Raw genomic sequence first — 72,089 nt, 5'->3', positions numbered from 1 at the left:
ATGCCGAAAAATTGAGGTCATTCTCACCTCTTGATGTCTAAGGGAGGTTGGTAACATTTGGCACTATAACCATGGTTTGTCAAAGAGGAAATATTAAGATTATGTCATACCAAGTGACTAGCAAGGTGGTGAGCACTTTTGGTGGCTCCAGGACCCTGCAAGAGCTACTCTCACCTCTCCACATAATTGTTTCTGGTCAATCAGTGGACACTGCCCCTGCCCCCGCCATTGCAAGTTTCCACCGACCAAGCGAAACGAGCATGGTGCCTGAGCAAGCGGTGGCCCTGGGCACGCCTGCGCACGGTGAGCCTAATCGACTGCCGTGTGTTGCCACATGTGTGTATCATATGGGCGGAATGGTCCTTTATAAGACATGCTAGCCTGATTGATTATCTTTTTGGAAACATTACCAATGTTTTCTTGCACGTCAAGGTTGCTGCTTTGCTGAGAGAATTGCTAATGAAATATTACCCGATTGGAGTGGCCCCTGAAATGGCATAGCATGTCAATCAGAAATGCACTTATTACGTCGTCTCGAGTACCGGAATTCATGAGAACTCTCTTGGTAGTCGGAGATGCCGCTTCCGAAGGCAGGACGTTCTGTTGCAAATGTAAGAAAAAGAAAAGAATGCCCTTTTTGAGCAGATGCTCCGTGACTCCACCACCAACTGAGGTGCTTTTAGCGAAAGTTATCTTGCTCAAATGCATGTTGCGACTCTGCTGGCCCGAAAGACGCGGCTTCGATCTCGGCTGCGATGGTCAAATTTCGATGGAAGTGAAGTTCTGGAGGCCCGTGTACTGTGGGATGTGTGTTCACGTTAAAGAACCCTAGGTGGTCGAATTTTTCGGAACCCTTCACTATTGCTTCCCTCATAGCTGAGTCGCTTTGGGACGTTAAACACCTATAAACCAAACTAAACCGTTTTGAGCACTACTGAGCGCGAGATGGATGGATGGATGGATGGATGGATGGATGGATGGATGGATGGATGGATGGATGGATGGATGGATGGATGGATGGATGGATGGATGGATGGATGGATGGATGGATGGATGGATGGATGGATGGATGGATGGATGGATGGATGGATGGATGGATGGATGGATGGATGGATGGATGGATGGATGGATGGATGGATGGATGGATGGATGGATGGATGGATGGATGGATGGATGGATGGATGGATGGATGGATGGATGGATGGATGGATGGATGGATGGATGGATGGATGGATGAATGGATGGATGGATGGATGGATGGGTAGATGGGTGGATGGGTGAGTGGGTGGGTGGATATGCTTTTATTCAGATGACAAGGTCTAGGATACAGGGGCAAAAGGCAGATATACTCTCCCTGGCGGGGACCATGCACCCAGTTGCTAGCATGCAGCAAAGGAATCGGACATCGTACATATTGATATATACAGAACGGACTGTTCTACAAAAGAAAGAACGAAGTGCACACTTTTGCAAAGACATATTAATACAGAGAAGAAATAATGTGATATAAAAATTTCACAGATAACAACAACAGGCATCTAAAAACTTTCTGTATGCGCAGTGTTTTAATCATTCAGATAGCCAAGGTGATAAGCTTCAGCATTTTGTTTGGAAGATTTCTGAGAGACACATTTGTTAATTTCTATTGCCTGTGTATGTTTGCTGAGAACACTGGGGAATAAATATTAAAGCATCTGGGTTCCATAGCTGGTTTCTTCCTCGTCCCTTGCCTCTTTTTTTGCGCGGTTTCAAGATGCACTCTATTAATAGTCACCAACTAGCCTGTCTCTCTCAATTATACTTGGGAATTCTGTAGTTGTCGTGCCTTAATTTGTAAGGCACGACATGCTTCATGCAGGCATGCTTCCGAGAGCTCATGCCACTGGCGTTGCTGTGTATGACCGTGGCCTTCAAGTGACAGCCAGTACGGTGTCGAGTTTGGCGCAGCCTGAAACTGCCCTCAGTTGCTGGCATGATTGCATGTGTGCATCCTGTCAATGGAGAAATAGCATACCGAGACTGTAGACAAGGCGTGTTAGGAGTTGGTGCTGTGCTACTTCGCGAATTTGTTGCCGCGTCTGCCTTGAACACAAAGTCGATGCATTCACAATGTCTCCAAACAGTCTGCAAGTCTTATTTCTAATATTATGTCTGAAGAGTGCATGCCTTCCAGCAGAGTTCAAATTCCGTACTTTGAAGAAATCTTGAATGTGCATCATTGCCTGCTGGATTGGGTCGTGTATTGCTTGAGGTCCAGACTTGTGCATTAGTGTTTCACATAAATCCGTTGCTCATCTTCTAACAAACAAGGTTTTGCAACATGAGAGGAAATAAAACTTTGATGTGTGTATGATTTCAAAAAGCACTGCAGATGACAGCTGCCTCACGCGGGGACAGTGTCACGAACGCAAGATGTCATCCAGTGCCGAAACGTCGCTTGATCTGCAGAAGGTCGAGAAAGTACGTGGCTGCAGAACGGAAAGGAAACCTCCTTTGACTTGGCTCACCAGCTATATCCAGCAGGAACCTGAGTGCATGATCATATAACAGGTGTTACATAGAAGACTAAGTAATTCAAAAATAGGCTTTTCGGAATAAAATTATTTATTTTGCAACATAGTATCACCATTGTTGGAGGGCACTAGAAAACCAGTTAAATGTTTTAAGTAGTAAGCTGGTTAACTAAATTTCAATAATGAACTTCTTATCTATTAGAGTTAGGCGCCTAGTTAGAATTAGAGATTTGTAGCTGGTGGTTATTAATACCCATAGCAGCTTTTAGTTTTCAAAAACATGGTTACCCTCGAAGCAGTGGCTCGACAAAATTTGGCTACATTCGCTTTTGAAAGCATGCAGGCAAAGCAACCTTTCCAGTACACGTAACTAGTCAAAGAAGCCAAATTTTGTCGAGCCAGAGCACCGAGCCCAACCATGTTTTTGAAATTATGAAAGCTGTTGTGGCTATTACTAATGACCGGCTACAAACCTCTAATTGCAACTAAGTGCCTAACTATAATAGTTGAAAGTTAATTATTAAAAATTAGTTAACCAGCATGCTACATAAAATGATTTGTTAAAATCCTCTGTTGTCTTCCAACACAAGGAATACCAAGCCGCAAAAGCCATATTTTTAACCCAAAGAGCCTATTTTTGAAAATTACTGTGTCTTGCCTTTAACACCTAGTATGTACTCAAGTTATGTACGTGAGGCTTGAAGTACATATTTGCACAAGAACAGATGTATGCAAGACTTAAATTGATTAGTCTAGCCTTAGTATTTCCCTTTAGGGAGACTTTAAATGATCTTTCATTGAGCCTGTGCCGGCGGTGACCACTTTTATTGCTTGTCACACGAAGGATATGTCTGATAGCCAGATGTGTTCTGCTCATGCTCTGGAGGTTTCCTTTTCGTGCCTGCTGAAGCAGTGGCTCTGCAGCCCTGTAGTTTCAGAAAAAGAGATCATTCTCACTTCTGAAGATTTTTTATTTTTGGCAACGTCTGACAGCGGCCTGTCAAAGAACATATATTGAAAGGTCATAGCACATGCCTTGCAAAGTCGTGAGCAGCTTTCGTGGCTACAGGCCCTTGCAAGAGCTACTCTCACCCCCTGCAAATATGTTTCTGTTCAATTAGTTGACGCTGCCACTAATATATTGAGCTGCCACCCGCCAGTGGAGACGAGCCTGGTGATGAATGAAGCCATGGCTTGGTACACACCTGCACACGGTGGGCCTACTTAACTGCCGTATGCTGCCACACTTGTGCTTAGCCCTTGTGTTTAATATGTGCACTGCATGATGCTTTTGCAGCACTGGAAGCCTGGTTGGAAATTTCTATGGACAGTGGTTGGCACCGGATTTAACATGCTGTACTTGCTCATTAGCAAACAGTGCCGTATGGCTGCAAATCAGAGCTATACGGCTACCACAGACTCTTCGTAGTTGAAGAAAAATTCTTCGTGGTCCAGGTTTGAACCTGGGGCAAGGGATGAATTTTTCTTCAGCTACAAGGTTTCAAAAAGAAACTGTATAGCTTTCCATTCTTGCCATATGGCTGTGCTTGGGTTGATGCTACTTACTACCTTATTACAAATCTACGCCACCTTGGGTGATTCCCTTAAACATTGGACCATTAGGACCCTGTTGTTATGCAAGGCTTGCTTGCAGTTAGCGGTGTGTAAGAGTAGAAAGGTAGGAATCAGCTGCATGTGTAAGGAAGTTGGGGGCATTTAATTAAGGTGACTATTCAGTGCCAAGTGCTCCGTGGCTTTGTGTTAATGCAGATGCCCTTCTGATGCCTCTTCCTTACCCAACAGCCACAGCCACACTCACGATGAGCTGCCAGCAGACAGCAGCATCAAACTTGCCGGCTGTCCCTGCTACAGCTGTCAGTAGTCTTGCAAACGGTGAGCCCATTTGATTGTTGTGTGCCATGACACATATGTAGCATGTGCACTGAAGGAAGCTGTGTTAGACAGAATGTCAGTGGAAGCTCAGTTGAGCACTGTGCGATAAAGATAACAGTGTGATAAAGATTATCATACGGCGCTTAAATCTGCTCGTTGCCATTTCTTCACCCAAAATTTACCATCAATGTGAAAGAATAACTCACGTAAGTTCTGGCAGACGATCAACCCTTCGAATCATCCTGATATAACTTACCAATGCTGAAAGAGGCAGTGTTCCTGTGGCTGAAAGCGCACAAGCTCTTAACGACGCATTCACTTCCGTCTTTACTCGAGAAGTTTATTCAGTCCCTGCTACTACGAATCATTTTAATACCTCAATGTCCGAAATAGTTATTAGTGAAACTAGTATCTTATCTTTACTAAGGAAACTTAAAACGACTGTCAGCGTCTGATCACCTTGGTTTTATTAACAAAATACAGTAGCCGACGGGTAATTCGGACTCCAATAATTCGGACTTGTAGGATATTTCAGACCTCGATGAGGCACCCACCATCAGTCACCCCACAGAAGCGCATACATAATCGCGATGAATATTTCGGACTTCAAAAGTCCGAAAGTTCGATTTTTCGGACTAATTACAGTCGCCTGCAGGACAAAATCGGCCATCTTATCGGCTTTTCGCCAGCGCAAAAGGCGCCATCTTGGATTGAGGTGGATTTGCGCTGCAGTTGGATTGGCTTGACATACTTTCGGCGCCTTTGCGTTGCGCCTCCATCGAAACGCGGCCACTGTGGTCGGGTTCCAACTTGGGTACTCCTGATCAGTAGTCGAGCGCCCTAACTACTGAGCCACCGCAGCGAGTCTCACGTTCTCCATTCGCCGTTTCGTCACTTGGGTTTCTCTGACCGCGTCGACTGAGTGGCGCTCAGTCATCACGAAGTTACATTCGTTTGCCGTTTTATGATTGCGTCCGGTGGTTCCGCCGCTTTTAACGAAAAGTGCCTTATCTTTGCGTGTTTGACGAGCTGTGTGGTGAACACTTGTGTTGTGGATAACATGGTCCCGCCGGGCCCGTCAAAGAAGCGTGGGAAGTATTCCAACTAATTGCGGTGACCATGCTGTCTAGCGTGTACAGTGAAAGCACAACTTTGGCGCAAATACAGGCGCAAATCGTCGCCAGCAAGAGAAATGTTCCACAAGGTAAAATCAGTGACATTTTAAAGCCGATTTCATCTCTGTAAAGTGATGTTTTTGTACTTCACCGATATTTCGGACTGTTCGATTATTCGGACCATCTTTCGGGTCCCTTCGAGTCCGAAAAATCGGTCGGCGATTGTACTCAAGAACTCATCTGAAGATATTCATCGCAACTTGTCCGCTATTTTTTCGCAATCCCTTTCATCTGGTTTGGCTCCACGGGACTCGTGCCTAGCTAAGGTTGTGCCTATTTTCAAGTCCGGTGATCGTTCTTTACCACTCAATTATCGACCACTTTTATTAACTAGCATTATTTGTAAACTCATTGAACACGTGATTCATTCGCAGGTTTTTAACTTTTTAGAACAACGCATCTTCTTTAAATACCAACATGGCTTCCGTAAAGGGTACTCGTGGGAAATGCAACTTGCCGGTTTCATCCACGAACTTCATTAATCTGTTGATGCTGGAATTCAAGTCTTCTCTATATTTCTTTATTTTTCCAAAGCTTTTGACAGGGTACTTCATAACTGGTTATTAACCAAATTAACACGCCTTAATATTCACCCTCTCGTTATTGCATGGGTTAAAGATTTTCTCTGTTCCAGGTTTCAGTTTACCAGTGCCAATAACTATACTTCTTCTCTGAGCCAAGTATATTCTGGCGTCCCACAAGGAAGAGTGCTTGGCCCCTTGCTTTTCTTAAATTTATTAACGATTTACCTAAATCCATTTCTTCCCAACTGCTTTTTGCCGACGATTGTGTAATTTATCGCAAAATTTATACTAACGAAGATTGCCTAGCCTTACAATCCGACCTCGAGACAGTAACAGCGTGGTGCTCTACTTGGCTTATGCAACTTAACCTTTCAAAAATAAAATTTGTCTTCTACTTACTGAATATCTCGATTTCAAACAACGTATTCTTTAAATAACACTCGAGTCGAGTTGGTAATCACATATAAATACCTCGGTCTTCACGTTCATTCAGACACCACAATAACATTATTCTTGCATCTGCTAATCGGTCATTAGGCCTCTTAAAACATAACTTAAAGCATGCTCCCTCTCACTTCCGATTACGTGCTTACACCACTCTTATTCGACCTAAAATTGAATATGCTTCGGCTATTTGGGACTCTCAGCAAGCATATTTTATAAATAACATCAAATCATTGCAGAAATCGCGCAACTCGTTTCATCTACTCTGACTATTAACGTCGTTCCAGCATCACAGCCTTGAAGAAACGCGCTGATCTGCAAGGTCTATATCTCCGTCATAAAGTTGCACGCTTATCTCTTTTTCATAAACTGTATCATCACTCAACGCTTCATAAGGACTTTTTTTCTTTGCCTTCCTCCATTTTTGACCGCCGCGACCATCCGTTTAAAGTTAAGCGCTTGTCATGCCGTACATCTAACCATGCACATTCATTCATTCCACGCACTATAACCAACAGGAACGCTCTCCCTTCAGATGTTGCTACCACCACTGATTTGGAGAAATGTTATAAACTAATATCTGCCACTACTTCTGCGTATCATCTTTTAGTACATTGTTAACTTACCAGTGCGCTAGGTTTTAGTCTTTTATTTCTGTTATTGATAATTCTTGTTGTTTTATTTTCATGCCGTTGTGGATAGAATTGTATAACTTGTATTAACATTACTCTGTTAATGTTTCTGTTTCTTGCCATTTATGTTTTAATGTTTAAGTATGTCGTTTTTTATTTTTATTCCAAGGATCCACATGCTTTTATCTGTTTTTGTTTGTAGTTTCTTGAATTATTGGCTTATTTATTTATTTTGATTACTTGCCTGTGCCTTCCCCCATGTAATACACTCAAATTGAGGGCCTTTAGGGGTATTTTGTATAAATAAATAAATAAATGTGTATAATGAGTGGAGTGAGTCGCACCAGGCTTAACGCACTTTTTCTATATCAAGGAAAAGTTAGTGAATTATTCTTTTTTTTCCTTGCTGGCAGTTTCCGTATTTACACGATTGTAAGTCAACTGGAATGTATGTCGACCCCCTTCGATCGCATATCAGCAAGAAAACTGAGGTCGCGTAAGCTTCGCTTTTACTATCTATCCGGCTGCAGTCGGCTGCCGCGCATGGGTACATTCCAAAACAAAAATGTATTAGTTACTGTACTACTCGTCGACACTTGTGCCATCGTCCTCACTAGCACTGCCGTCGTGATTGCTGCTGTGGTCCCACAGCACGTTGTTCTAACGTCCAGCAAAATCACGCATTTCGCTAACAACCACACCATGATGTTGTGTGGAAGAGCGGAAAATTTTGCCTCGATGCTCCCGCCACACCTGTATCGCCCGTTCCGAGATGTCGAACGCGCGGCCTCGCGCGTATTTATTCGTTTCTTAGGCGTAAAGAATGACAGTCATCTTGAATGCAGCCGTGAACGAGCACTGGAAGCTTATCGGACTTAGAGCGCAAATAGTGATCGACGAAATACGGCATTATAAACTTGTGAAACGTGGGCGGCAGTCATTAGATGCATGAGAACCAAAGCGAAACTACACGTGAGCGCCGTCGGCTCTTCCGTTAGCTACCGACGCTCCCCGGCACCGCGGTCGTTCCAAGTGGCGGTGCCGCCACTCTTGGAACAGTGGCCCTTCCAACTGTCAACACTCCCTTGAGCATTTAGTGCACAGTTTAAAGAAAGAAAAACTTGGAGGATGTTTGAGCTTTTCCTTTAATAGTAGAACGCGATAGCGCATTGTGCTGCCTCCGCTATCTGCAGCCACATGTGGAGAGGGGTGTCCTGGTTTGCTGCTTATCAACAGCCGCCACCTACTGCCGTGCACAAAGACGGGTTGTCAGGTCTACGCGTTCACATAGCAGCTGCTCTAGGCCAGCATCAAGAGGAATGCGATGGAGCAGCGCAGCAAAAATTAAACCATGCTGTAGTATCCCTATTATCTCGTTTGTCGCCTTTATTTATGGTGTCATGCTTTGGTTTCTATTCTAAGCCAACCCCCCCCCCCACTTTAGATTTTCAAATAAAAAAAATTTGGCTATGGTTTAGCTGTCGTTAAACCTTGAGTGACGCGATAGCTACAGCTGGCCGAGTGGAACTTGCTCAGTTGAATTGCAAAGTCAGTCTTTCGCAGCTCCGTTTTGCCGAGTGTTCCTTCTTCATCTTCGGCCCCCTTGACACGGAACATTCGCACAGCTGTTGCAGCTCGATTTCGCCGGTGCGTCGCGCCGCTGGCAGCAACAGCTGCTTCCCACCACGTCATCAGCCACGGCGCCGCCAGCAGCTGCTCCGCATCATGTAACCAGCCAGGTGATCGTGGAGGCGCCGCCACGGTCACGTGCTGCCGCTACTTTGAAGGCTCTAAATGCTATCGTTATGTGGTTATCGCTACAAATTAGGTTGACTTACAATTGTGTAAATACGGTAATTTGGTGTGTAGGTTTGGGGGATCATTTATTTGCACATGTGTGGGAACAGGTTTTTGTGTTAGGTGACTTTTGGATCAATGCTAATCTTTCCTTGGTATCTTGCTACAATAAGTGCTACTCAATCATTCCTTTTCACCCAGTGGCCACAGCCACACCCATGGCAAGCTGTGGAATTTCAGCGGCCTCAGATCTGCTGGTCAACCCAGCGATGGTTGCAGGGACCCCTGCAGATGGTAAGCCCTTTGTCTATTGTTTTGCCAACACATGTTTGTGTGCATATTGTATGAACTGATTTTGAACAAAGGATTCACAGAAGCTGTATTGTTTACGGCCACAAATGCATTGCTAACCAAGTTATTGGCCCCATGTTTGATGCATTTCACCAGGTTTTGAGAATCATGAGCACATTTTAAAAGCCCCATCACAAGAAAATTCAGCAGATTTATTGAGTATGTGTACTTACAGGTCGTACAGGAAATCACTTCGACGTTTGTGGATTTAGTGTTTGTCTAACCAGTTGTAAAGAACACCCCTGTTTCATTTCTCAGTGCGCAACATGTGTTAAGGTTGAACGGCTCACAATGACGCACTAATGATTCCGCCTTCAGCATATGAGCAGTCTTAAGGGCCCTCTGAATTTTTTTACAGGTTCTGCTAACGTAGACAGCGAGCTAGACTTCAGACTGTCACTGCTTCTAAAGTTCTCATGGGTGTACTTTTGTTTGTTTTTCAACCCAACATCTATGAAGGAGGGCTGCACCAAAAAAGCCTGCTGCTCGTGCTTCTAAAAGTACGTTTTCATTTCATTTGTATCGGATGATGCGCCAGGTACAGACCACCTTGAGTGCCTGAATGAATTCTCGGTTTCAGTAGCTGAATCCTGCATGTAGCATTTAGCGGCAGTAGTCTTGCTGTTAATGCTGCCTCTCTCTGCGGGCAGCAGGCTTTCTCCTTCACTTGAGATGCTTTTTCTCAGCTTGCTCTAATTGTCCTTATAGGCCTGTGGCCTTCATTGGCACTCATGTAAAGTTTCAGTGCTGGATTTTTTTATAATAGGTAAATACGCTGCACAGGACAGTAATTTGGAATGTCTTTAGAATGCTCGGAGCATGTAGCTACACAAGGTAAAGAGATAAGCTCAAAATAGCCTTGAGTGCACCTCTCAGTAAAGGAGTATTCCATGTAACTATGGCAGTTTTAAGCGCGTCTGACTGCATAAGTGGCGAAGAGCTTGGCACTGACAACTATTAACCATGACGATGTGGTCAGAAAGGTCTGCAAAGATGCTAAATCAGGAGTGAATTTTACGTCAGAAATGATGTATTGTGTACTGTTGAGTATTTTGAATATAAAGAGTGCAAGGAACTTGGCAGGTGGGAGGAAGCTGTGGCATATGCATGCTAGGAGTAGCAAGGGAAAACTTAGATTTGCAGGTGGGAATATTCAGAGAGTTATGAAATCTTTTCATACAGATGCAAAAATAATGTGATAACAAGATCCTGAATGAGACTTTACATAGTGCACTTAGTGCACTGTAGAATTTTTGAGCTGTGAGGCAGGGTGTGGGCTAGTGACAATGGTGAGATGTTGCCTAGATTTGGAAAGGAGCAGGAAAAAGGAGCACTCCAATGTACCCTATTTGAAAGCTAGTGTATGGCTTTAACAGAGGAAGGTGAATAGCAGTTTTAGCCGTGTAATCCCATGGAAAGGTACCAAGGCAGGGTACATATTAAGAACGGATCTTGTTAAGGAACAAGAAATGTCTTAAACCATTCAGAATTGGCGCTCAGAGTTATAAATTGCTGGCATCATAAAAGCAACACAAGTAAGCATAATACGGAGGAGCGGCCATGAGAGGACTGTTGATGACTGTCATGTATGGGGCTTGTACTGTTTGCTTGTTTGGTTGCTGTAAAATACCTGGTATAAAGCATTAATTGAATCAACCACTCTTTTCCTCAGCTCTTGGAGTACCTGTAGTTAAAAGCGGTTTCGGTACCCCGGGTGAAGATGGTCAGGTTAGTGTGCACATTTGCTGTTTGCCACATACTCCCATGTATAAGTATAATAAACATAGGCCAGCCCCCGAACTTTTCTTGTATATAGCAGGAATCAGCTAAGCACGAAATTTGGTGCATGTAGTACAGTTGACCAAAAGCTCGGACACATGATTTTTCAGACATGCTTAATTATTTGCACTGCTTCGCAGCACCAGGACACGGACCATAAAGCCAATATAAGAGCACCTGAAATTTCGGATGCACCACAACTGACTGCCCAATTTTCGGACCTTTCGTACTCTCTGCCAATGCTCAAGCTGCCATACAATTTTTACAGCAAAACCTCATTAATTCAAACTGCAGGAGAGACTGAGAACTTGATCAAATAAAATGAAATTAAACCTTAAATGGAGTCTTATAAATTGTGAGACTGAAATTCTGCGAGTCAGCACATTATGCCAGCATGTTTTTGAATTCATAGTGCTTTTGAACGTCGCCCGTCGCCTCATGTGTGCCTAGCTTTTCGTTCTGAATGCGGGAAGAGGTAGCAGGGAAGCTAATGGGAAGCGTATAGCTTCAAGGTGGTTGCGAGTTCAGAAGAAAACGATGGTGCATTTCAAAGCGAGGTCAGTGCACCCACGGAAAAACACCGCAAACCTGACTTTTCTTCCTAAACCTGTAAACAACTTAATTTCAATGACAGGCAAGACTCCTGTCATATGCAAACCACTGCAGAGTGCATATCATTGGATATGGTACTGATTGTGGCTCTAATCACTAGGTCTAATTATGATGGTCAAATCCGATTGTGCGCTTGCTTTGGCTGGTTGTTGGTTTTTATCATTTCACCACCTTTTCGTACTTGTTCCGGGACCTTTGTACTGTGGGTGCCACGCAGTTTGCGCAGTGGTATGTTTGCTTTCGTGTCTAGACTGTTTCTACCTGTGTGTTTGTCAGCGACATGCCCACGACAGGCATCACAGCCAGGCCAAAGGGCAGTTCGATTCGCCTGCACTACGTGAACTAGTTCTCACGGTGCTGCACTTCGCCATTCATTTCAGCGGTGCAACAAGATGGCACTGTCTGCACGACGCCATTCGTTTCAAAAAAGTGTAAACCTGCAGGTCTAGCTCAGAAAAGTTCAGGAAAACTGTGCACCTCTTCAGAGGTCGGTGCCAAAATGGTGCAGCCGCAACCCCCATGGAAGCGGACGACTGCTAGCGCTTTGTGATAAACGGCGGAGATACTCAAATTGTTCCACTCGTCGATGTGAACAGTGCCTCAAATGGGCCCGCCGACTTTTATGGAACGTGATTGGCCACACGAGAAGGTGGCGACGGGGGTGGGGATGGCGGCCCATGCCGGCACCTTGCTTCTCTTGACCGACCCATAACTGGCATCTTTCCTTTGTACTAATAAGGTAAATTAGTACTCGAGGCCGGTTATGTTAACTAAAAAGTAAACACCTGCATGCAGCATGATGTACGTTGTTGCAACAATCGCTTAACATGAAAGTCGGCGCGCGCACACCACAGTCGTGTTCAGTAAAACAACACACGTGCGTTTTGCTGCTGCGAGGCTGCATCGAGGCTGATTCAGGGCAACACTTCACTGCAATGTGCTGTTAGAAAATTCATCATGCGGTTCGCGATGTTGGCGGCCGTTGATACTGGCACCACGCTGCTGGCTGCAATTTGGCGCCGTCACCAAGGCTAGCGAACGACCAGGCCTACACTCGACCATTCATTTCGGAAGCAGCCAGTGCCAAGCTTCCCTTGAACTGCTGGAACTGGCGTGGCACGCTCGCGGCACCGCCGCGAAACTTTACAAAACTGGAGCAGGGAGTGCAGGCGAATCGAACAAACCTCAAGCTTGTGAAAGCTGTCATCACCCGTCATCTGTGCACATGACACGAGGCAAAATTTTGTCGTGAGGACATTGAGAATGTGCAGTAAACAAGTGACTGCTTTCTACAGCATATTGGCAATCAGTGATTTTTTTCAGTGAAATTTGATTTTTCTGACATTTTTGAAGTTCTTACAGAGTCCGAAAAATCAGTTGACCATATTCCTGCATGGTATTGTAGAATGGTGAATGGCAAGGTGGGCTAGTTGGTACGAATCCATATTAATATCTGACAGGGCACAAGACAGGACGAAGGAAGTGACATACACAGCACTGAACTCATGACTGAACTTTAATCAAGGTAATGCAGAGGAACAAATAATGTGAATTGTGCATGTCACAAGGCACCTGATAAGCAAAATACAGTGCATGTGCAGGCTAGAAAAACAGCAAAACAGGCTAGCAGCAGTGTTGCAGGCTAGCAAAACAATGAAGATTGCGAAAAGGCCTCCTGATTCCAATAGGCACCTGCAAAAAAAAAGCTAAATTCTTTGCCTGAAGACCCGGTAAAGCTTTGCTAAAGCAAGATTGACTTGCCTTTTAGATATACGCTTTGAAGTGCTCATGTTGCACGCGATGCTTTGGCAGCACAGTATTCTTAAAACAAGGAACATTGTTTTGATTGCTCACCTTGCACGCACAGTATGTTATGGTATTGAACTGGTGGCTTGAAGGCCCATGTACTGTGCGATGTCAGTGAACGTTAAAGAACACCAGGTAGTCGAAATTTCCGGAGCCCTTCACAATGGGGTCCCTCATAGCCTGAGTCACTTTGGGACGCTAAACCCCCATAAACCATAAGCGAAGCACTTGAAGGGCACTAATCGTCCCTTTCGAACTCCCAGTCCTTGCATCTAGCAGTGCACTGTGCAACATTTAAAAGATCTTCCTTGTTTTAAATATACCTCTGTGTTCTTTAAATATCGATGGCAACATGAGTATGAGCTTCTATAAGTGTATACTTTATTTCAAAAGCCAGTCAATCTTCTCAGCAAACCTTCACTGGCTGTTCACGTAAAATAACTTAGCTTTTGTTTTTTTACAGGTTTTTCTTGCAATCATGAGGCCTTTTTGTTGCAGTCTTGTTATCCGTTTTGCTTGCTAGTAAAGTTTGTGTGCACGGCATCTTTCCTTGCTCATGTGATGCGTTGTTACATACACAATTGAGCCGTTGTGGTTGCTTAGTGCTTATCATGCTCGGCTGCTGACCCGAAAGAATTTGATTTGATCCCAGTTACGGCTGTCGCATGTTGATGCAGGTGAAATATAGAGGCTTGTGTACTGTGCAATGTCAGTGGGAATTGAAAAACCCAAGGTGGTCAAAATTTCCTGGAGCTGTCCACTACAGCGTTCCTCATAGCCTAAATCGCTTTGGGACGTTAAAACCCTATAAACCATGAACCTGCACAATTGGTGTGCGATGTTTCTTCGTTTGTCTTACTTTGATTAAAGGGCGATAGTTCAAGGCTGTGTATGTCACTTTTGTTTGTACTGCCTTGTGGGATGTAAGTTCTATGGTAACCCAGCACTCAGTGCAGATTAGTACAGGCAAGCCAGTGGAGTGAATGTGGCACCTGCAACCAATCTATTAGTAGTATAAAGTGTAGAGAGGGACTTTGAGTGTGAGTTTGGGTGTAAGGCGAGTATGCGTTGGCCTTTGTTACTTTCTGGGGGCTTCAAGGGTGTGAGTGGTAGGGGGGGGAGTATGTAGGGGCATGCTTTGTGAGTGGTGGCCATATGGTAAGTGAAGAAAAATGGCTGCTGTGGGTGGGCTGTGCATCTAAATGAGATAGGCGCATTTGAGGCATGGGAGTGTGACCACTTTCTAGCTGGTGAGTTGGGTATGTGGATGATTTGTCCCTTCTGGTGTGGACTGAGGGCATGGAGGCAAGGGGAGGTATGTTGTGTATAGGGTACCTGCGTATGTATGGAAGCGTGAAGAGCAGTTGTAGTAATGCTTTTTATAAATTTAAGAGCCTTGCTCAGCTGCCTTGATTTTGCCTGCGGGTGGGGGCAGCAGTAATTGAGCAAGGTGCGTAGCGAACACTTCAGAAAGAATTACATTTGAAAATGTGGTGGTATTGATGTGGGGGCGTGAAGGTTTGAATTGTTTTTGTAATCCAGTATAAGCATGTAGCTGGTGCTCTAACTAATGCTTCCTGACGAAATGTGGAATAATATTTTTCATAGATAGTGCGATGACAGATTGAGGTAAGGTAGATCAAACTTTGATTTTAAGAAAAATTTTAACGTGCGAATAACTCAAGCATTTTAATCCTCTGGCCTCGTTTCAACTCCCTCAAGAGCATTAGCAAGGCGAATGTAATGTGGATTGTTGAGTATTTTAAATGAAGCTATACGAGCAATCTAAGCCTGTAAATTTGGATATTGTATGGCATTCAACAGTACTTATGGCTTCTCTAAAATTACATCAAACAACTAAGTACCAGTAGTGTTTGACCAAAAGTTTATTTTGCCCTTTTCATTTTTTGGTGTCATTTGAACCATTTGCAGGTGCAGCTCAGGAATGGTGTCCACGTGAGTGCAGACGTGTGGGCGGCACTGATGTTGCAGACCACAGACGCTGCATTTTGCAAGCGCCTCACTATTGCTTTGTGGGGTGTAGAGGTGCTTGCAAAACGCAGCGTCTTTGGGAAGCAGAGCAATAAAGATATTGCAAAGGGCAAGACGATGGTGCATCCGCCTCTTTCACATATGAAGTTGGTAGGAATGTCCTGTGAGTAGATGGAACAGTCTGTTATGATTATCTTTGTTTTTGTTCCACAGCTGTAGGATGACGAACATTCTAGACATAAAACATGCAGCACAAAAGTACAATCAGTGTCAATGACAAACAGGAGTGCTGAGACCTAAGCAGAGAAACGATAAGATTTCAATCAAAATTGATGAGATAATAGTGCACTTTATTCCTTCTTCTGTGGTATAAAGTGATGCGTTGAATTGTTATTTCACCTCGTCTATAAAAGTTTTCTATTAGTTGAAATTTACATGATATTGTGTTCGCTTTTCATTTGTTCACTGGTGTACATAACATTATATATTAAAGCTCAATTTTGTAGCCTATTAGACTGTAACAAATTTATCATAGGTACTCTGCTTTGCACTTTTGTTTCACATACATTTCTGCTAAGTCTAAGTGCGAAATATAAACCTGTTCATTTTCTCTTGTGATGCAGCCCCTACTGTTACTAAATATAGAAAGAGGCTAAATGCTGCCAAAAATATTATGCACATAGGCCGGAATGTGTCTTCAGCATTGAGGTTTGTCATTTACTTGGTTTATTTCTTTTTGTTTAGCTGCCTTTGCTCACTTCCTCAAGGAGAAAGGATGTCCCGAGGAGGAGCTTTGAAAACGCCACAAGCAGCTTGTGCGATACTTGGCTCAAAAGTGTGCTGATCTGCGGCGCTAATAAGGTACGGTTCATACCAGGGGTTCTCCAACTGGCTTCTGCAGAACCCCCTGGCCTCCAGAGCCCCAGTTGTTCTCGTCAGGAACAACAGGTGCTCTGTCCTGGTTTCCTCTCGTGTTGTCTGGTTTTGGCAGTTTCCTACCTTGATTATGTCCTTGGAGTGCTCTGTGGGGTTCGTCAAGCATCTATGCCGATGCATACCTCATCCACCACCTTTTCTTTACGCACTTAATATTGGAGCTGGATATACTGCGACTACTTTTAGCCAACGTTTACTATACAACCCAATCTTAATTGGTTTAGCCATCTTTTTGAAGACCTGTGCACCGCATACCCCTTTTTATTGCTTCCATGCGAGGCAAAAAGGAGTGAATGCCAAGATACGGGGTGGCGGGGGTGTTCCTCAACCCATTTTAGAAACCATTAGGGTGAATTTAAGTATGTATCTTGTTGGCATGTAATGTTTTGCCTGGGGGTACGCTAGCATGTTCATTTGTGTGTGCTTTAAATAATGCATCATGAAAAGTTATTTTGGGCTTCAAAGCACTCGCAGTATTGATTTCTGGAGCAGCTCAAGTGATTTCTTTTTTGAGCAACCGACGTTTCTGCTCCTTCAGGACTGACTGGATTTGGAAGAAGGGACGTGCTGCTTTTTAACCTACTTGCGAACTATGTTTGGGAGTTCAACGTGCGAGTCACTTGAGTCAGTTTCTATGTCCCTAAAAACCAATCCCGTCCCCAGAGAGGGGCGACTGCCCTGTGAGATGAGTTTTTGTGTGAACAGTGCCTCATCATGGGGCAGCGAGTGGCAGGCTTTGTGATGTAGTGCAGATCAGGCACATATGCTGGTGATTTCCGTTTCAAAAAGTGTTTTGCGCTTTGCTCTCAGTCATAGCACCAAACATGGTTGCTATGCCGATGAAGCCTTTGAGGAAAATTGTTTTGCCGATGTAGCTGGCAGGAGAGTCAGCACAGGGTTTTTTTGTAGACGATGTGGGATGGTCGTTCCTTTGGTGCACGGTGTTTCGAGTAAGGCATGAAGCGCTTAAGGGTAGGCAATATGTGACGAATCTGTATTCCTTGCTAACGAAATAGGCGGGCCAGCATTTCACTTGCACCTTTGACATATGGGCTGGTGATGTGGGCTGTTTTGATGACCTGGATGTTCTCCTGTGGTCTTCGTTTTAACGGTCAGCTCACTATTTCTGTGCTCGTTATAATGTGGTTTGACTTTATTAGAACTAGTGCTTGTGTTGTAGCAATAGTTATTGTGTGACCCAGCAACTGAATTTACTTATCAAATCTTATGCCGTATGCAGGCTCACAAGATGTATTCAAGGCAGCGCAACCATCATCATGAAATAAATCATCAAATGCTAAGTAGCTCCTTCCATGCGTGTCGTCCTTTCGGTGCTAAGGCAGTTCTGAGGCTGCCTTTTGCATGTTTTACTAAACGATATGTCTGCTGCAACACAGTGAACAAAGAGAAAAGTTCCCCATAAATTTAAGGGCCTTCTTTATCACGTTGTTAAAGAAGAAAATGCAATAGCATTTAGGTTGCCAGCAATGGTGTACACATTTAGCCCGTTTTTGCGATTTTCCTACCAAGCATCTGGTTGGAATCCATTCCATTGCCTTATATAGCATGCATGAGTTGTCACCTTATAGAATGTCATTACATTATATGTAATTGTACTAATCCGATCCCCTTATCCACCATAATCCAGTTTCTGGAGTGTGCCTACTTCCAAAAGTTTGTAGAGTTTGGAAGTTTTAGTGGTCCTCAGATCTTAAAATTTGGCAGCGCTCTATGATAATTCGAGACTGGTGGTCACAAGGTGTTGATGACGTCACAGCCCTCTCAATCGAATTCATAGGTTGTGGGGAGTCGTCGCACCACTGCTGGCACAGTGGTGCAGTAGTTGAGCAGTGCGCCAGTGCCTAGGTAGTTGGCTCAGCCACCAGTGCGGCTTGAGGGAACCAGGTTGCTCTTCCTGAGCTTCCATTAAGGCTCATGTGTAGCCCCATGATAGGTTAAAGTGGGAATTGCATTGCATTTATTTGAATTACTTTCATTGCCATGTACCATGGGGGGAAGGTAGCTCACAACGCACAGCGGACATGAGGCTGGGATGATGTCGCAGTGTCATGTGACTTCTTTCGACCACCCGAGGATTTTACTGACAGAAAAACCGGAAATTTTTTGTGTGAACAACCTAAATGCTACCGTTTTAATATGCATGGCATAACAGCACCGAATGTAAGGTGATAGGAGGGTGAGAGACAGTGCGCAACAGGATTTTGTGGGCTCCATACTGCTGCAAATGACACTACTGCAAACTACCCAGCACGACAAGCAACAATACGACAAGCAACAACACGACAAACAACAACACAACAAACAACACAACAAAAAACAACACAATACTACAAACTACAGAACATTACAAGACAACAAGGTCTCATTATACGACAGGTTTGTTTCTTGTTGTATTTTTTCTTGTTTTTTTTTGGCTAGGAGGGAGCGTCAATGCAGAGTTAGTACTTTTTAGTATCGCCAAGAAGACGTCCAAACCTATGAAGCAAAACCAGTCAGAAACTGTAAAAAAAAACAAAAAAGAGAAAGGTAGAACCAATAACAAAAATTAACCATCCACCGATACAAACAACAGACGCCCGCTAGAAATGCAGGGATGAAAAGTCGCACAGCACATGACGTCACAAAGAACTGTCACGAACGGAAACTTCATTTCTACTGAGAGATACCGAAGAGTCGCTAACAGAAGTGCTTCTCTTCTTTTTGATCATAAAAGCCTCAAGAATTTCACGTGCCACCCGATCGCAGCCCTTGCCCAGAATCCTTATTCCGCTAAACATTGGCTCACACTTCCAGTGTTTCCAATGGGGAAGCAATGTCGACCCGCTTCCGTTTTCTATTTCTCATACTCCCGTGCACTGTCCTTAGTGCAGCAACTCGTCTGGCCTATATAGACCCCTTCGCACGTCAGTGGGGTTTCGTGCACCGCTCTGACGGCACAGGATACGAATTGCTTGTCGTGCCTCTTTTCGCACTGGGCTTTCTTCTTCTAGCCGAAGCGCCAGTACAACCCTCACAGCTTATTGGGCGCGGAGAAAACGACAGGTACATCGAACCGGCCAGCAAATTTCTGCAAGCCGTGCACCACTCGGTGTATATACGGGCCCATTTGTGGTCGCTTTGATCCTGGTTTAGCATGGAATTTTTTCTTCTTCTGAAGGAGGGACCCTGCTACGCTGGAAACGACAGAACATGGGAAGCCAGCCATTTGAAGCGTTTCATATGATTGTTTAAGCTTGCCTCAGCCATGTGAAAACAAGACTTAAGCTATGCAGCATCGCGGCTAAGTGAAGCGATAACCCTTTTAACTGCCTTGGAGTGTATTGATCCGCACGTAAGCAGTTCCTGTTTTTTTTTCGGGGGAATACATCCAACACACTCCCCCTTCTAAAATATTGATGTTAATATCTAAAAACTGCAATCTGTTCTTGTCTGGTAGTTCATGTTTCAAAGCCAGACCTTTTCTTTCTTGTCTTAAAAAGGATAACATTCTTACCACTGTGCTAGGGAGCGTCAATGCAGAGTTCGTACTTTTTAGTATCACCAAGAAGTCGTCCAAATTTCTTAAAATCGCAGTACTGGGCCACTGTGAAGGGAATAAGCTAAAAAACGGTCAGTAGTTAATAAAAATATGTTTCACAACAATGGGTCAACGCAGGAACCGATGCAAGTTCCTCTTCTCTGCAAATTCAATACACTCCCGTGATCTAATGGGGCCCTTGTATTTCAGAACTCAGCTGGACTAAGTCTGGACACTTTTTTATCACTACTTGAATTTTCCCTCTTTTCGACGTTTGTTTCCTTTGACATAGAAGTGTACTTGAAGAGAACAGGCACTTACATCGGTTCCTGTGTTGCCCCTGCATTGTGTAATATATTTTTATGAACTATTTACCTTGGTTTAGCTTCTTCCCTTGACAGTGGCCCAGTCCTCGAATTTTTAGATACGTGGGCGACTCCTTGGTAATACTAAAAATACTAACTCTGCATTCACGCTCCCCAGCACAGTGGAAAGAATTATATCTATATTCAGTCAACAAGGAAAATGCCTGGATTTTTGTCACGAATTGGGAGCACGCCAAAAATGGGCTCCACATTCTCTGATACCAATTCTAGGGTAGGAGAGACAAACAACTCCACCCAGGTACCCGATCTTAAGCAAAATCGAGTGGCTAGCTGGCGATAGGTCTACGCCTGACCAGCGGCTCACCGCAGGCACGACACAGGAGTCGGGGATAAGAGTGAATAGAATTTAATTAACAAAGAGGAGCAACACTTTTACCATACTATCAAGAATAAGAGAGCTGTATCAGTTCGCAATGACGGCACTCGACAGCATGAAGGCCAGAACAAGAAGAGAAAGTTTATTGCGGAGCATTGATATATATAGCCTTCGTGATAGCGCGGTTTAAGCACTGCGCATGTCAGGCGTGTTAGCACGCAAGCCCGATACATCCTTCCAAGGTTAGCACAAGACAGTGGTTGAAGTTCATGATAACTGATTGAAAGCAGCGTCATATCGAAGACGTTGGGGAGGCTTCGCGGTACGAGTCGACCTCCTCAGACTGATGACACTTGTGGGTTGCTCTGGATGGGTAATCGAAGCCGAAGGCGTGGCACCGTGGGCTAGATGTTGGTCACAGAGCCCCGGAGGCTGCTGGGGTGCTGCACTTGTAGTGCCATAAGGCTGCGGTGTCACACTCCCTGGACTGTTCCTTGCATTTGGGTCAGCTTCGTCTGCGCAGTCGTCGTCGGTGTCATCGTCACTTGTTTCAGCATACTGCTCGCTGGAATGAAGCAGGTGTCGCCTGTTGCGCCGAAGAACACGACGACTTTCAGTTACAACGTGGTAGGACCTCGGGGCAGCTTCCCCAACCACCTTTCCTTTCTGTGACCAAGTTGTGTCTCGCAGCCTGACGACGTCACCTTTACCTAGCTGAGGCAACGGCTGTCCTTTGGGCGTCTGGCGGTGCTTCTTGACTTCGATAGTCTTGATACCGCCAAAATCGGGGAGATTAGATCGAAGGCGCCTGCCTTGAAGAAGCTCGCCAGGGGATTGACCATCAATCAGTGGCGTTGATCGGTAGGCCAGAAGGCCTAGCCAGAAGTCGTGTCGTGCGTCTTGAGTTTTCTTCATTATCCGCTTGACAATTTGCACACCTTTTTCGGCAAGGCCGTTAGACTGCGGGTAGTGTGGGCTAGACGTGACGTGCGCAAAATCATACTCTTTAGCGAAGGCTGCGAACTCTTGGCTTGAAAACTGTGGTCCATTATCAGTGCACAGTTCGATAGGAATGCCGTATCGAGCAAACATAGCACTGAGAGCCGCAACAACACTTCTTGCACTTGTGTCTGGAAGCCTCTCGACATCTGGGAAGTTGGAAAGAGCATCATATACGACAACGTAAGAATTTCCCCCAAAACAAAAGATGTCCGCTCCGACCCTGTACCACGCACACTGCGGCACCGGGCGCATTATCAGCGGTTCTTTGGCTTGCTGGTACGCGAACTTTCTGCATGTAGAACAGTTTTGGAGAAGCACTGCGATATCGTTGTTCAAGCCTGGCCAAAAAACGAGAAGTCTTGCTCTTTCCTTGCATTTGTTTAAGCCAAGGTGGCCGGCATGAATTCTTGTTAGCATTTCTTGTCTCATGCTTCTCGGTATGACAGCTTTTGTTCCTTTGAACAGAATTCCGTTGATTACGGACAGTTCAGATGAAAACGGCTTCAGCTCACCTTGAATTGGTTTTCCTGCTGAGAAGTTGCTGATGACAGTCTGCAAGTAGCAGTCACGAGCAGTTTCCTTTGCCAGTTTTTGCTTTGTTGTTACCGTGACCATGCCGTTCAGGAGCTGTAGTGAGTGAACTTCAACGTCTTCTGTGGCACCAGCATTGTCGACACCCCCGGGTGTAGTCGATCGTGAGAGCATGTCTGCCAAGACCAGGTGCTTCCCTGGAACGTACTGTAGAACATAGTCATATCTGAGAAGTCTTAAAAAAAATCTCTGCAATCGTGGGGGCATGTCACAAATTCCTGTAGCAGCGATTGACAGAAGTGGCTTGTGGTCGGTCTCGATAATGACCGTCTGTCCATACACAAACTGATGAAACTTCTCGCAACCGAACAGAATGCCCAGCGTCTCCTTTTCAATTTGCGCGTAACGCTGCTCCGGTGGTGTTAAGACTCGTGAAGCATATGCCACCGGTCGCCAGTCACCACCGTGACACTGTAAAAGCGCCGCTCCGACGCCGTCCTTGGACGCATCGCAAGTTATTTTTGTTTTCTTTTTGGGGTCCAATATTGCTAGCAAGGGTGATGTCGCAAGTGCCTGCGTGATGCATTTCCATTCCTTCGCGTGGTTTTCGGTCCACTCGAACTCGACTTGCGGTTTGATAAGGGCTCGCAGCATCGCTGTTCGTTCTGACAACACTGGCACGTATTTTCCGAAGTAGTTGATCACTCCTAACATGCGCTGTAGATCGGTTTTGCTTTTTGGTGTTGGCATTTCCAACAGATTGCGCACAAGCTTCGGGTTCGGGGAAATTCCTTTTTGTCCGATAACGTCACCCAGAAAATGCACCTCTGTTAAACCGAACTTGCATTTTTCGGCGTTTAGTGTCAATCCTGCTGTTTCGGCAGCTTTCAGAACTGCTACTAGCCGTTCATCATGCTCTTGACGTGTAGTGCCCCACACCAAAATGTCGTCGATATACACGTGAACTCCTGGCAGCCCGTCCAACATCTGACTCAGCATTTTGTGAAAAACTTCCGGTGCCGATGAAATGCCAAACGGCAGGCGCAAGTAACGGTATCGACCGAAAGGAGTGGCAAAAGTGCAAATTTTTGATGTTGCGTCGTCGAGGGGTATCTGGTGAAATCCAGAGTTTGCATCTAGGCAACTAAAGTAGCAAGCGCCGGTCAATTCTGCTTCAATATCTTCTCGCCTGGGAAGCTGGTAGTGTTGCCTCTTTATGTGCTCATTGATCCTTCTCGGGTCCATGCACACCCTAAGACTGCCGTCTTTCTTTTTGACCAAAACCAAAGGGCTTACCCAGTCTGTAGGTCCATCTTCTTTTGTGATGATACCAGCTCTCTCCATTCTTTGAAGCTCGTCGCGAAGCGGTTGGCGCAAAGACAGGGGCACCCGCCGCGCTGGCTGGACGACTGGGGTAGCATCTGGCTGTAGTACCATGCTGTATGGTTGCTTTAGGCATCCTAAACCCTCAAAGACGTGCCTGAAGTGCTTGATCGCTTCGTACTCAGCAGAAGTGTTGACAGTGTCCACTGTGCGCTGCACAAGGCCTAGAGCTTCGCATGCGTGAAGCCCCAGTATTGCACGACGTCCATTTTTCACCACGTAGAATTTCACTGTAGTTGCAGCATCTCCAACGGTTATTTTTTGGACTGTTGTTCCGAAGTTGGTGATGATGCCTCCATTGTATGCTCGCAGCACAGAGCTCGTAGGATTCAGTTCGGCAGTTTTCAACTTGCGGTATATCGAAAATGGTAAGAGGCTTGCTTGTGCTCCGGTATCCACCTTGAATAATGCTTTACGATCCCCAACTTTGGCTTCGACAGTCCAATCACCAGTAATGCAGCTGTCGATGCAGACGTCAAGAACATCAAACTCATCATTGAACTGTGCGCCGACTTCGTTGACGAGCGCCCTGGCCGGACAACAAATCGCAAAGTGATGCAGCTTTCGACAAGTGTTGCATCTTTTTCCGTAAGCAGGACACTGCCTCGGCTCGTGCCGTCGGTTGCATTTCTTGCACCGGTACGAACTACCGTTTACTGCACTGGTCTCTTGCCGGTCTACGCAGCGGTGGCACGACGCCCTACTGCGAGAGACGGAGTCAATGCTGGCACCGGGCCTGGCCCAGACCTGATTTCTTTGTGCCACTGATTCCGCTACCCTGCACATTTCTTCAGCCTTTAACAACGTTAAGCCCTTTTTCCGCAGCATTTTTTCACGCAGTTTGGAATTATTCGTCCCAAAGACGATCTGATCCCTGATCATTGAATCGTGCAGTCCTTCGAAGTTGCATTGCGCTGCTTGCTTCTTGAGGTCTCTAATGAATCTTTCGAACGGCTCTCCGTCTTGTTTTCTCGAGCGAAAAACATACCGCTCATGCACTTCATTGCTTACCTCGGCACAGTATGCTTCAAACTTCCGGATCAGGGTGTCGTAATCTTCCTTGTCTTCCTGCTCACCAAACGTAAACGTGTTGAAGACGTCAAGTGCTTCGTCTCCGGCAACGCTCAACAGGAGTGCAGCTTTCGCTGCTCCGCTTCTTGGGTCGTCCTTTGGCGTGGTCGCCTTGATGAAGAGTTCCAGTTTTTGCTTAAACCGCTTCCAATTCTGCGACAGGTTACCGGAGAGCTGCAAAGGTTCCGGGGGCTTCAGCAGGTCCATAGCGCTCCGAGCTACGCTCTGCCCAACTGGCCACTTCTGACACCATGTATCAGTTCGCAATGATGGCACTCGACAGCATGAAGGCCAGAACAAGAAGAGAAAGTTTATTGCGGAGCATTGATATATATAGCCTTCGTGATAGCGCGGTTTAAGCACTGCGCATGTCAGGCGTGTTATCACGCAAGCCCGATACAAGAGCATAGGCACTGAACACACGGAACAAATTTTATCTTCTACACACAACGTCTAATATGACAGTTGAGAAGAATTACAAATACAAGACACTTTTTATGTTCAGAATTAAGGATATATTTCATAAAGTTTATAGTGGTGGGCCTTAGCAGTTCGAGTGTTTGAGGTCTGGTCCGAGATGGCATTGGGCTGTCGGTGTCGTGTTCCCGGAGTCGCTACTCGCAGGCTAGACACTTCGCGATGAGCCGACCCCCTGTCGGCTGACACTTCACACCCACGCGCGGTTAGCCAGCACTCTGCCACATCCCAGATCTCCACCCCGACTACTCTCCCTCACATTCCACAGTGCCCCCGCCGCCTCTCTTTCGCTCTCTCTCCCGTCCACGGGCCGGCCGATGCCCGTGACCGAATAATCAGAGGCCGCGACCAAACAAACTATCGCGCCCAGCCCCTGGCTGGCTCCGCTGAGGCCCCAGACAGAATTCCGGGTACAACAAGTGGTGATCGGCCAGACAACTGCTTTCGCGCGGTCGGAGACCAGATAGCAGAAGGAGGTGGGGGGGGGGGGGTAGGACGGAATCTCGTCCTGAACGTAAAAGCGCAAAAAACAAGGACGTAGAATAAGACACACAACACGAGCGCTTATTCTACGCCCTTGTTTTTTGCGCTTTTACGTTAAGCATGGTAAACCAACTCGCCCAAACTCGGCCTTTATGGAATCTCGTCGCGGGGCTCAACCACCGCGGGTCAAAATCGCAGCCCGCGCGAATTCTGTTTCACTTTTACTCATGAACTACCAGACAACAACCGCTGGCAGTTTTAGATATTAATATCAAGTTTTCGAAGGGCGAGTGTGTTGGATGTATTCCCCCCGAGAAAAAAAAACGAACTGCCTCCGTACGGATCAGCGCACTCCAAGACTGTAAAAAGGGTTATCTCTTCACATTGCCTCGAGTCTGCATTGCTTAAGTCTTGTGCTCAAATTGCTGAGGCTAGCTTCAACAATCAGTTCGAAAGGCTTCAAAAAGCTGGCTTCCCGTGTTCTGTCCTTTGCAGCGTAGCAGAGACCCTCCTTGAAAAAATGAAAGGCAAGAAGAAAAATTCATATGCGAAGCGAGGATTGAGGCGACCACAAGTGGTCTCCTATATACACCGAGTGGCACACAACTTGAAGAATGTTACTTCCCGCTTCAACGCACCTGTCGTTTTCTCCGCGCCCAATAATCCGAGCGGGTTATGCTCACGGATCAGTCAGAAGAGAAAGCCCTGTGCGAAAACACGGACAATAGATCACTTCCTCCTGTTCTGCCGCCGGTTCTCTCATTTGAGGAAGCGTCTTTTGCAAATTCCATTTCATCAACTGGGCTTGCCTGTGTCTTCCGCGGTTGTTCTTTCATTTGATGCTTCTTTGCTTGGACGAAGCAACAGGAATGTGCGCTCTGCTGTGCAAAATTTTCGTCAAGAAACGCAGCGCCTCCCATTATAATTTCTTCGCGCTCTCAGTCAGTCCGACATTGGAACATGACAGGCATTGTATACTATTATGCACATTAAGCCATTGTGCCGTCTTCGATCTCCAAGTTAACAGGACCCCTGTCCTTCCGTCTTCCATTCTATCAGGCTACATCCTATTACCACTCCTTTTCCCGTCAAAACTTTCCTGTATCCAGCAATTACCCGCATGTGTCTTGGCCACTCCCCCGTAGTGGGTATGTGCCAGCAACGTCTGAGGCCTTCCTTTCTTTCTTCCAGGCACGACAAGAATTTCGTATCCTGTGTGGTCAGAGTGGTGTACGAAATCCCACTTACGTGTGGAAGGGTCTATATAGGCCAGACGGGTCGCTGCAATAATGACATGGCACGGGGGCATGAGAAATCGTTAGAAAATGGGGGCGGGTCGAATTGTTCTCCCCACTGTAAAGATTGCAAGTGTGAGCCAATGCTTAGCGGAATAAGGATTCTTGGCAGGAATCGGGGTCAGGTGGCACGTAAAATTCTTGAGGCTTTTATTATCAAGAAGAAGAGAAGCACTTCTGTTAGCGACTATTCGGTATCCCTCAGTAGAAATGAGTTTTCCTTTCTTGATAGTTTTTTTACATCATGTACTGTGCGACTTTTGAGCCCCGCATTTCTAGGGGCCGTCTGTTGTTTGTTTATGTGTGTTGTTAATTTTTGTTAATCGTTTTAGCTTTGTCTTTCTGCTGTTTTTCAGTTTCTGACTGCTTTTGCTTCATATGTTTGACTCTGGGCTTGCTACGATTATTTGACACTGCTTGTGCTAAGAGATAAGGCTCTCCGTTTCGTTTGTAATTCCTTTATCGGAATATGTTAGTTTATCTGCAGGGGTTGAAGTTTTTTTGTCTGTTATTCTGATTTTGCTGCTTTTTATTCCATGTGCTGGGATCGGAGCGATAATGCGATGACTCTCATGCTTGAGCTGAATGTTTGAATATGCCCCTTTCCGCGCAATAAACAGTTGGTAGTGTGCGCATGTGGTGTCCCAATATTGACAGGGTCTTTGTGGCGCCACTGTTCGTTTCGTAATGAACCAACTCGCTCTTCAGGCCGTTATTGCGGAGAAAATGGTTTTAGGTGCAAATAGTTGGAAGGTTCGATTAAAAATGAAACATGGGCACAAGGTTGAAAAAGTAAGATGAATAATAAAAACGTTTAGGACGTGAGCCTAGTAGATTCTGAAAGAGAGATTTGCAAGCCGGAGAACGCATTACTGTTGCTGCGTCCAAATATAGATTATCTAAGGGTAAGAAAGACTGCAGAAGACGAACCCACGCGGAGTTGTTCGAAAGGGGGTTTTTGCAGGCGCCTAATTAAAGGGGAAAAGCTGCTGCAGAACAGCAGGTAATGATTAGTAGTTTCTGGTTGAATATGGAACGGGCGCACAGTGAACGCCGCCTGACCAAATTTGTGCTAATAGCTCCGAATCTTACGGTTTTTTTCTTAAGCCTGTTGTGAGGTTCATTGTTCTCTCTGAGGTCTTGGCGACTTTTCGCTATTCCCATTCCTTGACAGAAAGAAATATCTCTAGGCTCAAACAACAGTAGCCTGGACGCATTGAAAGAGGTGGTTTCACACAGTGTTCTTTTTTCAAACAACACAGACGAACCTCTGTGGTGTTCAGTTAAAGTATTTAAAAATCCTTCCATTCATATATTAAAACCTACGCCTGTACATCCCATAGCAAAGAGACTCAAAGCGTATTGTTTCACTTCTATTGTACGGTGCCAGTACACCCATCATTTAGGAAACAATTACTCGCAAGCCAGACGGCACACACTTCCCGCTCTGGCCTCACGTTTGGTCTGGTACGCACATAATCTGTTGACAAATATAACAGGCTACGGCGTCAATAAAGTGCATCTCCTTTCCCCTCTCGCGTTCTCATGCTTGAGTCCTCGGCGTCGAGTCTACCTCCTCCTGCGCTAGATAGCAGCCAACGTCTTATGGCATATCCGAAAATGTCTCCGCGCCTCTTGTTCAGTCAGCTTTGGGAATCGTACGGCAGCACCGATCCAGAAAACTGCGAACTGATGTCACCTCAGTACAGCTTTTCGGGAGCGCTGAGGCCATGAATGCATGTTCGTAACAGTATGGAAAGGAGAAAATTGCGTGCAGTGAACTCTGATGCACTTCGGGAAATGAACTTGTTTATTTTTCGCTACTGTGTAGGAGGAAGGCACAATGTCGAAACCCAGCTCAGCAATGCGTTTTGTCTGTAAAGTTCTTCGTCGTTACCTGCATGAATGAACCGAGCAAATCGTGGCCTTTGGTTGACATACCAGAACCCGTGGCTTGGTTATCTCAACGTTATAGCTGCTAATCAGACTAATAATAGAGGTTCACTTTGTTCTTCTTGCTCTTGCAACATGCCCAGTTTTCACCTTCAAAAGTTCCCCGCTTTAGCAGCGCAACTTATTTGTTCATCACCTTTGTAACACTGAACCAGCGTCCATCAGCGTGAAGTCTTTTCAGCCCTGTTTGGTTCCGAGAAGAATGGAATCCTGTGAAAACCCAATTGCAGGCCCCCACTGAAGTCCAGGCAACGTAGAGTCACAGTATCACTATGGTGCCGTCTGTGACACACTGCGTACGCAGCTCCTCTTCACGCAGTCAAGTCAGCAAACACATCACGCATTGGTTTTACCAGCCGCGACTTTCAAAACACAAACCGATGTAAGACAGGACCCGACCGTCCGCTTGTCCATTCAGGTTTCTCTGGCTGAGTGATGCAGAAAAAGCTGGTTACTTGGGAAGAGGGCTCGAGGCGCCTGAGGAATGCATCTTAACCCAGACTGCCGCGACGATAACACCAAGAATGGCACCCACCGCCACAGATATCCACCAGCGCTTGGCGGAGGTCCCGCGAAAGGTGAAGAGCTCCACCAGAAACCTCTTCAACTGCGGGTCGTCTTCCATCGCGCGGCGGAAGTCGTCCATACTAGGTCCGAGCTCGATGTGCACGCAAGAAAGCTTGAAACGTTGCCACGTCTTCAGGATGGGATGCGAGAGCGTCGTCGTCTTCTTTACTGCTGCAACACTGCAGCTTTTAAGTGCGAATTATGAACAAGTATGTTTAAGACACATTAGCGACAAAATGAAGGAGATAAACAAAGCCCAAAGTAAAACAGTAATTATCTGTGCGATATTTTGGCTACACTTTTATTGTTATGTGACAGCAGTTATGTAGTTCTTTCCGCTCAAAGAAGAAAAATACGGTTGCATAATATTGCGGTCTGCGTTGCAAAAGTGAATTTTTTGTCAAGAGAAACATGGGTGCAATGGCCAATAATTGCTGGAATGCTGACTGCACGCTAGCCTGCATAGACGGCGGAAAACAGCCTGGAAAAAACTTCTGATGAATCAGTGACCAAAAAAATTGCTTGGATTATAAGTACTTTATATCAACATTTAAGCGCACTGTTTCCCGCGCTAAGGGCGAGTATAATAAATGTTGGTATGATTTTCTTTCACAACCAGGAAATAGAAGAGGTCTGTTTAAATTCATAAAGAGCAGAAAAGTGATTCCGCCGGCTTTCAATATTGAATCCCCCGTTGAGCCCCTGCTGGCATTAGGAAGGCCTTAGAGGACATCGTTTGTTGTATGGAGTGTGACAGGGTAACCATGGGGGATAGTTGGTGAATTTTAGACATAATTTCACCAGAGAAAGTACGAGACAACAGCAGAAGAAGAGCAGAGCGCAACGCTGGGACAACGCAGCGTTGCCATGTGTTGTTGTTCTCCTGGTGTCTCTACCTTCGCTGGTGAAATTATGTCTAGAGCGTCGATTTACATTTGCTCTTCTATCACCAGCTATTGGCCATGAGATCGAGCAGAGTCGCCACCTCGCGGAGCAGCGACGAACCCTCTATGGTGTGGACTTCCGCTGGCGTCGTCTGCTAGCCAGCTGTGTTTACGCGCGCTCGTACGGAAAATATTCCTCGTGACTGTTTGTTTCGAGGATTTTGGGAGCTCCGATTTAGTTGTATGCCTCTTACGCTGCCAGAAAGACACTAAGTGTTTATATCCACTATGTAATGCTGGATTATGTCATCATCCGCCGGTGTTCAACAGTGGAGAATCTTTGCCGCGTGTCGGCTTAAACACAGTGACGATGGCGTTAAGTTAGGCATCAAACCAAAACGAACAGGTCGCTGCCATACAAACAACTCAATGCAGCCGCTCAGCTATTGTACACTGCCGTCATCACTTTGAATGGGATAATTTATGTTTTCCATCTGCATGATCAAGTTGAGTTTATTCTACTCGCTCTCTTCATTGGTTTCCTACGGCATTTGTGTATCGTTTATTCATGTTAAATTTTAAGTCCATTGCGCATGAACCACATAGGACAACATTGCGAATATTTTGACATTAAACTGCGAAAACGTTTGAGGATTCACATCATGCCCCGCAGTTAAATGAAACCGCAAATATTACCTGGTAAATCCAGATACACGTACGCCATTGTCAGCCAAATAACGTTGGCACTCAGCTAAGTGCAAGCTTTCTCCCGCCTTAGCTCACTGCTCCTGACAATTAAAAATTAAGAAAAAAAAACGAACAATATATATATATATATATATATATATATATATATGCTGCGTCAGCACTCTATGAGCGGAATATAATAGCGCTGAATATTATACGCGTTTCACTATCTTTCCCTTTATACATGTTGGATGTATAGTTAGCAAGGACTGATAAATCTAATCGTCGCATGAACAAGGAGATAATCGATGTTTTTGGAACACAGAATTAATATGCGGAAAGTTTTATTCCTGGCAACTCTATTCGAGATATTCTGCATTTTTTTTGTTTTATAAGATTGGCACTGCCGATTATTAGAGTGCTAAACGAATCTTCATTCCCTCAAAACTCCTTTCACATGCCTAACTGCACTCACACGCAGTCATCTCCATTCTCTTTGAACCGAGTAACTCGCAGCTTACACATCAGAATATAAAAATTAATCGAAGCTCCTAAGTTTTGGTAACCGTAATACTCCTGTCACACGGCCAACTGTCATTTTAAACTAGTGATAGTCGCGTTCATAATCATTCGCGCAGCGCCACACGATTAACTTCACGGAAATTTGCTGCAAAAATCAGCCTCGCTCTAAGTTCGGCGAGCTAACCCCACTGAAAGTAGGAACATTCCTTACATGGTACACGCTTGAGCAGTCAGCTTTCCTGTGCGGCGAAAATTCGTGTGCAATGCCGGCGTGCGATTTAATTTGGGGGAACTGTTCGGGGAATTGCCGGTGTCGTCTAGCCAGACCGGATATGTGCGCTCACTATCCGTGGATAAACCTGCAGGGCGCTACGCTGCTAACGCTGCATATAAACCGCTTAATCTTCGACTAAGAATGCTAGTGAACTAGACTCTGTCTAGGTCAGGGCGTAAAGTACCAGTACCTCTGCGTGGGCTCAAAAATGCTAGCACGGTAACCAATGTATATTCCCAAATTTCGTCGGTTCTCTACCCAGTGAAGCGCCTGTCGTAAAAGACAAGTACAGTGGCGTCGCCTTAGAAAAATAATCAAGGGAAAGCGCATGCATAGTACATTGCTGGAAAAAATACGTTTCGAATGGCTCTTATCTTCTACGCATAGCACCGTGTTTCGCCACTGTAGCACTTCATTAGGAAAAATGCACCTGCTTGCATTCATTCATGCTTAATTTGGCTGCCTAACACCTGTACAACATTACCTTTTGTGTGGCATAGGCAGTGGCGCGCACATTGGTGAAAAATCAAAGAAAAAACAAAACTGCCTTTAGAGAAGTGTGATGCAATAATTATATCAGGGCTGTGAGAGTCCTACAAGAAGAACACAAGCCAAAACTGAGGAGATTAAAAAACCAGTGTTATCTGGTTGCATGGCAGTTCCGTGTTTTCCTACAAACCGCGCTTCTTTTACGTTCCGTTTGCCAGTTTTACGCTTTTCTGTGCACAGTCGAAACATTTTAAGAAATATATCACTCATCTATTGCAGAGGGCACGTTTTTATCGGCAGAAAATCCACCGTAAATTTGGAAGCGAAACGCAGAGCGTACGTTCCAGCGGGTGCAGCCGGCTGTCGAGTCACACTGCAGCTACGGCGCCGCCGGCGTCGGTCTCGCGGCGAATAATCACATGTACCTCAAGTTATTTTATTCAGGTCTCTCTACCTGAGCTATCGCAAATTGTTATGCACCCACCCCCAGCGGCTCTCCTGGCCCTGAGAAGGTCACCTCTTCTGTGAACAAATTTTTGTTTAACGAGTCACGTGAAGACCTATTCCCACTCTAATAAAGGTCCTTGGATACCACAGCAGTGGAGTCTTGCGCAAATATTTTCGCTGCCTAAAAAGCAAGGGGAGGGTTTTACTTTATATAACATACCCCCTATTTCATTGCCATTGAGAAGACGTTAAGAAGAAAGGGTATTTAGAAGAAGAACGAACACCATTAACGGCCAACTAACCAACCAGGCTGCTGGTGCTCGGCTGAGAGTTCATCTGTGCACTGTAAAAGAAAATGCTCCGCAGTACAAAGAAACCCGCTGGTAATGCGTTGCCGGAGGGTTTTCCGCAACATGAGGTACGGACTAAATGTGAGAAACAGAGACTCCGTATGACGACTGTCACATTCTTGGTAACGGAAAGTTACGCCATGCTATGCACGAGACCGAAATCGTTTTTTCACAACGAATGCTTATGTTTTGTTCTTATTGAAGTTTCCGCAATGTGTATGCATACGTCCTCCGTTTACTCGGAAGTCATTTCATCTAGAGCGGAAATTATCTGTATTGTAATTATGTACTTTCTGTAGTACATGAACATGCGTCTTCGTATAGCTTCTGCCCGCAATGTTCACTGCAGATATAGCCGTCCAGGTGTCGAAGAAATAAGTATTATGTACAAGGGTTTCCTTTACGCATATTATGTAGTGCATACTTACAAAGAATGCAGCTTAGAATGAAAGAGTGGTAAGTGTTTGGGTGAGTACAAGTACATACGTTTTATTTTCATGGCAAACTACACACATTGTACACCTGCACATTGCTGTCGGATCCATCTGAAAAGCATAAAAAAAATCCTCATTTAGTGGTCACACAACACCAAATATAAATTTCACAAATACATTTCAACCATCCGCTATTGAACAATCGGCTTTCGTAAAAGCTTTCAAAAGCCATTCACCGAGAACCAACCCGTTATAATTTATTGCCCAAAATTCATTTCTCATAACAGTAAACAGCAAAAACCACAGGTCCAGAAAGAAGCAGACAAAATGCGCTTTCGCGGGCGGCACTGTGCGCATGAAAGTCTTTACAGTTGCTTATCATTTTGTGCAAATAGAAAGTAGCTCAGGATGGGGGCCAGATGCAATTCAATGCAGGTGCCTTTCTGTACATAGTACTAAATGCACAACTTAGCGAGCAAGGAACATTGGTAATATCTGAAAAAGGTGGGAGACGCTTGCCGAATTTATCGTCCATCCAATTTGTTATAGGCAAGACAAGACGAAGTGAAAGTCCCCGGGCATGCCCGTTGCGGCAGATTATGACGATTTTTATTATGGCATTCCAATATCTCTGCAGTGTGCCTCACAAGGAACGGATGCTCAAGTTTCAAAAAAAGGGCTCTTGGCAGAAACTTAACCAAAGGCCGTTGCCATGTGAACCTTTTTAAAATTATGACCCAGAAAGACGAAGTGTCCTCATGTGTCTGATGCAAAATAAGGATGAAGGCATGAGTCTTTCTGCTTTTTGAACAGCCGTGATAAGTTTTTTACTGGTACTGCTTGGTGCAGCTTCAGTCTCCTTCTTGACATTTTGTGAAATAATTATATATCTGCGAAAGATCTCGCTAGCAAACATTTTGGCACTAATGGAGAAGCAAAAAGACCCATGTCCTAGGCCTTTTTTTGTGACACGAAAGGAAGGCTTGCCTTTTAGAGTCATTGATTACGAAGAGGTCTATGTGGCAACAAACTTTGAGAGAATTCCTTCAAGGGCTCTTTGTTCTCATGAGGTGCCCTGTAGATATACCACAACACCTCAGTGAGCTGTTACCAGCCCTGTGAGTTCACTGTCACTTGACATCAAGGGTATGTACTTTTCCTCGCCACATGCAGCAATGATGTATATGTCAAGAAAAAGCATAAAAGATTTCTAAGTGCAATTCTAGATTGCTTGCGCAGGAAAGCACAAGAGTGGCCATGCTCAGCTGTTACCTTTGCTTCTTGCTCGAGTTCTACAGTGAGTACTACGTAATGACAGGTGTCTGCATCAACTCATATTTAACACCCGTCCTGTGCGACCTCCATCTTGCTCTACATGACAGGCAACTTTATAACACCCGTCATGCAAAGAGTGTCATCAGGGTCGGTGTGTCCTGTCAGTTTCCTGGTCCTGTGGTTTGTGCTGTGTTTTCTACTCTTAAATTACTTACTGCCTTCATTCTCCACTCCATGAAGCCTGAATGTGCTACACTGGGCTGCTCCACGCGTTGTGGAGCAGCCCAGTGGCCATTTTTTTTTCATACGTCGGAGGCACTCAGCTCGAAAGCCATGCTTACTATATTCAGCAGACAAGGGTACATGTGAGACACATCATTAATAACTAATTCTCACAGTGGTATCTGGTGCAAGAATATCTAAATACTACTCAATTTTTGCTTAAGTTTTCAGATACGCTCTTAGATTAAAAACATAATTTGGCTACATTAGCAGAAGCACAGCACCAAGGTACTCACCAGTTACCTGAAGCACTGTACGCAAGTTCTCGTGCCATCATGAATACAGCACACTGTCCACGTCTTCATAATGCCATGTCACTCCAGCACTTCGGTAGCAAAATTTTCCTTTAAAAAAAGTAGTTTTGTTTATGTTAGACTGGTCATATTTAATTTTACTATATACTATGTACTTCTCATTGTACTGCCCCAGACTAAAAAATACCAATGATCACGCTTTGAATTATGTCATATGTGATCAGCAAATTAGGTGATCACCAATATGTTCTTAGAAATTCTGATTGAAATAAATCTGACAAAATATTATTTCAGAAAATGTGGCACAAGGAAGAAGGACGCTAGCTAGATAACCTGGACGAATGTTTTCAGTTGCATGCAGCCACCGGCACCATTGCACACAAAATGTACAATAAAGTGGGTTTTACCTTTCCGAATAGAATTTAATGCTGCAAAAATTTAAGTAAAAAAATTTGGACCTTCCATTCCGCATAAAGGAAAGAAAATTCCTCTCGTTTTTTCACAAGCCTCTGCAAGTACACAATTCAGTGAATCTACTCTACAAGTACTTGAATCTATCAGCACGAGACAGGGACGAGAAAAGAAACAAAACAGGCACTGACTCGCAACTGAAGTTTATTGAAGTGAACAGAGTATATACAGAAAAGCCACACGCCACAAACTACACAATTACACATAAGCTACATCACAACATAAGTAAAAGATTGCCCTTAACATTCCTCTCATCTAGACAGTCCAACCCGCTGTATCGTACGTCTAAAGGGAATAGGCACACATTGCAGCAAGGTGCTGTGCCGACGAAGAAAAAAGCCCCTCGGCAGTTTATTCCTTTCCTTTTTAAAGGCCACGAAACGAAAGAGGGGAAGGGGAACGAGGGAGGGAAAGATGCGGCCCGCCGTTCTCGGGCTGATAAGCTGCTATCTGATACATCTTCTCTTCTGTATAAAAAACAAAAAACAAAAAGACAAACTACGATATTTGGCGGAAACTGCAGTCATAGTGAAGTCGTCGAGGTTCCGCACGTTGCCTGGTTGATTTCCGCGGACCTGACGAGGTGAGATAGTTTTTATGCGTAGCTGCTTTTGGATCTTCGATGTTCTGTCTGTGCCGTGGAGATTGTTCTTGCGAGATGTCGACGTCCCGGCCTGTCTCCTGAGCCGCGTGCGTCGGATGCACCATGTTTTGTCGGTCTGTATGTGCGTGTCCTCCCGGGCGGTCGATATCCTGGTCTTTATCGCTGAGACACTGTTTTCCCCGGCTGTCGACGTCCTGATCTCTCTGCATACTTTCATCGCCTCCGGGAATGTGCAGCAAGTGTTGCCTGTTTCGCCTCAAGAGCCGCTGGTTCTCAGTCTTCACCACGTACGACCTCGGTGCTGCTTTCTCGATTACTGTTGCTGTGCGTGACCAGTTGTCGCCGTGCACACGAACTGAACTGCCCTCTTTGAGAGGTGGCAGTACCTTTCCCCTCGAAGATTGGCAATGCTTTCGCACTGGGACACTGGAATCCTCGTTGTATTCAGGCAGGGAAGTGCGGAGGCGTCGGCCTTGCAGCAGTTCGCCCGGAGAGCGGCCATCTTCTAAGGGAGAAGAACGATAGGCTAAGAGACCCAACCAAAAGTCACCGCGTGACTCATTCGTCTTCTTAAGGATGCGCTTAATTATCTGAACCCCCTTTTCCGCAAGCCCATTTGACCTTGGGAACTCTGGACTCGATGTGATGTGCTGGAAGTCGTACTTCTGCGCAAACAAACGAAATTCTCGCGATGAAAACTGGGGCCCGTTGTAAGTCCACACTTGCACCGGGATGCCGTACCGTGAGAAAATGGCCGATATCTTGGCTATGACCTCTTTTGCCGCTGTGCCTCTTAGCTTCTCTACTTCAGGGAAATTTGAGTGGGCATCGTACACTGCGACATAAGCGGCTCCACCAAACTGGCAGAGGTCAATTCCTACGCGGTACCATGGCCTATCCGGGGTGGGCTGCATGAGCAAGGATTCCCTCTGCTGGTTGTACGCATACTTTTGGCAAGTACTGCACACTCGCAGGAACTCGTCAATGGCACTGTTGAGCGCAGGCCAGAATACCAATCTCCGCGCTCTGGCTTTGCATTTATTTAGTCCAAGGTGCCCCTCGTGAATCCTCTGAAGAATTTCTGCTCTCATAGATTTAGGTATGACAACTTTAGAGCCCTTGAGCAGTATTCCTTCTACCACAGACAGCTCTCTGGCAAACGGCTTCAGTTCACCGTCGATGGCAGCCCCTTGTGAAATTCGCTGTCTCACCTCGCTTAAGTACAGGTCATCCCTGATTTCCTTTTCCAGACGCTCTTTCATTGGCGTGCTTACGATGCTGGAGACGACCTGTACGGCATGGATGTCGCAGTCTGCTTCCGATGAGGCACTCGACGCCTGCGTTGGCACTGGTGCACGTGACAACATGTCCGCCAGCAGCAAGTCTTTGCCAGGAACGAACTGCAACGTATAATCATATTGTAGCAGCCTAATAAAAAAACGCTGCAATCGCGGAGGCATGTCTGCAATGTTCTTTTCGGAAATTGCAAGCAAGGGCCTATGGCCAGTTTCGATCAGTACCCTGTGTCCATAAACAAAATGATGGAACTTTTCGCATGCGAACACTACCGCAAGCGTTTCCTTTTCAATTTGCGAATAGCGTGTTTCGCTATCTGTTAGGGTCCTTGATGCGTACGACACTGGTCGCCAGTCACTGCCATATCGCTGCAGTAGTGCAGCGCCCAAATCAGTCCCCGAAGCGTCCGCAGTGATCTTGGTTTCCTTTGCTTCATCAAAAAGCGCGAGTAATGGAGGGTTTGTCAGTGCGTCGCAAATTTCTCTCCATTCACGCTGATGCGCCGCCGTCCATTCAAACATGACGTTTTCTTTTAAGAGTGTCCGCAGTAAGACTGTCTTATCACTCAGTGACGGGACGTACTTGCGAAAGTAGTTAACAACGCCCATCATTCTGCGCACTGAATGCCTATCTTGCGGCGCCGGCAGCGAAAGGACGCTTTCAACTAAGTTGCGACCGGGACGAACGCCTTGCTCACCTATTACGTCGCCCAAGAACGCAATTTCTTTCAACCCAAACACGCATTTCTGCCTGTTAAACGTCAAGCCCGCCTGTGCTGCCCGCGTTAGCACGGCATGGAGGCGCTCGTTATGCTGCTTCTCACTGTCACCCCACACTAGAATATCATCAATGTATATGCGGACGCCTTCCAGTCCCTCGAAGATTTCAGTTAGCGTTTTCTGGAAAACTTCGCTCGCTGATGAAATTCCAAAAGGAAGACGCAAAAATCGGTAACGCCCAAATGGTGTCGCAAAAGTACACGCCCGCGATGTAGCTTCGTCTAATGGGATTTGATGGAAACCTGCATTTGCGTCTAGCCGGGAAAAAAACTTTGCACCCGACAGCTCTGCCTCAATCTCTTCCCTTGTTGGCATTGGATAGTGCTCGCGTTTGATGTTCTTGTTGATTTCCCTTGGATCCATGCAGACACGAAGCGCTCCATCTTTCTTACGCGCTATCACCAAAGGGCTTACCCATTCTGTGGGCTCATCCACCTTTTTGATAATGGCAGCCTTTTCCATGCGCTCCAGTTCTTGTCGAAGAGGGTCCCGGAGGGCCAAAGGTACTCTTCGTGCTGGATGCACTACTGGGACAGCATCCGCCCGCAGGACCATCCGGTACTGCCGTCCAACACACCCCGTACCCTGGAACAAGTCTGGAAAGGCTTTCTCCGGTGCTGTCTCATTCCATTCCACCGAATCCACAGCTTTCGGCACTAGCCCAAACTGCTGACATGTCTGCAGCCCTAGTATGGCCTGCCGACCCTTCTTGACCACGAAGAAGGTCACAACGTGTGCCACACCGTTGAGAACAAGGATCTCTCTATCCACTCCGACATGCTTGATAGCACTGCCGTTGTACGCCTTCAGCACTGCAGTGCTTTTCTGGAGGCTCGCGGTGTTTTTCAAACGACGGTAAAGAGTTACAGGAACTATGTTTGCTTGTGAGCCTGTGTCAACTTTGAATCTAATTTCTTTGCCGCATATGTTTCCGCTGACCGTCCAGTCTGCACCGGCCCCGTCGCTGATTCCGCACACTCCGATATCTGAAATATCGAACCCGTCCTCCATCTTATCTTCTTTTACTTCATCTACCTGTCTGCTCTGGCGGCGCCTGCAGCATACCGCAAAATGATTCGGCTTCTTGCAAGCATAACATATCTTTCCATACGCCGGGCAGTCTCCTTGCGCATGAGCCCTGTTGCATTGTCGACATCGAAAAGGTTTCCGGTCATGCTCCCGTTTGTGGGCGTAGTCTACTTGTAGGGTGTCATTCGACCAAGCAGCATTTTGCCGCGCCGAGACCTCGGCCACTTTGCACATCTGCTCCGCCTTCTGTAAGGTTAGGTCCTTTTCTCGTAGCATTTTCTCCCTTATCTTCGGATTGTTAGTGCCGAAAACAACCTGATCTCTTATCATAGATTCTTCGAGCGTGCCGAAATTGCATAGCTTCGCCTGTTTCTTTAACTGCCGCAGATATTGCTCAAAAGGCTCTCCTTCATCCTGCACGCGGAGGCGAAAAACGTGTCTTTCGTAAACTTCGTTTCCTTCATCCACACAGTACGCCTGAAACTTGCGCAGCACTGTCTGGTAGTCTTCCTTGCTCTCACCTGCTTCGAAGGAGAAGTTGTTATAGACGTCGAGAGCCTCTTCACCCGCGGCGCTGAGAAGGATTGCCGTCTTGGCGGCTTCCGATCTGGGCGGTGTAGTGGGCGTAGCCGTGAAGAAAAGCTCCAGTTTTTGCTTGAACGTGTGCCAGTTTCTTCGTAGGTTTCCGGAGAACTGTAGCGGCTCTGGAGGCTTGACAATATCCATATCGGCGGGGCTTCGGCACTTCTGACACCAAGTATCGTACGTCTAAAGGGAATAGGCACACATTGCAGCAAGGTGCTGTGCCGACGAAGAAAAAAGCCCCTCGGCAGTTTATTCCTTTCCTTTTTAAAGGCCACGAAACGAAAGAGGGGAAGGGGAACGAGGGAGGAAAAGATGCGGCCCGCCGTTCTCGGGCTGATAAGCTGCTATCTGATACACCCGCTGCATGTTAACGCTATGGGCAGCACACTCACACATTCGTCACCGAGTCATAAGATGTGTCTAGCCTCGATAATTTCCTGGTTAATCTGCTGTGAACGTAGTGCCAAAATGCGTGTTGCCGAAAGGAATGGCTAGCAGCCTTCACATCCCTTGTAATATGCAGATAAGTTACAGCCCCTACCAATATCCAAATACCTCTCATGCTCCTGTAGTCTTACATTGATACACATTCCAGTTTCACCAACATAAACCCAACCACATGATAATGGTATGCAATGCATGCAATAGTTGCAAGGCACATATATGTTGCCACGTTTCACTCGACACATGTGCTTTTCCCTAACGAAATTCACAAAATTATTAACAATTTTACAGATTGTAGACAACTTATTAGGGGCCGAACACACCATTTTTACGTCATACCTTCTGGCCACAGTTTTCAAATTTTGCAACAATCTGCAACAACACAGTCAGTCTTTTGGCATCTCACTGGCTGGCCCCAGCCTGATCATGCCAGTCCCTGCGAAGGGGTTTCAGCTTTTAACATGCTAAAGGGAAGGATGGCACAGCATCAAGTAACGAGGAAAGCAGGACAGCACACCCACACAGTGCCAACCCTGGAGCAGATACAAAATCCAAGAGCGCGTGCTTGACATTCAGCGTTGACAGTCAAGGAAACGAGGAAACACGGATTTGAACGCTAAAGATTGAACGAGCCCGATCCTTGGCTGCCAACGCTGAATGTCAAGTACACGCTCTTAGATTCTGCATCCGCTCCAAGGATGGCACTTGTGCGTGGGTGTGCTCTCCTGTTGTCCTCGTTACTTGATGCTGCGCCATTCTTATCTTTAGCATGTCAGACCAACTTGCCCAATCTTATATGCTCAGCTTTAACAATTTATCGCACGCTTCTGCAATAGCATGGTTGGGAAATCATGCTTTCATTAGCCTTAAAATCTTCTCTTGGAAACCAGTTGTCAGGCTGTAAAAGCATGGCTTCACCAATACCGAGCCTAGACTTGACGACGCAATGCTATCTTTCACTAGCTTAGAATCATTCGACCAACAGTCAAGTAGCTGCTTAACACTCCTGGGTGAATATCGCTAGCACACATGGCGTGTGCAGAACATCAAGGTAAGGTTCAGAAACCGCAGGTCTTTTTGTTGGGACATTTTCTTCAAGGTAAACTTAAGACAAAGGCCTTGCTCCTTAAACAAGTTCACAATATGTACAGGTCCCACACTATTACAACCTTTGTAAAAGACCAGAAAATCATAGACGTAGCGAAAGATTTCCCCCAGCCCATGCAATTTCTTGGCAATCATTCCTTCCACCCTGCTTAAGAGAATATTGCTTAGCACAGGGGCAACCTTCGAATCGATACATTTAGCAGACTTTTGAACATATGCCGCACTGCCATACTCCACAAACATGCTCTTCACTTCAAATAAAAGGAGGCAAGTGCCAAAAACGACATGTTACACACCCATTCCTAAACACGAGCTCATCGTTGTGCTCCGATATACACATTCATAAGCTTTTCACAAGATCTTCATATGGGATAGAACAAAATAGTTCTACATCGACACTAATTACAAGACAATCCGCTGGATTATCATTCTTAAGATACTCAACCACACTGCGAATTGAGTACAAGAAATGGATCTTCAAGATGCGAAGTAGACAGATGCTTTTGCAAATAACCAGAGATAATTTTGCATGAATCCTTTTCTGAAATTTATCTGAAGAGCATGTTATTGAATAGCATTTATTTGAAGAGCATGTTTGTAGAGTAGTGCAGTGCGGTATGTGTTCTAAAGTCTCGAATATGTAGTGGTTCAAAGGTTGACCTTGTGCTAAGCAATATTTTCTTGAGTAGGCTGGATAGAATAATTGTCTAGAATGTGCATGGGCTGGGGGAAAAATCTTTTGCTATGTCGATGATTTTCTGGTCTTTTATAAAGGTTGTGATAGTTCGGGACCTGTACATCTTCTCAAGTTGTTTAAGGAGCAAGGCCTTTATCTCGGGTTTACCTTGGAGCAAATGTCCCAAGAAAAAGAGCTGTGGTTTCTGGACCTTACCTTGATGTTCAGCACACTTCATGTGTGCTGGCGAGTGTTAAGCTGCTACCTGGCTACATGTCGACCATTCCAAGCTAGTGAAAGATAGCATTGCACTTTCTAGCGCGGGCTCAGAATTGATGAAATTATGCTTTCACAGCATGACGGCTAGTTTCCAAGAGCAGATTTTAAGGTTAACGAACGCAGGATTTCCAAACCTTGTTACTGCAAGAGCATATGATAAATTGTTAAAGAAGCTGAGACAGTTTTGCGGCGACCGGCACAATCTGGCTGGGGCCAGCCAGCGAGATGCCAAAAGACCAGTTGTGTTACCGTATGTACATAAATTGTCGCAAAATTTGAAAAATGTGGCCAGAAGGTATGATGTAAAAGTGGCTTTCTCGGCCCCTAATACGTTGTCTAAAGCATGTAAAATTTTAAGAATAATTCTGTGAATGTGGCTCGAGAAAAGTACACGTGTATAGTGAAATGTATATGTACCTTGAAAAATGAATGTGGTATCAAATATTATTATCTTGTAGTCTGGTTTACGTAGGTGCAACTGGAAGGTGTATGAATGTAAGACTACAGGAACACAAGAGGGTAGGGGCTTGGCTAGGTGGTTGGGGTAACTCTGCTGTACACTGCACGGGATGTGAAGTCTGCTACCCTTTCCTTTTGGCAACACGCATTTTGGCAGTAAATTCAGAGAGATTAAATGGGAGATTATCGAGGCTAGACACATCTTATGACTCCGTGAAGAATGTGTGTTTTGTCTATCGTGTTAACATACAATGAGTTGGACTACCTCGATCAGGGAAATGTTGAGGGCGATTTTTGACTCATGTTGTCCTGTATGCTTATCTGTAACTACATGGTATATGGTATTGCTTGGCTTTTTATATATTCCCTGTTCACGCCAATAAACTATAGTCGCGAGTCAGCACCTGTCTTGTCTCCTTTCTCATCCCTGTCTTTCGCGCTGGTGGATTCACCGCAATGGCTCACCTCTGCAGAAATCCAAGGCATGACATTTTCCTCTTCACACTCGTGGTTCAGCGCATAATACGGCAAAGGCTTTTCAATTCGAAGGAAAGTTCATGGCTCCATTGAACACTGCCTCCTGCTTACAAGACACAGAGCAGCAATCATTGTAGATTCTACCTGTGACACAAAGAGCAAAGTTTCAGTTTGAGTGGACTAAACTAGGAAAGCAGCACAATATATCTATAGCCAAATAACTGAACTGAAAGAAATAGAGGGTAGTGTAATAGTGAACACACTGATATATTGCAAGTGAGATATATGCTTAATATATTGCAATATCCAACACTGCTACCGTTGCCTTAGCCAACTACTTCATAAATAACAATAAATGCAGTATGACAAAAATACTGATAACGTACTATGTGCTAATAGTAGCAGTGCAGGTTCCATGAACAAAAAAGGGCCCAGTGCTGACTGTCGTTCCCACAGCAGCCTTGTGACCAATAGCCGGTGTAAAGGAAAGAGGAGGAATGACTGAAAAGAGCCATGGGGAAGGAAAATAGGTATAGAAGGGCTTAGGATATCATAGGCAAATAAGGTTGTTTAGACAGTGAGCACAAAATAAACATTACCACACAAGTAAAGACATACAAGACCAAACATATATATCATTATGCAGAGTGGCAAACTTGATGCCATTTAGCCCAAAATATGTTTTCAATAAAGTGATTATAATTAATAATAGAACAACTGACCGAGTGAAACCACAACAGGGATGAACAAGGAAGTTGTTAATATTCTGGCAGAAATTAAAAGAAGAAAATGGATCTGGCCAGGGCATACAATGCAGAGAATGAATCACCAATGGTATCTTAGGGCAACATAATGAATTTGATGGATTTTAATGGCACAAGGGCATCTGTGGCCAAAGAGTGCCTTAGCATAAGTTAATTTCGTCTACTCAAGGTGAAATCAGAGACCCATTTCCCAAGCATTTCATTCCAGATAAGCTGAGCACCACGCCAGGAAACAGCTTTTGCATTGTAACGCAACAAAATGAATTTCACCCTAAGGAAAATATAGCAGGAGATAGCTGATTATAAGCTCACTAGATAAGATTAGGTGATTTCTGATAGTGTGGCATGTAGCTGGTGCAAGACACAGATAATTAAACTGGAAAAGGCCATTGTCCTGAGGTGAATGTAAACTAAGCAATGAAGATAATGAAATTCGCTACACTAGAGCTGTTAAGAATCAGCTCAAGTTCCATGCTTCAAGATGATGCAAGTTTGCTCAGTGAAAAAAAATCATAAGTTCACCCAAGAATTGGTATCTTGGCGGTATCAGGCTGCAGGTGCAGATGAATTAATCCTGCCTCAGAGAAGAGCTACATAGAGCACAAAACATTTTAGGCCAGTCCTACACTGACAGCTGTTAATAACTATTTTAAAACTGTTTTTCATTGCACAAACAATAATAACAAGTTTGTGTTGGTCATGTGATTATGTTACTGAGGCTCTCCTAAAAATTCTAGCCAGAGCTAAAATACAAGCTGTCTCAACTAAGTTTTTATATCAACAATGAGAACATAAACACATGCAGATTATTCAAGTAGAAGTATTATTCTTCATGACGTGCCCTACAAATTCTAAATTATACTGAAAAGTAATAGAGTGGAGTGCTTGTGCCAAAAATACTAAACCTCAACAACAAAGAGAACACAAGATAAAGGCAACAACATATTGCCCAAAATTTAAATGTTTGACAGAACAAATATGAAAAGAAAACCTCTCCACAACTGGAACAAAACAGCGTGATACCGAGCACACATTTGAAAATTGTTTCATCCAAATCCCCAGTCTGGTGCTCCAGCACTCTTCAGCCAGCATGTCATGAAATGTACCATAGTTCTGGTAGCTGTAAAGAGTATACAGCTGATCCGGCATTTTGATATGTGAACAGTAACCCTCAGTGACCACCAGGCTGAATACTTTCAAGAGGCTGTTCTATTAACAAGACTGCAGTGAAACACTTAGCAAGTTATGCGGGCGTAATAATGCAAACCGTTAATCTGAGAGTTCGCTACCACGCATCTCTGTAGTAACTTCGAAAGTGTTGCAATCGAATGAAAAAAAGGACTGCCTATTATATAAACAAAAGTCAAGAGGCTGCAATGCAAGGCCACGACAGAAGTGCTGCAATATAGCAATAGTGATACAATGTACACTTTAAGCAACACAATGAAACATGATCTTTTATTCTTAATTATCAGAATTTAAATATTTGTTTTCCTTGCTCTCTTGTAAACTTAAGTTTAGATCGTGAAAGCGCTCGAAAAGACAAGGATACAGAAAGATTTCCACACAGTGCGCTTACTTCCAGTGTCTTTTTGAGCACATCCACTATCTAAACATGGTAACCCAACTAGTTTAAACGCTGTCGTTATTCCAAAATTAAGCCTTTCACAAAGTGGGAGCCCCTTTCCCCATACAAGGTGCACCATAACTAATCCAACACTTTTTTCATGATATGTTTTCTCTGAGAATAAACACTGTTTGAAGATTTTGCAATAGTACTTGTCTTTTCGATTCTACGAATGTATCATGCAAGTGTGCAATGAAATGACCATCTGCCTATCTTGATCATTGCTCAAAATCAGGGTATAATGCACCATGAAGGGCAGGCTCTGCTTGATTTTTATGTTTTCCTAACGAAGCATGTATGTGCAACCCTTCTGCTGGCTTGTATGCAGCAGGTTTGTCTAGCTAGGCGAAGTGTGGTTTTGCTATAAAGATGAAATGGTACTTTGGAAGTGAATGGTTTTCTAAAATGCATTTAACATACATACCGGGGCTTTAACAGCGCCTGGTGTAAGCAACATCAGTGGGGGGACCGCAGGAGTGGCCTAGTGGTCCGAGCATCTGCCTCGCAAGCGGTAGGTGTGGAGTTCGATCCCCAGTGCCATCGGGTAACCAGCGGTGATACAATGGGTCGTTTCAATGGCCAGTTTAAAACTTGAAATAACCAGGCTGCAATATATACAAAAAATGATTTGTGTGCTCTCTCCTACATGACATAGTTAATCATATCATAGTGTTGGTAGTACACAAAATGCATGTGTGGAACATATACATGCACTGTTTTGTTCACATCTTACCTGCTATGTGCTGTTATGGCATGTTATGTGCTGGGAAAGCAACAGAAAGTGAGCAATGTTGTGTTGCAGCCTTTCTTCTGATGGAATTTGAACCATGTGAGGTGCAGCTGAAAGAAATTGTTTCATACATAAGTATATTTCATGTAACACAACAAAAAGTGCACAGCCCCATCATGAGTTGTGGTTTAAACTAACAGCGAGCTTTTTACTACTCTATTTAACATATGATGCAAGTCAGTGATGCTGGAGGCACAAAACTAAATACTGTGAGGTAACAAAAGCTAATATGGACAATCATGCCTTTAAGAGATATTGTCAATATATATTTTCCTGAATGAACTAAAGTTATCCTTAGAAGCATTCAGAGGAAGATAATTTTGCTAAATGCCTTTTGCCAGAATAGGCCTTTTATGAACCAGTTGCAAATGAAAAGAATAACTATAAGACCATGCTATGCATGGTCTAACGCCAAAGTAGTTGCATACAAGCAGTATACTATGCCCCTAGTTTTATGGTGGGCCTGTACTGCACAATTTTCATGCAAGGTAGTGGAAAGTATGTGCCATGAAACAGACCTCTGCTTGCTGAAACTGGCAAATAAGTACTGGGTTTTTAAGGCAGGAAAAAAGTTACATAGTTTCTTCTGCAGGTTTTGAACTTCAGGTTAGTTATTTGAAAAATATCAATCCCTGAACTGCAATGATTGAAGTTTTTAGCAAATAACATTTCCATTGTAACAGTGGAAACGCTCTTTTATATGAGGAACGACTTTTCAAAAGCCTGCGTTTCATGGTGGCTGTCAAGTAGCCCTGATAAAGAGAAACCAGTCACGACACACAACCAAGCCCCCGTAGCACATTTTCAACTATACCCTCATGATATAGCTTTAAAGTAAGTGTTAAGCAATACAAATACAAATCCCTTGATTTCCTTCATGATTTATCACTGGTGTATACATACAAAGATAACCGTACAAGATGTGGAGTGCATGGTACAGAGAGAGTAGGCAGATGGTTTCTTGACACTCAAAAAGTGAACAAGGGAAGGAAAAATCTCAGGCTGCTTGCCGTTTCGACAAGACAACTTGTTTTCGTCTGGGGTCAACATATACAGAGGAAACTTAGAATCAAGTACAGGGTTGTCCACTCTTAGTGCGAACACGTGAGCACATCGCTGTGCTCTTTGGGCCACTGTGTCTGACATTGCCACACATCGAAGTGTAACATGACACGAAGCACCACATCCAGGTGCATCTCCTCTTGCGCCATTTTGCAGCGATGAGTGGCTGCGCCGCACACAGTGGACCTCTAAAGAGTGCGGCCATGCACTTACATGTTTGCACTAAATGTGGCCAGCTCTGTACATTCCGGAATTGGCATAATTATTTGAAAAGGCCTTGAACATGGTCAGAGGTTTCCCAACCCACATTTTCCCCCTCTTTTCCTGCTTTCTTTAATTTATCGTTATACTTTAACCTTACGCCCTGCACCTCCTGACATCACTTCTCGGAACCTTGGCTGCCATACTCCTCCCCCTCCCCCTTCTTTTTGCCTTTTCTCCGAACCTGCCTTCATTTTCTCTTTTTACTTCAAATTATTTTGCCCCCCACCCCCCCTGGTATTTTATTCTGCCATGCTCCTTAATTCCTTTATCCTAGTTTTTCAGGAAAAGGCAGCCAGCCATACCAAGCCACCTGTTGTGGCTGGACATAAAGCCATTCAAGCCCACTATCCACACTCCATACCCCGAGATTCGTTTCTACTGAATTGGGCTTTTTTGTTTTCACAGTTTTGCAGGTCAACCGGTTAATCTTCTTTAGCAGCTATCATGCCTGGTCAAGGTTCATGCTCCCCATCGTAACGCCCTTCCCATATCGAACCCTCGTCCCACACAACAGGCCTTTGGCCTCGAAGTGAAAACCTTATTTAAACCCCACCAATGATGAACACTTTGCCAGACAAAGACAAGTCCTCTTGTTGAAACGTCGGAAGGCACCGTGAGGCTTTTCCCTTGCTTATTCAGTTTGTGAGATACCAGGGACAGGTGTTCAAGCAGCCATACCACACTAATACCCCTGTCACACGGGCACCGCAAATGCCTTTGAGAATCCTATCCAAAGGCGTAAGGAGTGCAGCTACCCGGTACAAATGTTGCGCCTTTGTCGCTAAGGGCCTTGGAGGCGAAGGCGCTCAACCGAGACCTTTGGAGCCCGAAGACGCGGCATTCGAGAAGCTGTGATCGCAGTACCATCCAAAGTCAAAAAGTAAAAGCATTAAAAAAAATACATAAGCTAATAATGTTTGAAAAAATTTTTTTCAAATACGAAAGGTATGTCTGGCTTTGGTTTTTGTACGGGTGTTTATGTTTTATGTTCAAATTTCAAGACAGTGAAAGTGTTGCGGCAACACCGAGCGCCCATGGACGCCAAGGCAATACACGTACAAAACCTGCTCCTGCTGATGAGAGTAGCTGTTGCAGTACTTTTAAGGAAGCAATAAGAATAAGAAATTGTCAAAGCTCAACGAATGAACAGAATACACCACTTTAATTTTAGAACACTCACTTCAGCCACCTCGAGTATAGCAGCGGGTGCTAAACCTGAACGACTTTCACCATTGGGCTGCACCGTGTAGCTGCATCGCTGCTCCTTTAAGCTTTCGCTTCTTTGGTGAAAAATGGTGCCTTTGCTGGAAAGGCCTTCGAGGAATGCCATGTGACAGGGCTATAAAGCACATTTTTTACTGACACGAAAGACTCAGTGCCTTTAGTTCTGACAACATTCTGAATCATGCTTTGGTGGCTTAGCATATCAGAATACTGGACATGACAAAATCAGCTAATTAGTGAGGGCTATTATTTGCTATAGGTAAAATTATAACATTCTCCTAAAATAATGAAAAGAAACCACCAGCACTGACATCAATGTACAATTTGGCTGTAACATACTGACATGACAATCTAGTTAAACGTAAATTCTCTTTTCGCAGTTCAAAACTGCATGCATTATTTCTAGAAAGAGCGAAAACAGAAGCTCATACATAGTGGCAAAGAAAAGAGTGCATAATAGTACCACTTATGAGGTGTTTATCGGCAACTGCAATGAGCAAGGCTATGTTAATGGCAATCCAGAGTTGTTATGTGCCTTACGAGCGCATGCACTTGGGAGGTGATAGCAGCTGTGGACGCAGCTGTCCATCGCAGTTTTCAGTCTGTCGAGATAACACATGGGGTAAGGTATTCCCTGTTTTGCTGCCGAAGGCAAAACCGTCAGCGAGTGGAGTTGCCTTGCTATTCACTGTCAATATCTACTGCTCAATGTAAAGGAAACTAGGGCATAAAACATACAGCATTTCATAATATGCTTTGGCCAAATGCAGTGAGAATGAAACAGACTAGAGACTTGTCTTATGACGTTTGCACTCTTTACTTTGCACCAGAGGAAAATAAATTTATGTACAGTTGACCTACTGCTTGCCACAGTCCTAGAAGAAATGAATCCAGGTCTCAGAAATTCTACCGAGAGAATACTGATGCTGCACGTGCATTTCTCTGAACTGTTCTAAAATATGCAGAAGTTACCAATTTTTTTACTACCTGATTACATACTGTAATCTTTGCAAGGAATATGAGGTTAACGGACTGGGAAAAAATGTCAGGAATGGTACCTTTGGTACTGGGCACTTGGACAAACAAATGACCCACTGGGCGTCCCCAGGAGCTCTGCTACCAGGCACCCCTGGCAACAGTAGTCAATTTTCCAGATCCAAAGGAGCCATGCGAATGATTGCCGAAAAGTCAAGTTTAAGGACAGCAGATGCATGAACACAAAACAGTTTTCCAACTTTGTTTCAGTGTGATAAATGGTTTCAAATGTCTAGACTATATCTGGTAGTACACAAATTATGAGAACACCATCTCCCGCTCAGAATCATCTCAAAACACATTCGACACGCAGTACCAACATGGACAGTTCGTGCTTAATTGAATTCAAAAGTTTACGCTGATCGACCAATATTACTCTAAATAGAGACAGAAAGCGCATGCACGTTGTACTGATGTTATCGTGGACATAACATGCGACGAGACGCAGGGTTACAATACAAACAAAAAAACCGCTTTCAAAATTTGAGAACAAAAGTATCACCTTCTCACAAGTTCGCCAAACCGGAGACGTTGCCGAGTGGCTGCCGCCAAAGTCACTCGCAATGCACAGAAACAATAAAAATGCAGTGCCGCTGACTTTCCTTGAGCAATTCCAGTCGACTGAACTTCCAACTGTTCGCACCGACTACCTCTGCAAGCATGTCTGAAAGTTAGCGGCGCAGCCGCGCCATTTGCAATTTACGGAGCAACACGGGAAATTCATAGCGCCATTCGCGTATTCGCGCTCAAGCTCACGTCGCTGATGTCGCAAAGGCGCACAACGGCAAAACATATAAGATGTATTTAATTTTACGGTAGCTTTTTTAGCTGACAACCTGACTCATTTGATATATTGTTTTTTCTTTTCGTTGTATGAACGTTATTACCACCAGCGGCAGCGCAGCTTGGCCATGGCTAGCCATGGCGAAGTCGAAGTGCTAGCCGAGCCCGCAGTCGGAAACATGTGCGCAGTTAGCGCAGTGTGGAGTTGAATGAACAGGCGCTATGGAATGGGTTTTTGTTCTTCCGTGTTCGCTGCGTGCGTCCTGCGCGTTGCGTGTCTTTAGTATGTGTGTGTGTGTGTGTATGTGTGTGGCCGGAACGCTGCATTGGAGTGTACATACAACAGCTCCCGTGCGGCATCGGTGCGTAGTAAAACGATCATGCAGAATGTGCGTTACAATGCCAGTGGCCCTGCACGAAAGAGGAGACTTGAAGCCGACGGAAAAGCTGCTCTCCCTCGTGGGACTGCAAGAATCTGGCGAGTAACAGTCGACGCGCGTTTTGGTGGATGATTCCGTTTACCACGCCAAAAAATTCAGCACTGGCCAACAGCAATGATGAACTGCTGCTGCATCATCACCTGTGTGATGTTTGTGACAAGCTTGTTGGATGTGAACGTGGCCATGAATGGTATTCGCCGAGCAGTGGCCCTCAGGGCGTGGCACCAGTGGATACCTGAAGACGATTACTGTTTGCCCGCGCCCTGGCGCCTCGCATTCAACCGAATGCTTTGGCGTTAATTATCTATATCTGAATTTCACACGTAGTTGGACTCGCAAATATTACAGCGTACAAACGTACCGTCGGAAGAGCACCCTTTTTCATTTTTTTAGGGAGTAGTAGGGGAATTACCGTCTGCTCAAATTTAATGTCACTAATATTTTTACCTTATTTTCTAAACAGGTGCCGTGGTGGCACTGTAAGCAATGCATTTACTGGGCAGAAGTTTATTTTATGTTGTGTTGGCACAAGGTTAATGATTGTCATTGTACTGTGGTGCCATGTTCAAACAAAACACATAATTGTACACTCTCTTTGAAGAATGTCTAATGAGGTAATAAATTACTGAGCAGCGAGTATGCACTGTGGTAAATGCGACGAACGTTACTGAATTACTTCACACTTGTCATGTTCTGTTGTCGTTAGTGATTACGTATGCCTTGGTGTCTGCTGCTTTCCAGTGTAGGGGTCGAGAGGCATGTCGAGCTCCACTTAGCAGCTTTTTTTCCTTCCACTCTCTACTGGCCAACGTGAAAATAAACTCAACATAATGCGTGATTGCTCAGACCTAGATTAGACTATCATTTCACTTATTTACTCTCAGGGCCAATTGGCATCGAAGAGAGCATAGCAACTAACATAAATTCATGTGTAGGCAGATTAATTAAAATGATTATACACAGCAGACTTGAAGGCATTGGATGCAGTGGTGGACATGACGAAGGCAGAGAAGATGTGACAGCTGGAAACGTAGAAAAGTGGAGATCTGCGTGAGTTTGTACGCGGCTTAAGGTGAACGCTAGCAAAAAATTAAGAAGGCGCAGAAGACTGAGGCCAGAGTTAAAACTGTAGTTTAACAGAGGAAAGCACCTCCCAGCAAGCCAAAATGTGCACATGCAAGCAGTTGTGTGTACACAGAACATAGAAAATGAAACTCCTTTTTGTACAGAAGGAAAGTTAAGGCACATTGCTTATTGTGATGTTGCTTAAAAAGTTGGTGTCTAGTTGTTGCCCTTCATATCTGGTCCTTCCACACCCAGCAACTGAAATGCCATCAAAAAGGAGCATCTCCAATCACTCTAATTACATGGGAGGTACACATCGCCAGATGTCAGAGGCTTGGTGTCTCATCTTGCAGACTAGCTAGTTTGGCAGATTTAAACTTTATCGCATGTAAGAGGCATGAGGTAGCCTTGAAGGGGAGTATTTCATAAGTGTTACAGCATATTGTACAGTGCTAGCATGCTTCATTATTTACATCACAGTAATATGCTAGCACAGGCTGGAAAGTTTCGAAGTGAACAGAAGAAAACAATGTTCATGCCATATCTTAGCCACATTCTTAGTATTGTATAAAAAGTGCATATAAGAAATTCCTCATTTTTTTGTCAGCTTTTTCTTTCTGTGCATTGATTTTTTGCAAGTTAGCAATGTTCTGCAGTCTTGTGTGCCTATCGGCTGGCCCCTTGTTTGGCAAATGTACCGAGTACACAATGGGTCGTGTCAGTGCAAGCTAAGTAAACAATGGATAGAAAATTCGTGCTTTCAGAGTATTTCCAGAAAAAACTGCTACTATTTCCTACTCAGGATGGGGGAACAGCATCGATGGTGCACATCCTCCTTGTCACTGCAGCAATTATGGCTGCTCGCTGCTTTTTGGTGACGTTTCATTTATCTGCAGGAAGAGCAGGCTTGAATGGGCGGCAATAGGTACCTACTAAATTAAACATTGCATTGAGCAATATGTTGTTGTGTCGGTGCTTTTGTTATCCATGAAGGAGTTGCTGTTTTTGATTAATGGTTGTGTAGCAAAGATGTAACTGCTACATTGCACTGCATTCACAGATTTGTTTGCCCATGCTTTTGGTTTACTCAGTTGTTTATTTCCTTACCAAATCGCAGATGAAAATTCGGCTTTCAAATTGTGCACTTTCATCATGTTTGCAATGTACTTTCAGCTGGTGTTCAGTTTCACTTTGGAGAAGTTGTCCAACCATTGTCTGTGTCTAAATGTTTTCTAACAGTTCACCTCATTACGCAGCATTTCTCACAGGAAGCAAATGTTGCAGTAACATTTTTATTAAATGTTACTCTATCATGTGGCTAGCAATGTAGCGAAAAATATTTTCATCAAGTCAGCTTTTAACATTATAGCAAATTAAGGCCTTTGTTATTTAACGTTGCCCACAATTTGTACCAATCACTCAACCTTGAAACAACGTAATGCATTATCACCCTTCCTCGGCTCTTCATTGTGTTAATCACATTAGACATGCTCACGGTCGTTCGCCATGCTAGTTTGCGGACATTGTTGGCTAAGAGTAAACAAGACAAATAAAAAATCGGATGTCATGTGATGCCTATAGTCCGCGGGCCAGCAGTTCATCGTGTAAAAGTGGCGTCACATCATAAGCATCTTCTGTTTTTGCTGCCTTTAAGCAAGTTATTAGTGCATTTGGTGCAACACATAGTCGATGGGGTCCACCGTCCTGTCGTGTTAAGTTTTGATCCCTTAAATTGAATGTTTAGTATTTTTCCCTGCAACGACTACAGAGGAACACGGACGTTTCCTTCAATACTGGACTGAATATACGGTCATTCCCTACGTTTCATTGAAAGCAGAAGTGGTTCTGTATTTAAAACGTACATAGTCTACGTTATAGGTACGGAATTTTTTTACAGTGTGGCTTCTTGATGGTCCCTGTGTGCTCATCTCTGGTGAGGCCGTTCTGCGTTGGGGATTTGGCCAGGTCTAACTTTAAGTATGTAGGCGCGGTTAATGTTCACTTGAGGGCGTGGTTGGCTCAGGTATGTCGCTGATTTCTCCTTGCGGAGGGTCGGCAGCCTGGTTTTCCAGCTTGCCCACACAACGCTTGCCGCTGGACCTTTTTCGGAAAAATGGAATTGACTTCATCCCTCTGGCTCTCGTGCGATCGGTGAGGGAATGACCAAGAAGAAAACCTCTAAGGTTCTTCAGCAGGAGCTATGGTCTCTAACTACCCACTACCTCCAGATCTCTGAGGTGCGAAATTTTTCAGCCAATAGCGGTGAAAGCATTCATCCCTGAACAGCTCGCATGCTTCAAAGGTATTGTTCGTGGAGTGGACCCAGAATATTCCCCGCAGGAAATACTGGAGGAATTTTAGGATGCAGGTGTGGGGGTTCTTTCTGTCTACCGGTGCAGTAGAGAATAAATGATGTGCGTGTAGCGACAGAATCTGTTATAACTGCTTTTGCTGGCTCTTCCGGGCCTTCTGAGTTCAACGTCTGACCAATAGTGTATCGTGTGGAACCTCTGCAGCCCCGTCCAATTCAATGCACCAACTGTTGGTGGTTCAGTCACATTGGCAAAGCGTGTAAATCGGCGACCCACTGCCGTGTTTGTGGAAGAGGGCATTCGGATGACAGCTGCGCCCCTGATCAGCCCCAGTGTTCGCTCTGCAAGTGCAACCACTCAGCTGATGATGACAACTGTTGGAAGCGAGCTGACGAACAAAGCCTGCTAAATATAATTCAAGCGAAGCGATGCTCGAGAGCAGATGCATATGCATTTTTGGATCGGGAGAACAATACATATGCCAGCCGTGCGCGAAGATCTGTTGCAGATATAGACTCAAGTTTCACTACTTCGATTGTGTCCTCAGTAGAACAGGCTCTCTCTGTCGTGGCTGAGCGTATGCTGTGCAATTTCACCGAGGCTTTATCTAAACTTTTTGCAGGCCGATCTATGTCTTCTCAATCATCTGTTTTGGCGACGCCTGCATCGCTCGCAAATTGTGCTGCTAGTAAGAGTCACTCCATGTCGCCTCCTGACACATGCCAAGTCCCGCCTGCCAACAACGCTCCTGGCAGTGTCTCTCACATAGATATCTGTAACACAGATGTTGAAATGCTCAGTCCTTCCCAAAAGTGTCGAGCTTCTTCCTCACCCTCGAAGTCAGCTCTTCTGCAAATCAAAGCAAAGAAAGGACCCCCCAAAATAATCCCCCAGACTGATGTTCTGAAGGAGCCTGTTGCTGAATCTTTCATCATCATCATCATCATCATCAGCCCTACTACACCCACTGCAGGGCAAAGGCGTCTCCCATGTCTCTCCAATTAACCCTATCCTTTGCCAGCTGCATCCACCCTTTGCCTGCAAACTTCTTAATCTCATCCGCCCACCTAACCTTCTGCCGCCCCCTGCTGCGCTTACTTTCTCTTGGAATCCACTCCGTTACCCTTAAGGACCAGCGGTTATCTTGCCTTCGCATTACATGCCCTGCCCAAGCACATTTCTTTCTCTTAAATTCAACTAGGATGTCATTAACCCGTGTTTGTTCCCTCACCCACTCTGCCCGCTTCCGATCTCTTAACGTTACACCTATCATTTTTCTTTCCATCGCTCGCTGCGTTGTCCTTAACTTAAGCTGAACTGTTTTCGTTAGCCTCCACGTTTCTGCCCCGTAGGTGAGTACCGGTAAGATTATGCTGTTGTACACTTTCCTCTTGAGGGAAATTGGTAAACTGCCACTCATGATCTGCGAGAATTTGCCATATGCGCTCCACCCCATTCTTATCCTTCTAGTTATCATCAGTCAATAATAATGGCGGGTCTAAAAGTTCTGCAATGAAATTGTCGTTCCATACTTTCTTCTCTCACGGATCTTGAACTACTTCTTCATAAACAGAACCCAGATATTCTTATTTTGCAAGAAACGTGACTTTCTCCAATTAAAAAATTTTCAATAAAAAAATTCCGCGTTTTAAGGATAGTTCGCATTATTGGCAGGGGTGGTGGGTTAATAACTATGATCTCTACAAAAATATCTCGCCGGATATCAATCTCACAGGAAGTTATGCTCCCTGACTGTGAGTTGTTGGCGGTTGAAATCTTCCTTCACAGTTCACAGTTCACAGTTCAGTTCCGCACACACCGCTCGACCTTTCACGGTGGTGCAACACGTGTCAAGAGGTTGTCGCCCTTCTCGTAAAACCTGCACGCACACCCCTTATTCTAGTTTCTTTTTATAGTCGTCCTGGCTTCGCATCTCCCAATCTGGGATGGGTTCGTTTTCTACGTTCTACCAACTCGGGTATCCCTATTCTAGTTGGTGGTGACTTCAACGGCGCACACACTGCGTGGGGTTACCCATCGGATTCCTCAAGGGGTTCACACATCCAAGGGAGCTTTTCGGATCATTCCTTTCAACTTTTAAACCACCCTCGTTGGGCTGTTGATTCTGATACTTGAGGTAGCGATCACAGCCCTATTTTTATCTCCCTCACGCCTCCGCGTCTACGGAAAATACGCCGCACTGCACGAATAACATCATGGGACTCTGTACGCGCAGACAATCATTTATCTACATTCAACCCCTCTTCAGCATTGTCTACTCTATCTGCTGTTCTCGCTACTCACACTATTACCACTACTGTAAATGAAGACGACCCAAACCCGGTCATACATCTCTTGAATCTGTGAGCTCTTCGTCGCCAGGCGGATCTTTACGCTACTCGTCACTGCGATGACCCTTCGGCTCTTCCTACTCTTCACCGCGCTACCGCACGGGCGCGGCGCTATGCAAAGCGGCTAGGCAGGCAACGCTGGGCTGCATGGTGTGCCCGCCTGTCCTCTACGCAGGGCAATTGACATCTTTGGAGAGTGTTTCACGCCATGGAGCGCCCTTCTCAGGTTGCAGATTACACAGAGAGCATTCGCCTCGCGCTAAATGTGGATGAGGACACATTTGCACAACAAGCGGCCCCTCAATTTTTTCCAAACCATGACTGCACCGCTACGTCTCCACCTGACTTATCGGTAACAGAGCCCCCCGATGGGATTACTTCTGACCTCACCATGGCAGAGCTGCTGGCCTCCATTGACCGTTTAAAAACTACTACTACTCCCGGGCACGACGGCATACCTAACTCCTTATTCCGTAACTTGGAAGGGAGGGCTTTGGAAACCCTACTTGATACTTTTAACGAAGTGTGGCTTTCTGGCGTCATGCCGGGAGACTGGAAGCATTCTATTGTGGATCCAATACCCAAGTCAGGTCAGCCTCCAGTATCTCTCCCTCGGCCCTTCGTCCAATTTTCCTTACCCCTACCATCTGCAAGGTTTATGAAAACATTCTAGCCGCACGCTTATCATGGTGGCTGGAATCCCATGATTGTTACCCAGATTCCCAAATTGGTTTCCGCCCACAAATTGGAACGGAGGACGGTCTTGCTACTTTGGCTGCTGACGTGCTTGACCACTCTCCGCAGAGTCACCTTGTACTAACCGTAATCGCTACAGACATAACAAAGGCATATGATAACATCCTTCACTCTGCCATTCTTGCCTCCCTTCAAACTCTTGGTCTCCCTCACCGGTTCCTCCTCTCCATTCACGCCTTTTTAGCAAATCGAACCTTCAGCGTGCGTGTCCATGGAAATCCCTTTGGTAATTTCACTTCCAATAGAGGAGTGCCGCAGGGTTCCGTTCTCGCCCCCACATTATTTAATGTGGCTTTAATTCGTCTTGTTCGAGCCCTAGAGACCATCCCTTCTATCCGCGTGCTTGCATATGCCGATGATATCACCTTGTGGTGCTGTCATCCAGATGCGTCTATTCATCAGTCGGTCCTTCAACACGCGCTGGATGTATTGACATCTCGCCTCCCACCTCTGGGTCTAACACTCTCTCCTACTAAATCATGTTTCGTTCGAATTGGAAATAAAGCCGCCTTACGGAAAGCTCCCCCTTTAAATTTTAGGGTACATAATTCTCTGATTCCTCAGGTAGAAACTGTTCGTATTCTTGGTCTTGTCCTCCATACATCTGGGACTGGCACCCCGTGGCTGACAGCCACCCGTAAATCGGCTCACGCTACTCTAGGTCTGATTCGTCGCATAGCTATGCGCTCTGGTGGCGCACGTGCTCATGCGGCCCGCCAGCTTTGGCGCTCTATCCTTCAGCCACGGATAGTATATCAGGCACAATTTCAACGTCTCACCCGCAGACAGTGGGACTCCCTTGAAGCTATCAATCGTTAGGCTATGCGCGTCATAACATATCTGCCTCGTTTAACACCCATACCTGTGCTACAGGAGTTCGCCCAACTTAATACACTCAGTGAAATCATCGACCAACGGGTGGCAAATAGAGCGCGAAAACAGTCTCTCAAGCTTCATCGTTTAAAGACACTTCCACCGTGGTCCTATTGCCAGCTCACTGACAATCGCCCCACTGTTTCCCCGTCGGTATCAGCAGCGTATCTGCCTGAAGGGTGCATATTATACACGGATGCATACTGCTGTGTATAGTCTATCTCATCCGCATCTCAACTCTCGCGCGACGTATACTGCGGATACGTGCAATCCCCTGGCATTGGAACTTCAAGCAATTTATAATGCCATTGTTTCCCGTCCGCTCGTTCCAACATTCAATACAGTTCACATTTACACCGACTCCCGCGCCGCCCTTAAACAGCTTAAGGCTGTTCGACGAACGTTCCAGATTTCACAATCTATTCATGTGCTCTGCGCAAAGTATCCATGGCCTGTGCGCATACACTGGATTCGCGGCCATGCCCAGGATCCACATAACATTCAAGCGGATGCTATGACTCATCTTCATACATTAGACGATCCACCACCTTCCCCTCTTCCCCCAGATCCGTTCCTGTCCCACGTTTCCGCTTCCGAAGTTCTGCGCCAGCGAACACGCGCTCTAATTCCTCCGTGTTCGCTCCCTCTCCCCCGTAGTCTTACTCGGCAGGAGGAGGTATCCGTGCGCCGGATTCGGGCAGGGGCGGCTCTGACACCATCTGTCCGCCATCGGTGGCGTGCCAAAGATCTGCCACTACCTGACAGGTGCCCTCACTCTAGCGCTGCACCGGACATATGTGATGTGCGGCACTTGTTGTGGATGTGCCCAGCGACTGCTGCTATCAGAAAACGGCTCCTCAGGGAGGCGGGCCTGCGGTGGAACCGCGAAAGTGACTACGTGAAGTGGACAATGGACAACCGTTTCATTAACAACCTCTGCGACTACCTCAGCGCAACGGTTCTTCACTCCTTCTTTTAACTTTTAATCCCGTGCATTCTTTCCCCCCTTTCCTTTTTCAACTTATGCCTCATGGCACACTTCTCGAATAAAAAAAAATCTTCCTTCAACAGTGCGCCCAAGTAACTACTGCTAGCGTATACTTTCCTGTACTTGTTAACAGGACAGACTGTTTCAATAACTTACTGAGCGGCGCAAACAGCAGAGTCATCACAGGGAATTTTAATTCGCACCACTGAGTCTGGGGTAGTCGCTCTGACTCCTGCGGCCAGCTTCTCTGGTCATGGATGTCTATGAATGCAGTGCGTTGCTGCAATTCCGCAGAAGTAACCTTTATGCGAGGAGTTTCTCGTTCAGTCATAACGTAAACATTAGCATCTCGTGGAGTTGGAGTGTCTGCATGGTCGAGTAGACTCAGGTACATTTAGTGAGCACTTTCCAATAACATTTACTATTATATCCTCTCCTCTCAGAAAGGGTGGTGCAACGACGAAATGTGTAAAACACATTACGTATAAAAATGATATCTGCCTCGCTTCCCTTCATAGTTAGCTCAGTTTGAGCGGAAAGAGCTTAGCGGGCAATTTCTTTTCTGTCAGATGCTGCTGAGAGCTCTGTATTCTCTGTGTGCGCTACTGTCCCTGCCAGACAGTCGTCTCCTTGGTGAACAGAGGAGGGTGATAAAACTTATCGTCTTAGAAAAGCAGCCTGGAAAAGCCTTTGCTATAATCAGAGCCCAATTAATTAGATAAATTATAAGCTCTACTCTGCATCTTTCAAAATAACTGTTGAAAAAGCAAAAGAGGATTGTAATCAAAATTTAAACACTTTCCTCTCAAAACCTCAGACTAAGAAGGCTCTATATTGATTGATTCATGGCGCAGAATAACAACTCTCCGGCCTCCAACCGCATAAAGTCAATGGTATTGTCTCCGCAGGAAGCAAAGCGAAACTTTGACCGTATCGCTCAGGGGCTGGCTTTACGTTTCCAAGTGCAGAAAACGCATCCTTTGAACTCTCTCACCCCCAGCTTGGACTATCCTGAGGTCGACGTGTCGGAGCTGCTGCCAATTGTTTCCTCCATGCAGCCGGCTCCCCCGGGATCTGGTGGAGTTACTGTGGGCAGGTTAGAGATTTTAGCGCAAGACTTGCCAACTCACCTTCTGGATTTCGTAAATGCGTCATTGGAAATTTCTTGAATACCACACGGTTGAAAAATTGAAAAATAATTTTACTTTTGAAAAATGCAGAGCGACTTAAACTAGACAACATTCGGCCGATTGATTAAATCTCAATAGTAAAGCTAGTAGAAAGAGAAGTACAGTCGCCTCACAGAGCATGTTCATCACGTTAACGGCCTCAGCTCCGCACGGATTGGCTTTCGTCGCGGTTTTTCTATATGGTACGCGCATGTGGATCTCTAGAGCCGAATACGACTCTCAATGCGCGAGAGAAGTTGCGGCCTTGGTGACACTTGATGTTGCTAAGGCCTATGACAGCTTTGAGCACACGGTCCTTATTAAAACCCTTGCTCAGCTACATCCACCGCACTACATCTATGCTTGGATTTGTGAATTTTGAAAAGATAGATTTTTCTTCGGTACAGGCGGATATTTCTGTTCTAATAAAATAACTAACATATTGGTTCGGGACATACCCATTCATCCATACATTACAATTAATGTATGCGCAGATGTAATAGCTTTTTCTCATCAGCAAAGAATATATATGCACTCTACGAGTATTTGCAGGCATACCTGAATGCTATTGAAGCCTGGTTAAGCCAAAATAATTTATCACTTAATGTCACCAAATCTGGCGTGCTGGTATTTCCGCCTGACAGTCCTTTGTACATCTCGCTAGATTACCGCTCCACTCGGATTCCGCAGGTGGAGTCGGTTAAATTCCTAGGCGTTACCTATGACAAAAGTTTGGACTGGTGACACAATGTTAAGAATAATATTATTAAAGGGGAACGTGCTCTGGGCCGGTTGACACGAGTTGGCAATAAAAAGTTTGGCATGCGTCGCGACACGTTCCTGTTGCTCTATAAGGCTTATATGAGACCGATTCTGAAATTTGAATGCGTCTTGTTCTCTGGTAGCGAAATTACAAGCTGCAGCGATTAGCTTTACTGGTAAGGCTTGACCTACGGCTATGCCTCGGGCTCCCAAAAGCACCTTCAAACGCTGTGCTTTAACTGGAAGTCCGTATCCCCGATCTCTTTCCCGCTTCCAACTTCTAACAGTGCGTACTCTCCTCAGGTCCTTTGACCCGGCCCCCGGCGTTAGTATTCCCATTTTTTTCATCCCAACCACACCTGTTTTTCACTCATCATTGGCCACGCTATCAGCTTCCGCAAGTTATATTCACGCAGAATCTGCCAGCCCCGCTTCAGGTTGATCTCCTTGCAACAAGTTGCAGATACGCAGGCTGACCCCGTCTTCTATTACGACTATATTTTCCCGTCCCATGCGAAAGATTTGCCTGCAGATATCCTAAATGGTCTTCTTTCTGAAGACCTACAGAAGTTTCCTCATCGTACTGTTATCTCCACTGATGCCTCCGGCAGCAGTGAGAAGGCGGCGATTGGGATATATTCGCAGCAGCTGGCTTAGGGTTAATCCGTTCGTATCCCTGATTATACTCCTATATTCTTCGCAGAGTTTCTGGCCATTGGTTTGGCTCTCCTCAAACTTTCAAGGCACAGAGCACGGGTTCTTATTTTTGCAGACTGCTTTTCAGTTCTAGTCTCTCTCCAAAATTCGGGAAAATCTTTATTGAATCGTTTGCTTAGGTTTTTTGTTCCGCGCACAGTGCGTGAGATCCGCTTTGTCTGGGTACTTTGGCATTCGGGCGTCTATTTCAACGAGGTGGCTGTTTTATTGGCAAGGTCAGCTCGCAGCGCTTCTGTAATCTATCCCGTCCATCACCTCATTATGTAAGAAACTTCAGGTTTCCTGTGGTTCCAACATATTTCAGCCAGCTTGAGTGATCTATTCTCAATACCGTGGATTTTCACCGCTGAAAGTACCCATGGAATATCCGGTGGTGTAAATCAAGGCGTTTGGAGGTGTCAATGACGCTTCTGCGATGCAGAATCCCTCACTTAAATTTGTAGTTATGCAGATGTGGTATGGTTTAGTTTAAAGGGGTTTAACGTCCCAAAGCGACTCAGGCTATGAGAGACGCCGTAGTGAAGGGCTCCGGAAAATCATACCACCTGGGGTTCTTTAACCTGCACTGACAACGCACATTACACGAGCCTCTAGAATTTCGCCTCTATCGAAATTCGACCGCCGCGGCCGGGATCGAACCCGCGTCTTTCGGGTCAGCAGCCGAGCACCATAACCAGTCGGCCACCGCGGCGGCTTTATGCAGATGTGCGTTCGCTGCGACAAACCTTTGTGTATCATGTGGGCAAGCTGAAACAATAGATCCTTTTTTTTCTTCCAAGCCGCCGCGGTAGCTCAGTGGTTATGGCGCTCGGCTGCTGACCCGAAATACGCGGTTTCCATCCTGGCCGCGGCGGTCGAATTTCGATGGAGGCGAAATTCCAGAGGCCAGTGTACTGTGCGATGTCATTGCATGTGAAAGAACCCCCGGTGGTCGAAATTTCCGGAGCCTACCTACGGCGTCCCTCATAGCCTGAGTCGCTTTGGGACGTTAACCCCCATAAACAAACAAACAAACAAACAGATCATTTTCTCCTCTCTTGCCGGCGGTTCGCAGTTCAGAGAAAGCAGCATTTGGAGGTCCCTCTTTCGAGGCTGGCACTCCCTCTGTCTCTTCCAGTTCTTCTATCGTTCGGTGCGAGCGCAAAGGTATTCCCGTTAAGCAGTGTTTGCGGCTACCTTCATGAGTGCGTAAGTGCAACTGATCGATTACATTGTTAGCTGTATACAAAAATTTTGTCGCTTGTCCAAAAGGGCTTGATTGTATTTCTGAGAATTAATATTTGTTTAATTCATTTGAATTTTTCAATTTTTATTTGGATTCAGTCTTGCCACCTCTTTTTTTCCCCGCGAAAAATACCTCATTGGCATTCACTACTGTACCTTGTTAAATCCCCCTGCGTGGGTATGGCCATGTTTACTAAGATGAAGGAGAAGAAGAAAGAGAAGAAGAAGAAGAAGAAGAAGAAGAAGAAGAAGAAGAAGAAGAAGAAGAAGAAGAAGAAGAAGAAGAAGAAGAAGAAGAAGAAGAAGAAGAGGAAGAAGAAGAAGAAGAAGAAGAGGAAGAAGAAGAAGAAGAAGAAAAAGAAAAAGAAAAAGAAAAAGAGAAAGAAAAGAAAAAGAAAAAGAAAAGAAAAAGAAAAAGAAAAGAAAAAGAAGAAGAAAAAGAAAAAGAAAAAGAAAAAGAAAAAGAAAAGAAAAGCAAAAAAAAGGAAAAGAAAAAGGAAAAGAAATAGAAGAAGAAGAAGAAGAAGAAGAAGAAGTAGGGCACTCTTCGCGTGCGGCAAATGATGGACAACAACTTCGTTAATATACCGAAGCTGCGCCAGGAAGAACAACTACGCGAAATGAAATTCATTAACACTCTTCAGAAATCTCAAGAACAGTATAAAGCTTTCGCGTCCAGACACTTCAGGCAAACACGCATTGTCTGCTTGGCATAGCATTCCTTTTATATTTCTTCGTAGTTGTGAGTGGCGTAAATCCAGGCATATGTAAGTAGCGTAATAAACAAGGAATGGTGAGTGGGACGAAACGAATTGTTTTATTGAAATGATTGATGTGATTGCTACAGACTGCAGGGCATAATTGTTTTGTGTAAGCGGGTTGAACATGGCGTGAAATATGTTTTATCAGATATTTAAGTTTCAGGCTTAGTTCATGAATATCACGGTTATTACAATTGCAAATAGCCGCGAAATAACTAGGAAAAAGATTTGAGGCGGACAGCTCCTGCCTGTTTGAGCGCAGCGCGCGGTTGACGTCGGGTGCGAACGGACTAATGTTCAAAACAAATACTGAAATTAATAGCATAATGAATAGACGGAATAGGAGATGTTAAAAAGCATGCCCGCAGTCGTAATGCGCTCACTAATCGCTGCGCATATGCGCCGCATGGAGGCAATTGTGGATGAAATGAGCTGCGACGAAGCGATTCCGACGCAGTCATGAGCTACTCAATTTATGATACCTTAAAGGCACGGCACAGCTAGATTTTATTGCTGCTTGGTTTCTTCTGTCTGTCATTTATAATCAGTCATCCTGAGGGTGCGGAAACTATGCTGTTCTCTTTCTGTGCAAAGAACTTAAGTTTCGATTCAATTACGACAGCGAAACTACTGGTCGCTTTAAAAGTATCCTCGACTCCTGACCCAAATTTTAGACGCAGTACCGGCGCTATATTCTGCGGCCACCGCAGGTTTGACGTCAGCCGACAGACTGTCCTCCCGCCGATGTTCAAGTTATGGAGGTGAAAAATCAAAGGGTGCTGTCTTAGAAACAGTGGTGGGTCGATGGAAGTGGTAGAGTTATAGGTATTTTATTCCACACCTTGGGGGAGTACACATTGGGTTCAGAATTAAATCGCGTGTAGCCCTTTCCGATACAATTGCTGGAGCATTTGATTCATGCGACATGACGCAATGTGAATGATAGCCCCTCATTTGCGCTGGAAAATAAAGGAAAGTTCTGCTTTTCGCAAAACAGCATAACAAGAAAATAGGTGAAATGCTAGGTGAGAAAAGACTACCGACTGAAATATTTTTTCAGTCTATGGAATAAAAAAAGGGGTATTTCACTCTAGACGTTCTACAGTTTTTAAAAATACTCCTCTTGAGTTACAGCAGCGCTTCTTTCAACATAGCACTGTCAGAGGTGTAGCGCACAAAAATACTACTTTGACGTGCCAACTTGAGGTTGATTAAATAAAATTAAGTTGCTAACTTTTCAGCCAATGAAGAGAGTCTCTTAATTTGTCAGTGGCATGTAGCCCAACGTTAACATTACCAATATGAGTTTTGTTTTAATCTGGAAGTCGCTGTTACCCTCGACGCTGTAACCCAGTAAATTTAGGCTGTGTCAGCACGTTAATGCGCTGCAGGGGCTGCTTTGTATGCAAGCTTCTTGAAAGTGCATTTGGGCGCGATGTATCCGAAATTTCCTGGCACACAGCGCCGAGGGTAACTGCGTTTTCGGAATTCTCTAAACAGATATGAATATTACTTTCTTTGGGATGCACGCCTCTCAATAATTAAGGATATTAACTGCAATAGTTAGGAACTTATGTGCACAATATTAGGTAACCACCATAATATGTCACACGTCATAGCTGTATAGTAATATGGAACACCGTTGACAACGCTATGCAGAAAAAAGCGCTCTTATCAGTATAGAAGACGATTTTTAAATATTTGTGACAATGAAAATGAAATATCAGGTATAAAAACAGTATCCAGGAAGACGAGTGTCAAGCTGCTAGCTTGATCTGCGCAAGAATTTGAGAGAAAACAACAGGAAAAAGAATATATCGGCTTTTGTACATATTGCGAAATATATAAAAGCAAGTGCTTACATTGCTTTTACCTCTTCCGCTCGTGCATATTAATGGTAATTCACATGGGATGCCTTCGATATTTTCAGCTTACGACTCGACAGTCTCACTAGTTACCGGAAAGCTGAAAAAAAGCCACAACTGATCTTAAAAAAATATTTTTTTTCGAAGTGGCATACAAAACGCCATGGAAAGTTGGAATATAACAGAAATATTACTACTTTTGTGGCCTTTACCAAACATAAGCAATTTTTATTTTTGGTCGGAATTGAGAGCCCGATGGATAGAAGAATCAAAATATAAAATAACGCAAAAAAATTGGACGGGATACTTAAGCTCCGCCTTAATGGTATTACGTGATAGCGTAATTAATTGCCATATATGCAGAAAGTCTTTCTCTACTTCACATTCGTAGATCTCTTCCAGTCCTGATACCCTTCCTGGCGCAGTGGTGGAGCCTATAAGCGTTGCTCCACTGCCCTGCAATGTCAGGTGCTCCTAGCGGCGGGCCTTGTGCGGCCCAGGTTGCTCTTCCTGAGCTAACAGGTATTATCTTAAATGCCCCCTCACACCGTGGGCAGTTTGGTCAGTATCTGGTAGGCAGGTTGTGATGACGCTGAAAGGTCACGTGACCTAGGTGGCTCACATCTCTCCTAGGTTGCTCTCTGGGCACCACCTGCCAGAGTCATTCTCATGATTTTTCGCTCACAACGCCGACGCCGGACTATTTGGGCAATGAGGCGTTAACGGTATTCTGCAGTATTGTTAAGTTCCAAAAGAATCCGGGGTTTAGCCATTACATTTTAACTTTTGAAGTTGATAAGAGATATTCATTCTTTGCAATAAATGGGGCTAACTTTGCTCCTAGGACAGAAAGACTACGAAGAGAACGAGCGCTTACTTTCAACTGTTTTAGTTTTGAGGCGGAGAAAGCTTTTGTTGGAATGGTGGGAGGTTGGGCACGCACAGTTATGGCTCTTTTGATATCAGATGGGTGCATTCTTTCTTGGTGAGTTTGACGGATGAGCTGCTCATATATTCATCAACTTTCGCCGTCATCACCGTAAAGGCTGTGGTTATTTCTCTTACTTTATTGCCTTGTCATTTTTTGATTTTGGTTCTTTTGACGTTTGCATATTTCTCCTTTGTTTTTGTTTTCAGGGGGCACTTTTTAAAGCGCATTACCAGGTTTCTAGGGTGCGTTATGTCGGCACATGCACACTTGTGTTCATTCAGCCTCTCATTTATGCATCTGCCCTTTCCTACTTATACACTCTTGAATGTCAGTGGGATCCTGTATAAGACGCCTTCCAAGCAGTCTACACGTGGGTTCTTGTGCTTCACGCTACACGTGTTTTTCTGCTTTCTTGTGTCATCAAGTGAGATCACCATCTTGCAGAGCCCTCTCATGTTAATGGGTGCTGACATCAACTCGGGTGCGTCGTGTTTTTCTCTAATCTCTCAATCGATATAAACAACTGAGCACGTACGGAACATTTGGAAGGGCGCTATTTCCTTTTTCCTTCTTTTTGTCTGTTCTGCTTCTAGTCCTAATTTAGTATAGAAAGCTTTCTCCCATTCCTGAGATGAATTGGTCAGCATATCTGCTGGCAGCTATATTGACTGCTTGAATTTTGGGGCTTTTCCTTAAAAGACTTTTTAGACAGGACACTGTGACACCTCTTTTGATGATCATCGAGTGCCCGGAATGAAAATTCATTTCACCTTTTTCAGTTCTTGTATTGAACATCCAACTTGTGTGCAAGAACTGCAGGGGGCTTCATTGGTGAATTCTATGAATTGGATAGCATTGCGCCGCTCTTCTAGGATCCAGTTATCGCTAAATCTTCGTGCTTGCTATAGAGGCATTAGAATCAGATAATCCTCGACATATCTAATGCAAGCTTTGAGATTTCGGCCCTCAAGCTGTTGTACAAATTTTCGATTGCCCCTGGCTATGAACAAGTCTGACTGAAATGAGGGAAGACAGGGCCTTTGCTGATGCCTTCTTTTTGGACGTTTACTTTTCCTTTATAATCGATGCAAAAATGTTTCAGGTGCATGGCAGGTAAGCTAAGAAACTCACAGACATTCTCTCACAGACACTCACAGACTCTTCTACACACTTGAGCGCCGAAGTTTGCGGGATGCTGTAATGCATGCCCTCACGCCTATTGCGAGTCAGAATACACGCGACGGTCCTCCTTCACAGTTGGCCGGTGGCGGCATCATGAAGACTATCCTGGTCGGGTGATACCATTACCAGCCTGTTGACGTGACTTCGCTCGAGCCAATGGAAATTCTCCGGTCCTGTGACGGCGGTTCTATCCAGCTAGTGACATTTTTTCGCTCTGAAGACGTCAGTGATGACGTCAAAGGCCAAACGCCAATTAGAATTTTTCTCGACGACGGCGGATGGCGCTGAGTTGTTTTCTGATGAGAGGGTTTTGTGTTATGTCATAAAATGGTTGTTAGAGATGGACATAAATGAAAGAGGACAGGAAAACCAAAACAGAGGTCGATAAAACCACTGGAGGCACTTGTGATAGATGTAGAGAAAATATCAGTGTAGACAGGCCAGGGCACGACGTATTGAAGGACGCTCATTCGAAGCAGCCACCCCAAAAGACGGTTGTGGTAAGCTGAAAGAGGAAGACAGGGTTTTTGTATAAAATACAAAGGTACCGAAACAACATATTCACCCTAAATTATGTACTGTGCGATGTCAGTGCACGTTAAAGAACCCCAGGTGGTCGAAATTTCCGGAGCACTTCACTACGGCGTCTCTCATAGCCTGAGTCGCTTTGGGACGTTAAACACCCATAAACCATAAACCAATCACCCTAAATTAATTTGCAAAGAAAAATAGCGAAATTCCTGCGAGAAAGAGAGGCTTAATATTCTGTTTCGTTGGCAAAGAATCCAGAGGCAAGGAAGAAAGGGTCAGTAGTCATGTCTAGCACGGCCATTACGCATCAAAACAAAGAACTCTTCATGCCTCCGCTTACCAGCCTCATTTTCGTTATTAGGCCTTTTTTTCTTCTCTCTTTTTCAACGGTTCGACAGTATTTCTAATGTGTTTCTACAGTGGTACTGTATTTAGCAGGTTCTACTTCTTATATTTCTTTTTATAAAAATCACGCTTCCGGCAAGCTTTTACAGTAGTATAGCAGAAGCCATTCCACAGGAACTGCCAGAGTTGAGGAATTCAGGCTTCATCTTGAGCTGCGCGTCGAAGACTAGCTCGCTGCAGGCGATGCTGACCCGGCTGTGGTACTATACTACATGACATCCATACGTGTTTTGAGAGACCACAACAAGTCATTGTTCGACTTATCTGCCGAAATAGTTATTTTAGTCTCTACCATGCATTTGCACCAAGCTAGACGCTCAAGAGTGCGTCGCTGAGTCACTCTCATCAATCAGCACGGCCAGTATACAACTCAGGTTTGTTCGTCCCACAAGCGCTAGGCTGTGATGCTAATTTCCACCTCTGCGCGTTAGAGAGGCGCATATTTTAAACAAGGTTGATGTAAGCTTTCAGGCCTGTGCTGAGTCGTTTGCGCGTACGCTTGTGCATCGGTCCGAATTTGAAAGCGTTCGCCCCTCGAAAATATTTTAAGCGAGCAATGAAGCCAGATGGCAGGAGAACTAAGAAGCGTGTTCCGGACAACGATCACTTTGTGAGTTATACGCCAGAGAAGACCGCTCGACTGTGGCGACAACGCCATTATTATGCGGTCGATCGCGAGGCAGGAAACCCCACCAGGGAAGGCGAGCGTCAAGCAAAGGCTGCAGAAAAGTGGCGATCGCTTCGGCGCGGCGAAAAGAGAAAGCAGCGAGAGATTCTGAGCGCACTCCACAGTTGGAAGAAGAAAAGCGGCTGAATGCAGCGTAATGAGAGGCAGCTAAAGACGCCAGATTAACACAGAACAGTGCTCAGTGCGATGAAAACAGTCGGACAAAGGAGGCGGCACGTCAGTGTCCTAGATCCTCGATTCCATTCGCCCCAAGATGACGCAATGGGATTGCGAAAGAGAGCGGACCTGCAAGCCGCTACCGTGCAACAAAAGAAGAGGTTATGAGGGGCAATGCAAGGCGTGAACTCGACGCACGTATCAGACCAAAGCAGCGATATTTAAACATGCAGCCTGGGGCCCTACTTCACTCACGGCAGCCTTTGCGGTCGCTGGCATCATTAGAGGAGATTACCAGGTGCGCACCACTGACTACAAAGCTGCTCCCGCAATCGAGGAAATTGAGTTGCAAGCAATCCTCGAAGGCGTAAACGGTTAGAAAGTGCTATGGAGGAGGGACCCAAACTTACTTCATGGCAGAACCGTAAGAGTGCAAATACGAGTCCCTGAGGTATCTGAAAAGCACTCCCAGGACTGGCACGGCAAAGCATGGCATAAAGTGTCGTGTCGAGCGCTCCGCAGGGACTTTGTTACCATCAAGGGCGTAGATTCGGTCTCAGCGCAAGCGGGAGGTCTCGGCAACAAGGCTGTTCATGCCCTGGCGAACGAGGCTAAATAATCGCTGGCTGGCATCCTATCCACCCGACATGCGTGCCCCCTTCGCCAACACCCTCATGGGCTTCCCTTAGCACCTAATGACCTTCGCCTGTTACCTGCAGGACAACCACATGGACTCAAACCCACAGTTTGAGATTAGGACTTCTAGACCATTAAAAATCTATGGGGGTGAAATTATTGGATGCAGGAAGGCGATTAATTAGAGCATGGAATGAGTTTATGCGCAATAGATGACTGAAAGCGGGGAAAATAGTTGGAATGTTCGGTTGAGAAAGAAACATGGGCGCATCGTGGAAAAAGAAAGAATAATGAAAAATTTCAGTACATAAGCCTATTCTATTATAATCTAAAATAGAGTTTTGAATGCCGCAGAAAGAATTACTGTTGCTGCGTCCAAGTATAGATGGTCTATGGGTAAGAAGGACCGAGGACCGCAGAAGACAAAACCAAGCGGAGTTGTTCGAACAGGATTTATATAAGGCCCGTATACTTTGAGGGGAAAAGCTGCGGCAGAACAGTAGGCAATGATCAGTATTTTCTAGTTGAGTATGGAACGAGTGCAAAGTAAAGACCATCATACCAAATTTATGCTAATAGCTTCAAGTTTCACGTTTTTCCTAAGCCTTTCGTTATCTTCATTGTTCTCTCTGAGATCTTGGCGATTTTTTGCTATTCCCTCTCTTTGACAGGAATAAATACCTCTAGGCCCAAAAAAGAGTACCCTTACCACTGTGGAAGAGGCCGTTTCTCACATTTTTATTTTAGAACAGCACAAAACATTTGTTTCAAACAGCACAGATCAACCTACGTGGGGCTCGATCTAAGGAATTAAAACTCTTTCCATTACAATCCTAAAACCTACACCTGTACACCCTATAGCAGAGGCTCAAAACATTTCGTGTAGCTTCTATGATACTGTGCGGCAATAAAGGCAATATGTGTTTATATCGAGTACGTAATGCTAGATTTTGACAACTTCTGTCGGTCTTCGGAACTGCAGATTCTTTGCCGCGCGACGCCTTAAACACACCGACGATGGCGTTAAGTTGAACGCCAAACCAAAACGAAAAGGTGGCTGTCTTATACTCAACTGAATGTAGATGCCCAGCGATCGTACGTTGCCGTCCGCAGTTTGAATGGGACATTTTATGCTCTCCATCTGCATGATCAAGTTGAGGTTTTCTTG

The 72,089-nt window shown here is 45.1% G+C and overlaps 3 long non-coding RNA genes across 4 annotated transcripts in view; 1 reads left to right on the top strand and 2 right to left on the bottom strand.

Moving 5' to 3' along the window:
• The window catches only part of LOC144103469 (uncharacterized), a 10,019-nt gene extending 765 nt beyond the window's left edge, over positions 1-9,254 (top strand). Inside the window, exons 2-3 of the long non-coding RNA XR_013308299.1 lie at positions 4,317-4,406; positions 9,180-9,254. This is a non-coding gene — a long non-coding RNA (uncharacterized LOC144103469). The remainder of the gene's footprint in view (positions 1-4,316; positions 4,407-9,179) is intronic.
• A 24,320-nt stretch (positions 9,255-33,574) lies between these two features.
• LOC144103452 (uncharacterized) lies at positions 33,575-46,547 on the bottom strand. 2 transcript variants are annotated; one of them, XR_013308297.1, is made up of 5 exons: positions 46,376-46,547; positions 43,947-44,061; positions 43,549-43,704; positions 35,337-35,444; positions 33,575-33,654 (listed from the first exon to the last, which is right to left on the bottom strand). It is a non-coding gene; the product is annotated as an uncharacterized LOC144103452 (long non-coding RNA). The 2 variants fall into 2 exon arrangements; XR_013308298.1 differs by lacking the exon at positions 35,337-35,444.
• Positions 46,548-46,684: 137 nt separating this feature from the next.
• LOC144103437 (uncharacterized) lies at positions 46,685-50,986 on the bottom strand. Its single transcript, XR_013308296.1, has 3 exons — positions 50,829-50,986; positions 50,350-50,420; positions 46,685-46,791 (listed from the first exon to the last, which is right to left on the bottom strand). It is a non-coding gene; the product is annotated as an uncharacterized LOC144103437 (long non-coding RNA).
• Positions 50,987-72,089: the final 21,103 nt, after the last annotated feature.

Source organism: Amblyomma americanum, chromosome 1 (genome assembly GCF_052857255.1).
Source record: "Amblyomma americanum isolate KBUSLIRL-KWMA chromosome 1, ASM5285725v1, whole genome shotgun sequence".
Classification (NCBI taxonomy): Eukaryota; Metazoa; Arthropoda; class Arachnida; order Ixodida; family Ixodidae; genus Amblyomma; species Amblyomma americanum.
The sequence above is the reverse complement of the archived record's forward strand: the minus strand, read 5'-3'. Positions and strand labels throughout refer to the sequence as shown.